This window comes from Oculina patagonica, chromosome 2, assembly GCF_052425735.1.
Source record: "Oculina patagonica isolate OP01 chromosome 2, crgOcupat, whole genome shotgun sequence".
Classification (NCBI taxonomy): domain Eukaryota; kingdom Metazoa; phylum Cnidaria; class Anthozoa; order Scleractinia; family Oculinidae; genus Oculina; species Oculina patagonica.
The window spans coordinates 36,208,265-36,279,539 of NC_135759.1; the positions used below are offsets into that span (position 1 = coordinate 36,208,265).

At 38.9% G+C, this 71,275-nt stretch overlaps 3 protein-coding genes, 1 non-coding gene and 1 pseudogene across 6 annotated transcripts in view; 3 read left to right on the top strand and 2 right to left on the bottom strand.

Annotated features, from left to right (window-relative positions):
- Nucleotides 1-8,729, top strand: part of LOC144644491 (uncharacterized) — a 34,227-nt pseudogene extending 25,498 nt beyond the window's left edge. Inside the window, exons 16-23 of the transcript XR_013569125.1 lie at nucleotides 1-2,931; nucleotides 3,714-3,955; nucleotides 4,544-5,326; nucleotides 6,084-6,151; nucleotides 6,269-6,317; nucleotides 7,136-7,214; nucleotides 7,542-7,593; nucleotides 8,029-8,729. The exon at nucleotides 1-2,931 is cut by the window's left edge and continues 2,596 nt beyond it. The product of XR_013569125.1 is annotated as an uncharacterized LOC144644491 (transcript). The remainder of the gene's footprint in view (nucleotides 2,932-3,713; nucleotides 3,956-4,543; nucleotides 5,327-6,083; nucleotides 6,152-6,268; nucleotides 6,318-7,135; nucleotides 7,215-7,541; nucleotides 7,594-8,028) is intronic.
- Nucleotides 8,730-9,668: 939 nt separating this feature from the next.
- On the bottom strand, nucleotides 9,669-26,629 carry LOC144644493 (protein-glutamine gamma-glutamyltransferase K-like). Its single transcript, XM_078503985.1, is given in 19 exon segments — nucleotides 9,669-10,245; nucleotides 10,969-11,111; nucleotides 12,800-12,960; nucleotides 13,393-13,677; nucleotides 14,153-14,398; nucleotides 14,955-15,058; nucleotides 15,209-15,344; nucleotides 15,798-15,918; nucleotides 15,920-15,979; nucleotides 17,317-17,424; nucleotides 19,376-19,494; nucleotides 19,977-20,237; nucleotides 20,941-21,123; nucleotides 21,633-21,760; nucleotides 22,315-22,359; nucleotides 23,970-24,014; nucleotides 24,439-24,483; nucleotides 25,076-25,123; nucleotides 26,502-26,629. Coding segments are annotated over 19 exon segments (2,430 nt in total). The 5' UTR covers nucleotides 26,543-26,629; the 3' UTR covers nucleotides 9,669-10,094.
- Nucleotides 26,630-33,111: 6,482 nt separating this feature from the next.
- On the top strand, nucleotides 33,112-35,314 carry LOC144644497 (coagulation factor XIII A chain-like). The gene is made up of 4 exons (XM_078503990.1): nucleotides 33,112-33,239; nucleotides 33,539-33,633; nucleotides 34,472-34,654; nucleotides 35,041-35,314. The coding sequence occupies exons 3-4, from the start codon at nucleotides 34,489-34,491 to the stop codon at nucleotides 35,292-35,294; spliced, it is 420 nt and encodes a 139-aa protein (XP_078360116.1). The 5' UTR covers nucleotides 33,112-33,239; nucleotides 33,539-33,633; nucleotides 34,472-34,488; the 3' UTR covers nucleotides 35,295-35,314.
- Nucleotides 35,315-35,453: 139 nt separating this feature from the next.
- On the bottom strand, nucleotides 35,454-60,327 carry LOC144644496 (protein-glutamine gamma-glutamyltransferase K-like). 2 transcript variants are annotated; one of them, XM_078503988.1, is made up of 17 exons: nucleotides 60,222-60,327; nucleotides 59,801-59,864; nucleotides 54,047-54,103; nucleotides 52,537-52,602; nucleotides 52,180-52,244; nucleotides 51,658-51,840; nucleotides 51,111-51,416; nucleotides 49,136-49,266; nucleotides 48,273-48,380; nucleotides 47,135-47,309; nucleotides 46,151-46,289; nucleotides 45,500-45,603; nucleotides 44,632-44,877; nucleotides 42,077-42,361; nucleotides 39,561-39,724; nucleotides 38,654-38,802; nucleotides 35,454-36,847 (listed from the first exon to the last, which is right to left on the bottom strand). In XM_078503988.1, the coding sequence occupies exons 2-17, from the start codon at nucleotides 59,830-59,832 to the stop codon at nucleotides 36,700-36,702; spliced, it is 2,358 nt and encodes a 785-aa protein (XP_078360114.1). In that variant the 5' UTR covers nucleotides 59,833-59,864; nucleotides 60,222-60,327; the 3' UTR covers nucleotides 35,454-36,699. The 2 variants fall into 2 exon arrangements, with proteins under 2 accessions (XP_078360114.1, XP_078360115.1); XM_078503989.1 differs by lacking the exons at nucleotides 59,801-59,864; nucleotides 60,222-60,327 and adding an exon at nucleotides 56,178-56,223.
- Trnak-cuu (transfer RNA lysine (anticodon CUU)) lies at nucleotides 37,759-37,831 on the top strand. The gene has a single exon. It is a non-coding gene; the product is annotated as a tRNA-Lys (tRNA).
- Nucleotides 60,328-71,275: the final 10,948 nt, after the last annotated feature.

Here is a 71,275-nt window from a genome sequence, read left to right on the forward strand (position 1 = left end):
GGCTTCATGAAGAGGAAGGTTTAGGAGAGGAGCTAGCTCAAGCACATTCGGAGATTGATGAATTAAACGCTCAACTCCAAGTTGCGAATCAGGGAAAGCAGGATATCAACAGGCTACAAAGCAACTTCGACCACATCATGTCAGGTCTGCGTGAAGACATTCAGCACGCACTTGAAGGCAAAGTAGCAGCGGATGAAATAGCTCACGAGTTCCAAGTTCAGCTGGAGAAGTTGAAAAAATTGACCCCAGGAGATTCCAAAGGAAGACGATGGCAATCTGGTTCTACAAGAAAACAAGATTTCAGAAATGCTTGAAGTAACACAGCGCGAGGTGACCGACTTAAGAGCTGCGCTTGAAGTGACGTCAAAAGAAAGAGATGACCTGCGAGATAAAATTAAAGATTTTGAGCTGTCGCTTCAAGAGAAAAGTAACAAAGAACCCCTATCCAGCCTTGAAGTTGACTATGAAGTTTGCAGAGAAAGATAAAGCTGAAAAGGTAATGGAAGAAGTCATTCTGCAGTCTTCCGTAGACAGTCAGGTTACGGCGGTACCAGCCAGTGAAGCGGAAGTAGAACTTGAAAATGTAAAGAATGAAATGCAGAGGATCAAAGGACTCAACGACAAGTTGAAGGCCAAGTTGAGAGCCGTCATGAAGAAGAAAAGAGTGAAATCCGACTCGGGGGATGAAGACACTACTACACAAGCGGAGCTTCAACAGGTCCGTCAAGAGAAGCTTGACAGTGAAAAGGCATGCCAACAACTGCGAGTTGAACTAGATGCATTTGTACGACAGAAAGAGAGCATCGTGAACGAGTTGAAAAGTAAGATCGAGAAGCTGGCAACAGAGAAAGAAAAGAGCACTAGTTTAGTTGCGCAGAAAGATAGCGAGCTGCAAGAGATGAAAGATGAAATTCAAGGCCTTCAAAGTGAAAACGACGAAACTTGGAAGATTGTTCAAGAACTGAGGGAGGAAAATGGCAGCCTGCATATTCAGGAACAAGATCTGATTTCACAACGAACTGAAATCGAAAGGGAGTGTCGCCGTTTGAGACAGGAGATGGAGGGTCTTGCTGAAAATATGCTAAAGAAAGAAAACGTTATTGCAACGCTCGAGAATCAGCTAGAGGACATAACAGAAAATTACAAAACAGAATTAGAAGCTACTGGGGTCCAGCATAAAGGCGTGATATTTGAAATCCAAAGCCACGCCGATCTATTGGAACGGGAACTTTTGTCAGCCAACAAAGAGGTTGAGCAGTTAAAGAGCCAAGTACGAGAGTTGAAGAAAGGAAAAGAGGATATAGCCAAGCTTAAGGATAACTTTGATCACATTGTCTCGGGACTCCGGGAGGATCTTCAACATGCTCTCGAAGGTAAAGCGGCCGCTGATCAAATTGCTCATGAATTCCAAGTACAACTAAGGCGTTTGGAGAAAGTGTCAGGCAAGCTTGAAACGGAGTATGGAGAGGTAGCAGTTGATACGTCAGACTTGGAAGCGAAGAGAGGAGATATTAGAACAGCTCGAGGCAGCGCAGAACGATGCTGATAATTTGCGGGACGCTTTGCAATCCCTAAACAGTGAAAAGCTTAGTTTAGAGGATAGCAATAGACGTTTCAAGGCTATTCTTCAAGAAAAAGATGAAGCAAGCGGCGAAATTGGAGAAGATAGAGAAAGATGGCGGTCAGGAAAAGGTTGCATCGGAGATTCTTGTTCAGTCGCCAGAGAACGAGGTAATTCAAGCTGCTGTGTATGAAAGTGAAGCTCTTATTAGGTTCTCCACCTATGCAGTCTGGTGACTCTGACAGTGAAGATGTTCAGAAAGTAAGAAATGACCTGTCCAAGGTACAGTCTGAATTGGAGGGAGTCAAATCAGTCAACGAGCGTTTGAAGGCTAGGTTAAGAACGGTGTTACGAAAAACAAAGGAAGCAAAACCAGAAGCCAGCGCATGAAGGTGGCGGGGAGGAGCTCCTAGCCGAACTTGAGAAAGTGCGTCAAGAGAAATTAGAAAGTGAAAAGACAGCACAGGAATTAAGAATTGAGTTGGACTCTTTCGTCAGAGAGAAAGAAAGAATTGTCAACGAACTCAAGGCACGAATACAGAAGTTACTCGCAGAGAAAGAAGAGAGCAGTAGCTTGGTGGAGCATTATGAAAAGCTTCTTTTGGACAGAGACGCTGAGATCTCTAGCCTTGGGGAACAATTCCAGTCTCTGAGTGAGGAACGAGATGACGTCAATCGGAAACTCGCCGAAAATAGAACAGAAAACCAGAATTTAAAAGCTCTTTTGGAGCAGCTCCAGTTGCAAAAGGTGAAAGCCGAAAGGGAACTGCAACAGGCTAAGCTACAGATAGAACAGCTACTTCAAGGCCATCAGCCATCGCTCGATAATAAGGACCAGCAGATAACTGACCTGGAAACAGAGTTGTCAAATCAGAAAGCATTGTACACGAAAGAAATGAGCCATTTGAAAGATCGTTACGAGACTGTCCTATACGAACAACAAAACCATGTAAACAATTTAGAGGGCGACTCTCGTGTCAGCAAACACTGAAATGGAGAAGTGTAAGATTACAGGTTTATACACTGGAACAAGAGCGAGAGGATGTCGAGAAACTTAGGACCGACTTTGACCACATTGTGTCTGGACTCAGTGAAGACTTGCAGCGGGCTTTACAGGGCAAAGCAACAGCTGACGAAATCGATCATGGGTTAGAAGTGAAGCTGGAACGACTTGACAAGTCCTCAGCATCGCCAGATGTGGAAGTTAAAGATGTTTGCGTTGGTACAGAGGAAATGGAATTCCATTTCTCGCCAGGCAAAGACGAAGAGATCGAAACATTGCAGGCAATCTTCGAAAAATCTCTACGAGGAAAAAGAAGAGTTGGAAAAGAGAGTAACGGGTCTTGATGAAATTGTGCAAGACAGAGAAGGTGAATATTATCTAGAGTTTTTTTTTTTTTGAGTGCCACTGACAAATAACTCTTTAGTTATCGATCACAGTGAGTTAACGTTTTAAATGTCGCACGCGGTTTACAAGAAACGGATAGAACCTTGTTTATACATTTTTACTGCGGAATTTATGCTTAGAATGTGAAGTGATCGCCATTCTATTCGTTTCTAAACTAATAACCATGTATGCAAACAGTCCATTTTAAAAATGGTATAAGCCTGCCGTAGAAAATAAAACTGAATGGCTGCGTGAATGCTTCTAGATGGGGTTGGTACCCCAATTTATACCGTGTGCTTCATTCACATAAATTAATTTGTTGGTACAGTGTAGACGTTTTAATTGAAAGAAAATTATTTTTAAAAGATCGCGAGAAAGCTCAAGTAGCTGTTTTTGCCATTTGTTATAAGTTACTCATCTAAACTGGTAGAGTTGTTAGTTGTCCCTCCTTAGCTACTATATTTGTTGCAGTTTTCTTTTATCAGCAGACTTCGAAGGAACAAACCGTATCCACTGTTTGTCATTATTCCCTCATGTTTACAAACTCAGGAAAGCCCTATGGTTCACCTCCTTCTGCCAACACGAGTGAATTTTTATTATATTCTGAAATAATCGTGAGAACGCAGAATTTTTTATTTTATTCTTTACACTTGATCGCTTGTTTGTTGCTTTTTGCATGATTTGTGCAAGGAATGCTTTATATTTGTTTATTTTATTTTTTTTTTTGAAGCACGTTTGGTAACGCTTTATTTGTATCATCTACAGGAAACTTGGAAGAGAAAGAGCAACAACTTCAGGAGTTGCAGCTGGAGGTCGAAAGGTTAACGACAGAACATGCGAATTCCAATGAGAAGTTTAGCAGCGAGATGAACCGAGTTGTCGCAGAAAGTGAAGAAATAAGACGGGGCTTGCAAGCTCATTTTGATGCCACCTTGATGGAGAAATCTGAAGAATATGAAAAGCTCCAAGAACAGTTTGCTTCCTTGAAGGAAGACTATGGCAGAGAGGTTTGTGAATCTTAATTCTTCTTGATATATCAGTACAAAGTTAGGCAAGAAAGTTTTGATAATAATTAATCTGATCAAAGTGAAAATATTCCTGATGTTTGCAATCAAATTCTCCCAACTAGTGCTAGAGAAAGTGTGTGGAGGCCAGTAAGGAGACTTTCTATATTGATATCAGGGTTAGCCATCGGTAAAAGCCCAGCAGCGAATAATTTATAACTTTTCTTTACCTTTGTGTGGCAAATTTCAGTATGAAATTCATAAGGTTGAAGATCTTGGACACTTAGGTTGTGTGCGTTCATATCAGCATGCAAAGAAACGTTTTCCGATAGACTTGGGGTATTGGATTTTTCTGTCGAGCTAGTGGATTTTATTCATCCTTGCCTTATGGGCAAGTGATATTTTTTGGACCTTGGCAGTTGAAGTAAGTCCGTAGAGAAAAACCAAATGGCTCCAGCAAAGGGCAACGTGGAGAATCTACTTTCCTTTGTACCATGTTAAATTTAATATTTCCCAGGAAAGACGTGAAACTGCAGCATCGTAAGTGTCATCTCTCCATACTAATGTTTGATTCGTATTTTTTGTTAACAGAAGGAGCACCTAGAAGGCGAACTTACAGAAAAGCGTCAAATCATAGACAAGCTGAACGAAGAGCTCAGTCAGTTTAGGACTGGTGTCCTGAATAAATCTGACGAGGAGAAGTTATACGAAGAACTTCAATCCAACTATGAACTGCTGGAGACTGGCAACAACAAACTTCGACAAGACTTGTATATGACGATGAAAGAGAAAGAAAACTTGCGATTGAAATTGAAAAAGGACTACGATCAAATTTTGGCTTCCCTTAAGCTTGATCTCGAGCAGAGCAGGGAGCAAAATCTCGAAAAAGAGAAGTTTATTCACAATCAGCGAGTGGAAGTTGAGAGTCTTGTAAAAGACAAAGATTCCTTAGTGGCGAAACTTAGAGAGAGCTCTGACGTGACCAAAGAAAAACTGCAAAGGTCTGGTGACGAGCAGACGGACGTGGATGACGTTGTGAGTAAGTTAAAGAACGAAGTAAACTGGCTCAGAAAGGAATGTCAGGACTGCAGAATGGAAAAGGACAAATTATACAATAAGTTTCACGAAGTGACTGAGTCTCTGAGAGGAGAACTTGAAAAGTCACTTCGCGAGAAGGAGAATCTTACTCAGAAAACTGAAGATACTCTTAATCAAAACAGGGACCTTCAGCAATCCTTAATAGAAAAGCAGTCCGCGCTGACTAAAGCGAAAATACAGTTTGAGCATATTGGAAAAGGCTGGCGAAATGATCTTGATGCTGCTAGAGGGCAAAGAGACGAGGCGCTGAGACGGCTGGGGGAGCATGGAACCCAGGTAAGCTGTGCATATTGTGGAAAGTAGATATACCGTGAGGAGTTTGTTTTTGTGTGTGTTATGGATTGTCGATCGAGATGCTTGAAACTCGAGCGAGGTTAAAGGAGCAATGTCACGATATTTTAAGTCATTTTACTGATTACTTCCGAATTGAAGGAAACCTCAAAATAATAGTTTTGTAACATAGAAAAACAACAAAAGAGTGATACAAACGCGAATATAACCAAGGATGGTTTTAACAGGTTAATATTAAGACGGATAACGAACAACAAACCTGAAAAAAAATTGCCATTTTTTTCAAGATGTAATGTCCGTGCTGGGGCAGGGGAGAAAACAAGAGACTGTTCACAAGATAATGGAGAGGGTGTAAAATCCATTCATAAATCGATTTAAGATTATCGCCTTTCAACCAAAAATAAACGTTCAAACGTTGCCACATGAAGGTGTCTTGCTGTAATTGGTTGTAGCTTGGTCGGGGATAGCTGGTGCTACAGTCGAGCCTAAGGTCAAACATTCTTTTTTGTAGATAAACATGCTAAGCATGTGTCCGTTTGAAAATTTCGAATAACCCCGTCGCAGCTACAATGAAGAAGTGATTCCTAACGCTGGGTCTTAAATGGCTGGCAACGGCATAGAACAGTGGAACAAGGGAAATTCTTTTCATGTATCGGGAATTTGTTTTTTGTGTTGTCTTTCTTGTTGCACCAATGCCGAACAAACAGACGAATTTTTTCTGATATTCTTACTTTGTTTTTAGAGTGTGGCTGTCGATATGCCGGTTGACGAGGAAGATACTCTTGAGACTATAGAACAACTTAGAAACAGGTACGAGACTATTTTTTATTTTCCTTGTCTTTATAGTGTTATGTCTGGTATACATTACTCAAATCGTTTTTCATAGATTGAGTCTGTTTGTTTAGTTTTGTTGTTTTTTGTTATCAGGTTACAAGAGATGGAGGAGTTGTATGAGGCTAAATGTCGTGAAGGAGAGGTAGGCAAATTTCTGTTTTCCTTGTCTTGTGATTACTACGTTTTGTGAGTCTTTACTTACTGCGTTTCATCTAGACTTTCTCAAAGCCCTCGCTTCTGGCGACTTCGTCTCTCAAGACTAGAGTCGACTTGTAGCAAGTCTACGTATTTTACTTTTTTATTTTCATTGTGGCTTACCTGTAAACTAGCTGGTGCGTTCCCGCAGATTTTGCTAACCATATCTGCGGGACGCATCGAAACCATAGCTAAGTGTAATGACCACATTAAACATTGTATTGTAATTGTATTGTACGTGTCATCAATAGCGCTATGAACTTGTACATGTACCTTTTGTATCATTATGATTTTTATTGCTCCCTTCAAATGGCAACCAAAGAACATGTAATTATATGTAATTGCAAATAATTTTATGATATTTGCTAGCCGTTGCATTCTGATATCTTTTGGTTTTTCTTACCTATCGCTTTCGCATTCAATAGCGAATAGAAGTATTGCTGCTTGCTCTGGAAGGGATGCAAGTCTATCGCAGGCGCGCCTGTGAGAGTGAAGTTTCTTACCTACGCGCGTAAAACAGTGACCACGGCCCACGCTTGATTCTAACGAATTAACCATTAGGCCTCCAAAATACTAGAAAAATTTTCCAACCGCACCTCTCTTCTTCTTTTATCGTGTCAGACCATAATTTCAGGGCTTCAAATAAATTCGTAACGTTTTTGTCTGGTTAATTAAAATGCATGCCCTAGCGCCTAACGTTTTCGTGAGAACAACAAGAGTACTAATGATGTTCGCCTAAACTCAGTAAACTTGTTCTTGCTTCAGGTTTCCTTGCAAATCGAAGAAGTTGGAAGCCCTTCCAAGGAATTTCCCACCAAATATCACTATTCTTCAACACAAGTCAGTAAGTATCAGTCTAGTTATTAATGGCTTCTGACACTTGGAGTGCCATTTTGTTGTGTTGGAGAAAGGCTTTTGATACATTTCCGAGCTTGAAATGAAAACTTGAGCATTCTCGTTTGTCCATATTTGAAAAGGAACTTCCATCGTCGCCGTCGTTAGCCCTCACTTTCTGATGGGTTCTTGTCATTTGTTAAGTGCAGTTCAACAAAGTAAAACCACGATTGTTAGATTTCGTGTGATCTAGGGTAAATTTTCGAGCTTCTAAAAATGGTGCTATAAAATACTGCAGTTTTAATGAGGATTTGTTTTCTCTTTTTTTCATTCACAGGTCGCCAAGGCAGTTCATTTACCAGTCAGCTGGGACGCTTTTTTAAGAGAGGGTATGTAAGTTTTACATTTTTTTTGTGAAGTCCTATGTAAGAATAAAAAAAAGTGGTGGGTATAATAACAGGATTCGTAAAGAGTCAGGGGCGGATCCAGGGGGAGGGTTCAGAGGGGTGCACACCACCCCCCCCCCCCCAATCTCCTGAGATGTCCTGTGGCGTTCTAATACAAATGGTATTCTGCAAAAAAAAGGAAAAGAAAACAAAAACGTCATTCCTTAGTGGTGCACCCCCTCCTACGAAATATCCTGGATCCGCCCCTGAGAGTTGAGCAATCTTGAAATTGTAAAGAACTCTCAGGCAAGTTTTCTTGACTTGGAAAAAGTGTGGATAAAAAGACGAATCTGGAATCCCGAATTTGTACGAACTTTGTTGTTAGTAAAGATCTTTCTTTCATTATTTAATTAGTTGTTTTCTCCTTCATTTCTGCAGGTCGTCTCTGTCACTCGGCAGACCTCGTGGTCTTCGCAAGGCCGCTCTAGCTTTGTATTTTGTTTCTCTGCATCTCCTAGCTCTTATGTACATATTCCAAGTCTTATTTTAAAAAATAATTAATATTTTGTAAACAGAGGCAATTTTATTTAAGGGAAAGTATGTTGCATTCTCATTTCAGACACAATTCAATCAACTTTAATGAAACAAAATATTCATAAAATTATTGAAGGATAGACAATTGGCATGTTAGTTTCACGAAAATGGCATTTCCTCTGTTTTGTTTTTTTTTTTTTGTCCTGGTTTGAAGCTTATTAAATTAAGTACATTGGTTCTGTAGATAGGTAGGGAGAAGAGAGAAAAATTCGCTGGTGATTTCGCGATGAATTAATTCATAACAAGCAAAACATGTCTTCAAAGTCATTACGTCTTTATGTGCAACAGTAAAAGATATATTTTGGAAAGTTCATGAAAATAAAAAAAAATCCTTTCATTTCTTAAGTAATATAGAAGAGGACTTGGTACACGTGACATGGGATGTCTCAGTTTAGACGGTACTTACAAAGGTGCATTACGTCATTCAAAGTAACATGAAATAATTGTAATTGCTTCCCAATAAAAGTGGGATGTACGTTTTTAGTAGAATCAAGGTAAATGTAAATATTGCCAAAAAATTAAATAATAGATAGGGTTTTAATGTTGATGGTTGTGAAATTTTTCGTTATATCTTTAATTTCACTTCGTGAAGGGAAAAAAATGGTTAATTGTTGTTCTTGTTTTGAACAAGAGGTACTGCGGCTCGTTGGGCGAGGTTATCCATATCAGGCTTGTATTTCATAATTCTCTCCTTTGTTCTAACCCTGGCCATTGTTTTGTGTTGTGATCTTCATTAGGACATCAAGACGATGAAATTTATTCTCGATTCATTATTAATTCACGCGCCCAACAAGCGGAGATGCCCGGGGACGTGACAGCACTGAGTTTCGACCGGTGTGACCGAGAAAAGTCGACAGGACAGTACGAACTCGATAAATTCAGTTCAGACAAGCAACACTCGTGAAATATGTGACCTCTTGAAAAGTTATATGATGCGCCGAACTTATTTTCTTCAAGGTTAACACGCGCCGCAGCGAGATCGTGTAGCAGGGATTCTTTGCGTCTGATGCGCTGCCCGCACCGCCGATGCCTTAGCGGTACCTCACAGGAATCATCGTCGCACCCGCCGCGAGCCCATGTTGGGCAGACCCTCACTTTGCCCTCAGCCTCACTTACTCTCACTGTGACCTATCACCACACCCTATCACGGGGATAAAGCAATAGTCACTTTGTTGCAGACATCGTACCCATTTCTCGCTACCATCAATGATTTTTATTTAAAAGGTCATGATAGAACTCTTCCAGGGTTTACAAGCACTAACTTGATGTCACGAACGGCTAGCCGGGTGGTGCAGTTTATTGTTAGGAAGTTGATGTCTATTATGAGTATATTTGACGTATAAATTACGAGACGGCTTGTAAAAACAATTGTCTTTATTACGGTCTGTTGGAGTTATTTTGGTATTTTAGTTGTGCTTGGGTTCAGTGCGACCGCGATTCGCAACGCAACCCAAGATGCAATCCTTTACACTCGCAACAAAAAATGAAACCTGAAATCTTTTTTTATTATTATTTATTTACATATGAAATAGGAGAAAGGCTTCACAACACATCATTCTACAATAATAAATGTATAATGTCACACAAAAAAATATACGTTCGATCCAGTACAACAAGGTAAAATTACTTATCAATAATCTGCTCACAACCGTGATGTTAACCGTTTCCAGGCCAAAACAGGGGAATCCGCCCGCATGGACTTTAGTCGTTTTAAAAACGTTAAATACTGCAGAAAAGCTACTACCCTAAAATTTATCTGGGGACAATTTTTAAATATGTCACTTGGAGAAATTGGATAACGATCAATCCAGCCCCATTTTAATTTCGCTGCGAAAGCTAAACGTATTGACTGTCAGGGAATGCTAGAACAACACATTGAAACAGGACAATTGACTGCTGTTATTTGCGATTTATGTTGCTTCGGCTTCTGAAACTGTACACTCGCCATGAACATCAGTTAATTCATTTGACTGGAAACTGACGGCGATGTGATGCTTTCCTTTTCTTGCCCCGGTGAACGTGGCGGAGATCTTGGCTTCTTCTTTAGCACCCACTGGACCCCTGTTAAATACAATTAAAAACAAATTCTGTGCAGTCCTGTTATGCCAGTGGGTACCCACCCACTGTTCTGGGAGGGAGGTCGCTATAGTGTTTCATACGGTGAGGTTCCACCCAAACGGGTACCATTTTTAGCTGGATGAATGTAAAAGGGTCGAAGTAAAGACACTTAAAAGGGTGGGAAAACTGTAATACAGGTATTTAAAAGGGACCATTTAAAATATTCCGAACAGAAGCATTTAACGGTGCGATTCATCTAAGTATTCTAAGAGTCACTCAAGAAAAACGTTTATGGAAAGGATGCAGTATTTCTGCGATAGACAAGTGAAAGCGGTATACCTTCTCTGTCAAAAACGGTAAATAAAAAGGTAAGGGTTTGAACCTCTGAGCAAAAGTAGCCATTCCCTTGCCCACTGCAAGGCCATAAAACGGGCGAGTGCCTTGTGATATGCCAGAAATGGTACAAACATTGAACTTAGAGAGTAAGGTGGCCTCCGTAACAGGGTAAAAAGGGGAGAGAGATAGGTAGAGTGAAAATCGCGAGGAGAGAGTACCAACTTTCCTTTTACCCGAATTATTCTCCCCTCCGCTCGCCCCCTCCCATTCTAGGCCTGCCAGACAGGCTTGGGATAAGGAGGTCGCTGTTCGACTTCATAAACCCAACCCCAATTTACTCTATCTCACTCAACATGGCATGTTGCTGTCAGTTCACCGCGTAATACTTACTTGCAATCAACGACCAAGGACTTGGGTTTCATACGAGTAGCTTCCAAGTGGAATTGTCCGTTTGTAAGAGGTTCTGGTAAAGGGTTTGTGAATGACACTGTAACTTCAACGTCTTCGCCTATCTTCACTTGTGTTGATGACGCCTGGACAACGTGAGAGAGAAAATGACTTAAAAGACAAAAGGAAATGGCGCGTATGTTTACATGACCTAATGACAACACGAGAAAAAGTTAAAAGTTATATTTTAGCCCGAGCCGCAGACAAGAATTGACATAAGATCTAGAAAAATAAGAACTTTCTCGTTCTTTCGTGTTTGCATCAAGCAAGATTTGGTAAGCAAGCGACCAATTTTTACTCCCTTCATAAAATAAAGCCAGCAAAATGCAACCGTGTAAAAAGAATACTATTCCTATTCCTAATGATGTTTACATAGCCTCATGACAAAAGAAAAAGCTTGTAAAGTTTCAAGCAAAACGACACAGACAAGTAAGATACATATATGATCAAAATGTTACAAACGTTAGAATGGCTAGAAATAAAGACAACAGTTAAAAGCTAACAGGCGGTTTTACAGAAAGGTGCGAACAAATTAACCAAACAATCGTCCCTTTTATAGCTTTTATGCACTGGTATAGTAGCTGTTTTTTGGGCCCTGTCCCCACCCGGGGGGCAAGGAACTAAGCATACCGATAGCGAAGCGCCGCCCCGAAAGGCGAGAGAAAAAGCGCGCCCCCCAAGGCCGGTCCGATGCGGCGGCCAGCGCCCGCGCCCCCAGAGCGAGGAGAGTGAACCGCGCCAAAGCCACCACAAACAGCGGGACGCCGCACGCCGACAGCAGGCCGCCGGACCCCAAAGACGCCACAACGAAAGGAGGCCCCAAGCGCCCCCCGAAGCGCCGCCGAGGCGCGGAGCGCCGCGGCGCATTCGAGTAAATACGGTAGTAGTTTTTAACAAAACGAAATTATTTTTTTAAAATTTCTATTGAAGAAAAATACGTCTTCTGGCTTTTGACATTTTCAAGTTAAGCTCATGATATATAGGTCACCTTAAACCTCTCTTAAAACACACCCAGTTCAATTAGCTTAGGCTGGTTATGAAAATAACGCAACGTGAACAATTAAGAGGTATGACATTTGGGGCTGTCACAAAGATGCTCGAAATTTCCCAAAAAGTTTCACCAAAGTCTAAAATGTTGCTCGAAAGTTGCCCCAAAAGATCCAAAACGAAAATTCTCTATACATATGCTAATTTCCCTTTGAAGGTAAGATTTCTAAGCATTTTCATGCAATTCAACTCCAACATATATATATATATCTAAATAGCATTTTAAGCCAAAATGTGTTGAATTTCAATGACTGTTTCACTTAGAACAATCCTAAAGATACCGATGCCGTCATGTTTGCTCAAGAGAGAATGAATGATCCGAACGTTGAAGGATCTTCTGAACTTTCTCGAAAGTCTTCGGCAAATTTCGTTAATCTTCGCAGAAGTTCGCAAAATGCTGGGAAACGTTGGTATGGCCTTCGAACAACACTCGAACAATCTGCAGAAATCTTCAGTCTAGAAATTGCAAAAAAGGTGCTCGAAAGTTGCTCGAGAGATGAAAAGTTGCCAAGCATCTTTGGGACAGTCTAAGTACAGTGATCACCATAGAGCGGACTGGTGTCGAAAGAGGTCGAAGATTGCGTTGTTGGGTACTACGCTAGTGAGGCGCGCCGCCACCACCTCGTGACAGCCGCCGTCCGCGCCGGCCGGTGCGGATGGTACTGGAGCTGTGTCCTGTGAGGCCAGAGTGGTGGACGACACTCAATTAAAAACTGCTCTAACTTACTGTAACTTTCAGCTTAGGTTTTGTTAATTCCACGACATCCTGCGTAGCAAAAGACTGGCCTGTTTCTTCTACCATACCCTTCACATATAGCTTGATAGTGCTCTCTGCACTAGACTTGGTTATGTAATCCTTGGGTTCAATTGTCAAGACTAACCTTTTTTCTAGATAGGAAAAAGGAACATAATCGATTAGTTTAGGAAAGAACAACGGCAAAAAAAGCATCACTCTTTCCAGGGTAATTTTAAAAGCTTGTCGTTTTCACAGGATCTTTCCAGCGGATTTATCTCTATTTTATTTTAACTTAGGTTTTTTTTTTTTCATTTCCGATTCAGTAAGGTTGAGCAAATTTTGGCTTCATATGTATTGAATTAGTCAATTTACACTAGCCTCCTCCCCTTCGGTGAATAGCTGTTATTATTTTTTAATAGTTTATTTAACTCTTTATCGTACTGCTTGGTAATATATTATAGTTATTTTAACTTTAGTTCTAGGTAACATCAATTTAATTTACTACTTATTTACAGCAACCTCCTAACACTGGCGGACCAAACGCTATTTAGGAAACACCTGATGGTATTGTACCCAGAATTTACCTGCATTTGAGTTTAAAAGGAATTGGAGCTTGTATCCTTTTAGTTTCTTGGCGGGAACACCAGTGTAAAAACTTAACACAGCTGTAAAGTTAACTTTGATGTTTCTCGTATTTTCCGACTTGTTTTCAACAACTACCGCGACGTCAAAACTGTTTCCCGCGTAAACAGTGTCCCTGACCTCTAGACGAAATTCAACATCTTCAACTTCAGATTTGTAAATCTCGTGTTCTTCGCGACTGCTGAACTGGAATGCAAATTTAACAGCATCTCGCTCTTCTTCTGAACCTGTCAACAAAAGAAGATCTGAGTTAGTTTTGCATTCCAGTGTTAACGGTTTTTAACCGGACGAACAAGTTTCATAAACACTATGAGAGCTACTAAGGGTTACTCTCCAAGACACACTTTTGACACAGCTTCAACAGACAGACAGACAGACACCGACAAAGAAGCAGGCAGCGAGAGACACACGGACATTTGGACATAGAAATAAATAGACCCACCTTCAGGATAAAGAATAGAGAGACTGGTAGACAGACAGACAGTCTGACACACGGACGGACGAACGGGCCGATGGACGGAAGGACGGACGGACGGACAAACAGACAGGCAGACAGAGTCGCGCATGGAGAAAGACACAGACATATAAAGACAGACAGACAGACAAACAGACAGACAGAGATGCAAGCCGGAAGAAATAGAAAGTCGCGCGTGACGAGAGTCGCAGACATAAATAGACAAACAGAAACTCAAACAAACCAACCTTCAGGATATTTGTATTCGTGGGTAATATCCTCTCTTTCTTCGGAGCCTGGAGTCTTGGTGCTCACAGTATTCCCAATACATTTCTTGTCCACATTCGTGGCTTTCATTGAACCGTCCGCTTTCTTGACATCCCAGTACACACGATCACCATTTACTTCCGCAAACACAAACGCTGTGTCATAAGGTAGATACACCTCGCCTTTTTTTACCGCTTTGACGGATGCAGGACCACAACGAAAGACACCTGAAATAGATATTAATTAAGAAATGTGTTTGATATCTCAAATATATATATATATTTTTTTTTTTTTTTTTTTTTTTTTTTTTTTTTTTATATAATTATAAAAATTAAAAATATAATATTATTATATTAATAATATAATTTTTTTTTTTTCTTTGATATCTCAAATCTTATTTAATAACACTTTTCATCTCTCCCAAAATCGATCACTGGAAGAAAAATGATTGCATTTTTAATGAAATAAGTCTGAATTGACCTAGCTGGACTCCATAACTAAATTACTAACATATCGCTAACCGAGCTGGCCTCCCCTATAAGCCTGGTGGTTTCCTGGAGGTTTCCTCGCCGTACCTACCTTAGTTTTTGTTGTAAAATTTCATTTCAAAAGTGGCTAATAAATGATGATGATGATGATGATGATGATCAGATGATTATGATGATGATGATAAAAAAAAAAGATAAGAAAAACCGTAATTGAGAGCAGGGGAGTATCTGTATTCATTGGTGTTTATAAAATGTTGAGAACATATCTTTGTCGCTGTTAAACCAATTGTCTTACCTCCACTTGTCTCTTGTGGCGTGGCATCATGAGCCTGCCATCCATCATGACCGTCTGGCAAATCAGGACGCTTGAACCATGACTCGTTCCACACGTGATAGTTCCTGTAATGTTATAAGTTATAAGCATACAAACAGTGTTTTTTTTTATTTGAAAGGAATTATTATTCGCCTGTATAAAAAACCTATTGACTCGATTTATACGTTTCAGGCGGACGTGCCGGAGGCTCTCTAGGCGAGCACGTAAATACATACCATACAGAGTCGTTCATGCGTTCTATGAGGTCTCCTTCCTCATCAAAATGATAATCAATTGTCATGCTTCCATCTGAGTCGTGAGCAGAATCGAAGTTTGTCACGCTTCTGGTTGGGATTCCTAACGCTCGTGACACTGTAACGCAATACAGCAATAATTAGAATCAGAAAACTTATTTACTAAGACGTAATCATTCTATTCCAGCCTAGTAACAATTCTATAACTATTCTAGTTCCAAGAATAGTAAATACAATCGAACCTATCCTCAGGGACAACTCTATAAAACAAACACCTCTATTTAACGAACAGTTCACTTGGTCCGAGAGATACCAGAATTCAGTATAGTCTTACCTCGATAGTGCATGACAATGCCGACACTCTAAAATTAATAGTTTTTCCCTTGCACCCTTGCGTGTTCTTATTTTGATAACCATTGATATTAAATAAATAAATATTAACCAGATGCGACGGTACCGAGTAAGTGAAAGGTTTCAATTTTTAAAAAGCGTAATCTCTAAACGTTAATCTTTTAATGAATGACCCATATATATTTAAATGATCACGATTTTTTACATTAATATTTCTTACATGCAGTCACTAGCCCAGAGAACACCCAGCACTGTCCATACCGCACGACTTTCTTTGTTCTCCAAAACTCTTCCAGAATGGCAGTACTTCCGGTCCAAGCCAATGGCGCCGTCGTGCCTGGAGGGAAAGCTATTGGACCAACGCCCCGACAGAATCCCACCATCTTTGTCATTTGAGTTGGCCTGCGTAAAATGAAAGCGGGGAATAGACACGGAAAATGAAATTGTTCAACATCATAATGAGTAACACTCTAATCAGTTGTCATTGTCCTGACTGGGGAACCAGATAATTATTTCCCCGCCGAAAATGCCGGCACGGTTTGTCGTTTGATTAACGTATCACAGAAACATGGATCTAAATTTGATAACAGTTAAGTTCTCTTTATACATCAGAAATGAACCTTTAAAGATGATTTCTAGTCCGTACTGCGCAGACTCAGAGTTTGTATTCATATCTACTTTGAATCCGTTGAAACGTACACTTCGGTGATAGCTTACATGAAGTTTATTTAGTTCGCCATTACGGATCGTTTCGTTCAAAATTCACAATGGCTAACACGTCCGTTTGATAAATCGTCAGCGTGTCCTTTACTGGTTATTATTGTTTTGCAAGGATAATTGGCGTTAATAATGCAGAAAATGGTACGGTTTGTCTCGGAATTTGATTATGTTTTGCAAGTAAACATTCTTCTGTTTGTGAGACTTGACAAACATTGAGGCGGCGCTTGCGCAGTACGGACTCGGAAATGCACCTTTAAGGCCATTTTGGAATAATGGCGGTTACAGCCTCTAAATTCTCGAGGTATTTTTTTAAAATTTCCGATTACCATACGAGTGGGAAATTTAAACGATCGACAAGACCGGAGAAAAGACAAATTTTCCTCGGATTCTTTCTGTTTGAATAGTTACGCTAGTAGGGGTGACAGTTCTATCATAAAGTTAAAGCTTCAACTTACAAGCGTGATATCTCCAATTTCAGTCGGGAGAATAAGTGCCGGTTATGGCAAATCTTGCATTGAAGCACTCGAAGAATTTCTGAATTATTTCATTCAATCAAAAACTAGCGTGAGTGCTCACGAGTACCCCGAAAGCAATCGCGCGTACAAATACGTCATGTTGCTGGTTAGTCACTTCTCGGAGAAGTGATGTCGCCATCAACTGGCGCTTGTTCCCCCGACTGAATTTGTTTCTTTATATGTAAAATGCAGCGGCGCGGTTGTGGAATAAAACTAAAAATGTGCTGTCTTGTCCTCGCTGAGCTGCTGTATTTTGGTTTTGTTAGTTTAAGGGTATAAAGGTATAAAAGCCAAATTTTCCCAATAACGGCGGTGAATGCATGTAGCGCGTTGACGCGAGGGTGAGGAAAGAGGTAATTTCGACTATTAGAATTACGAAAAGGGAAGATTCAAGTTTCACGGTTTTCTCTTTTCTCTTTTCTCTTTCCCCGACTATGATTAGGTCCCAATTTCGTCGATAGAATATTAGAATCGATAGAAATGCCGGTCTCATATATCACTTACCATCGCCGATATTGTTCGCACGACATGGATTGGACTGGACCGCGCGATACAGGAAAGTTCAGCTTTATCCAGCAGCCACAGTGCACAGTTTAAAGAAACATCCTCAAACTGAAAATAAAGAGTCAAATCAGTTATTATAATTAATAAAGATAGCCATACATAGCCTTACGATTAACCTGAAGGCCTAAAGGAACCACCGGCTTTAGATCGAGTAAGAACATCGGCCAAATTAGATTAAAATCGAAGTACCGTGCAAAAAAGGGCCAGATTCAACAATAAACTTGCTATGGATCTGGTGACCAATAAACACAGAATCGACAATTCCGATGGATAGTGATGTTGTCAAAAACCGGGTTTTACTAAAAGCAGGCCCGCGGCCCGGCGGCCCACGGCCCGCGGCCCGCGGCCCGCGGCCCACGGTCCACTTCACGGCCCGCGGCCTGGCGGCCCGCGGCCCACCTCTCGGCCCGCGGCCCGCGGCCCACAGATTTTTAAGTGCTAATAAAGAAAAACTATAATTTCAGTTGTCGGTGACGAGGCGCGTGTTTACAGGATCGAGTTCTCGCTGTTAGGACTGTTAGTGTGACATTTACTTGAGCTTAGCAATAAAGCCTTTTGAACTACAATAATTTAAAATTTTGTTACCTATATGGGTCTGTAGGTCAACTGGAGCTCCCGGGGGGGGGGGGGGGCACTCCCTATATTGGCCTATACGGGGAGGCTCCGCACGAAAGGGTACCTTTCTCATGCTTCAGGTATATAAAAGGGTAGGAATTTCACAAGCTAAGGTATATAAAAGGGTAGGGATATTGCTCATTTAGGTATTTGAAAAGGCCTTTAATTAAAATATTTCGAACAGACGCACCTTATGGAGGTATCATTTAAATTTGTTAAGAGCTACATAAAAATGGCATCAAGACTTCCTGTTTTAGGCATTTGTCCTGTCTTTTCGGTATATGAAAGGGGTACCTTTTTTTAGTAAAAGGTATACGAAAGGGGTGCCTTTTCTGTCAAAATGGTATACAAAAGGGTAAGGGGTTGGACTTTGGGGCGGAGCCTCCCCGTACAAAACGCTTTTGAGTAGCCCCCCCCCGGGCTGGAGCTCTTGCCTTTCTTTCAAGAATTTAAGTTTTCATGCTATAAATGTCCACGTTCTGGCTTTCATAAACTTGTTAACATATCGATCGTAGACATCGTAAGACATGGATTAATTCAACTTCAACTTCAACTTGGAAGTAGCCAAATAATACACAAATTGTGTATACACATGTTAGCCAGCAAAAGGAGTTCTCGGGTTCGCTAAAATAAACAGAAAAGTGCAGCCGGACCGATCGTCTTTACTTCGCATTTTTGGAGGATGTTGCAAAGCACGGGCGCGGGTGGCCTGGGTACCGTAAAAATGTTCCAGGCGTTGCATGCTCCGTCGACAATGTTTTTTCCGATCGTAAAGTTGTTGTTATCCATTTATCACGCTGTTTCTTCATAAATAAAAGGACCTATGAAGGTAAACTTGAAGCATATGGGGTAAGAACACCATAAACTGGAAGGCTACAAGATTTTCCGATGCAAACTTCTTCTTTTTAAGTTGTAAAACATATCGATCGAGTTAAAGTTAAAAGTGACCCCCGAGGAAGAATTTTTACGTTCAGATCCCCCCTCCCGCCCCAGAGGTGGGCCGCGGGCCGCGGGCCGAGAGGTGGGCCGCGGGCCGCTAGGCCGCGGGCCGTGAGCCCGTGAAGTGGACCGTGGGCCGCGGGCCGTGGGCCGCCGGGCCGCGGGCCTGCTTTTAGTAAAACCCGTCAAAAACCAGTTTTGGTAAAATTAAATGCTATTTTTACGTGAACGAGATTTGATAGCCCGGCTGGTACCGAACGAACATGAAATAACAGCATCCGACACGTGTAAGGAAGGACATGAGCTTGATTCTTGTGGGAGACTCAGAATTGACTAGAGGGTTAGAGGTTTTTTCTTGTCTGGGTCGTTCTTTGTTTTACCTTGCTTGAGAGTTTCACATGTTTTTACACCGAAGATGAACCTTCTCACGATATAACAGTTTTACCTGTCCAAACGTCCATGGAATTGACTCCTCCTGTCCTGAAACACCTTTCCATATGTATCCAAAGTCTTCCATGACGTATTCATTACGATGTTCATCGTTGTCCATATAAACTGCATCTTCTGTCAAATGAGCGAATCAAAACGTGTAAGCTGCAACAGAACCAGCTTCAATTCAATCTTGAATGAATTTAACAGAAAACAGGGCTTCAGTACGAGAAATATGGGAAGGCATATTATTCAAGGTAATAACTTCTTCTTAAAAAAGCCTTTTTTTCAGTCGGGCTTCATACATCAAAATCAACATCTTATTACACCCAATTGTCAGGTACGTTGAAAGACGAGGCATTTGAGTGACAAGTAAAAATTACAAATAACTACTGTACTGAGACAGAAACCATATCAGCCGTAGCATGCATGGACTTGTATATGTGGGTTACATTTTAAAGCAAATCTAAGCTTAATGAAATCATGTCGTACCACTTCTAAGCAATTTATATGACGAAATTGTCTCATGCATGTGTTTAGCAAATTTTCGGATTTAAAAATTCGGCTACGAAATATATACTTGTGTCCCCAAAGGAAGGCACTAGATACACAATTACCTGAGCACCAAGCATTGAACAAAACACAAATCTGTTCGTCGTGTTTGTATCGAAACAAAGATTCCTCTCCAGAGGATTCCTTGTGTTTAGTCTCGATGAACATTTCATATCGACCAATGATGGCTTTTGCTGAAGACATGATTGACAGGCGGACAGTGCTTCCATTGGCTTCTTTGACCTGCATTCCCCACTGTTTGGGGTTCAGGTTATCTTGAGATGCGACTCGCACAATAGATCCTTTGCTTTCCTGAGGACGTTTGCCTACAAGATTAACAATATATAAAAATGCATGGAAACCAATGAGGATATTTTGTATATACATCATTGCTGAACATCGATCAGTAGTTAAATATTATGTGAATTTCACGTCTAATCCAGTCCGTGGTTTCCCGCATCAGAGTGTTTTAGCTAACGGACGTCTCTAAGCCATGCGTCTCTACGTCCGCTCTTCATTACGTTCTACGCTTCGCTTCGAAATTCTCTGAAAATTCGCAACTTTCTTCGCGAACTTCGCGAACTTACTAACATATCACAAAGTCAAAAAATACTTGTTCCAAAACAAAATGTGCACGCAAACTTGCTAAATTAGGTAAAAGGTAAAATCTGTGTCCGAGCCAAGTGGCACATACAGCCGGAGCTTATCCCGGTTTCCGTAGCATTAAGCGACTAGGAGTATTGCTACTCCCCCTAGATTGGATACTAGTCCATCGCAGTAAATTTGCTGGTACTGTGAGAGTAAAGTGTCTTGTCCAAGAACACATCGCAGCGTGTCGGCCAGGCGTCGAACCCGGGCCGTTCGACTCGGAGTCTAGCGCGCTAACCATTAGACCACCACACCTCACATAAAACTTGCTTAATTACTAATTCTAATTGCGTAACCGGTAGCATCCACGTGCATGCACGTAAGACACGACAACAATATTCTAAAAGTAAAACAAGTAGTTAAACAACCATTGTGCTGCACCTGTAACAAACTGTACCACAATGATGTCATCCTCCTGATTGTAGTCTCTGTTGAACGTCACAGTGACGTCAAACACCTGTCCCCTTCTGAGTATCAGCTCTTGTATCTCATAGTCATCGGTTTTATGAGCCTCTCTGTTTTCATCTTTGTGAAGATCGACTGTCACAGGTTTTAATTGGGATGCTGCAGAGGATAAAATTGAACTTACGATCGTGTCGACTGTGAAAAATCTCTGCATGGATATATGTTTTATTGACTGACTGACTGACTGACTGACTGACTGACTGACTGACTGACTGACTGACTGACTGACTGACTGGCTGACTGACTGGCTGACTGACTGGCTGACTGACTGATCATTTGAGTGATGGAATGATTGATTGATTGATTGATTGATTGATTGAATGATTGATTGATTGATTGATTGTTTGATTGATTGATTGATTGATTGATTGATTCATTGATTGATTGTCCTACATACACTTACTATGTTTCCACCTTACGTCATAGGTGAAAGAACAGTAATGCTCGCACACATTTTTTGTCTAGGCAATCAGTGACATACAATGAATGGGCAGCCAGCTTAGTCAAACTGCGAACAGACACTGTTTTATCTGATTTCATTACTGCAAACTAGTTAAATGTTTAAGTTAGGTTACAGGTAAATGATTCTTTCTGCAATCTAATTGTACCTTCCTCGTCTTTTCCGTTGTCAATCCTCAGGGCATCGTTTTGTTCTCTGAATTCTTTATCGGGTAAAACATTGTCTCGTCCCTCTCCCTCTCCCAGACTTGACCTGTTACCGCTGCTTGAATCCTCCCTGCCGATAAAAAGTAATCATATAATCAGACTACCTATGTGGAGTTATTCTTAGAGACCTATGTTAAGCTATCTCTCACAGCTAGCATGATGATACTGATAAAGAACGTTTAATAAAAACTTGTAAAAAGGTTAGTGTCAGCACAATCAAGCAATGGAAACAGATTCCTATAGCCATGGCAACATCTAAAGAAGCTAAAACATTTTCCATTCTTTTTACGACTAATAAAATTCAAAGCACTCAAGACACTTCATCCTTTTCGTCGGGTCTGGGCACTCTTTGAAAGCGCTGGATCGGTGATGGGGGAGGGGTTAGTGGTAAATTGCGATCGCTTGATATACCAACCAGGAGAAGTAGAAATGCGCGTTTTTGTTTATAGTTTTGTTTTGTTGTTGTTGTTATTATAATTTTACATTGTTTTATTTTTTGTTTCGATTGTTTTCATAAATAGACAATGAAGCAAAGCACCGGCCTGAACACCTATTATGCTTAAAATTAACTTTGCAGAAAAAATGCTTGCAATGAAGAGAAAACACCGGTAACAAGTTACTTACGGTAAATCGTGGGACTCAGCAGGTTGAACTTCATTTCCTTCAGGTCTGTTGAGCATAATAAAAAATTGTTAAAATCATCTGTATTTTAATGGTTCTTTTGCACTTATCTATTAATTAAATAAAAAAAAATCCGTAAGCTTTTCTTAATGTAATTGTTGCGGTAAGAAAGCATAATTCTCTCCCACATCGATGTTACAAACAATATTCATGGTAAAATTTTATACATCAGACTTTTCAGTACTTTGAAAAACTCGATCCCTCAACTCATTCTTGTCCGGCAACAAAAATATACAAAATTGACCATTTTTACGACTGAATTTATTCAGGAGTATTGTAGCTAGCCCAATGGCACTCGCATGGTTGGTCGTTCCATCATCTGTAAACTTCTCATTGCAACTCCGCTGACCAGCAGATACACTAGAAGAAAGAGTGTAGCAAGACGGCCGTATAAAGGCGGTCTTTTGAAATTTAAAGGGGTTTACAAGTAAAACAAGAAGCAAAGAAACAAAATATGGCTGGCAATTATATGTGGAAAGTATTCGACCGCCGAAAAAGTGGAAATTGAGAGCCGCAAAAGCGATGTAACGATTGATCTCTTTCGTATATATCTGTTGAGCTAGCGTCGTACATGTAGGAACATTCGAAAACTAAATCGTGTCTCACATAAGCTTTATTAACGATGGATCTATCTAGAAACGAGAGCGTTGGGTAAAATCGAGTGCGTGGCTGCTTGTTCGGAACAAAAGGAAGAGCTTTTCAGATGAAACAGCACAATTTAATACATTTCTACCTGAATCAGTCTATATGTTCTGATATATTTATTTACAGCGTTATTACTTAACGGCTTACATGTAAATTATTCTGCAATGCATACCTACGGAGCGATATAATAAACAAACCATTTTAGTGCTACTGGTTAAAAAAAAGAAAAAAAAGGTAAAAAGAAAAAAATTTGTCTCTCTATGATTGGAACTCGCGACCTCTCGATCCGCAGTCACATGCCTACCCGAGTGTGGTACTCAGACATACTTAGTCACACAAGGCAAAAATATCTTATATCAATGTAATAGACATTCCGCTGTTTATCTGTTATCATGTGCATCAAAGAAATGTTTGAATCACCTGCTGCTCATAAATTTTCAAGGAATGAAAACTAAACTTTTAAACTTGGCAAAAAAATTCAGTCGTGGCTCGAAGAGCTCTTTGATTATTCAATAACTTCAAACGGTATTGCTAGCAATGAAGACTCCAGCGTTAAGGCTCGTGTACTGACGGTATATTTCATATAGAGTCGTTACAGCAGGCCTAGCTATGTATATGATGGTTTGTACTCAAATACAGGCTTCGGTTCAGTTATCTTTGTTAACAGCAAGATGGCGTCAAGCGATAAACTACTGGTACAAAATTTTGGTGTCGACTATAAGCTATGTAGTCAACGGTTGCACTTGCTGACTTTGTATTGTTGTCTTCTTATAAGAATAAACTTTGAAATATCGTTATTTTGGTTATTTAACACTAGCATTTTTTAAAAAGCATAATTTAGAAAGCCTGGCATAATTTCGCAAAATTGCGAGCACTGCTTATAACATAATATGCTACTGTTACGAGGGCAATCAACGAAAGCCTACAATAAAGACAGAAAAAGCTTAGCATACGGCGATGGCTGTGCTCCGCCTGACGGTGGTCCGTTTTGTTCGTTCCTGTTGAAATCAGAAATAAAAAATATATTAATATTTGCCACAACCAGATGTAAAAGTACTAGTTGCTATGTTTTAATGTTTTTTGAACATATCTTAACTATAGCTAAGCATTTGGTGTTTGGGAGCCCCACCCCCACCGCCCCCCATCCTCACCACAATGGTGTGAGTTAAGTCTTGGTATATCACAACATTGAATAGGGGGAAAGTGGGAGGAAAATAGAAAATCTTCCTAACCCTTTTGTCTGTGGACTAATTGAGATAATTGACATTCAAGTGATCTATTTTTCCTTGCACGATCTTGCTACGTAGTAACTTTAAGTTACTAGTAACTGTTTAGAGTAACATAACATGCTACTGTTACGGCCACAATCAACAAAAGTCTTCTATATATTTAATATTTATGCAGCAAAAAAACTTAACGTACGGCGATGGCTGTGCTCCGCCTGACGGTGGTCCGTTTTGTTCGTCTCTGTTGAAAATAAGAACAAAGAATAAACTACAATATTTAGAGAGGAAGCCACATCAGCTCTAGCTGATTTTCATGCGGGTCCTCTATCCAGGTCGAATTGGAATTTCAAAGTGTTTTTGTGGAGGATGTAAGGCGAGAACCAACAACAAACTCAACCCACATATGACGTCGAGTTCCAGGAATCGAACCCGGGCCACACTGGTGGGAGGCGAGCGCTCTCACCACTGCGCCATCCCTGCTCCTCAATGAATAAATTAGTATTGGCTAGTTTGCACTGAAGTTTGCTTAAGTCTGCAAAGTAAAAAATCTTTTTCCTCTTCACATCTCACTCTAACGCAGGGGTGTCAAACTTGACAGTCGTGCAAATTATACCAAGCTTCTCCCATTTCTGATAGTACCGTTATGCTATAGCCCATCATATAAACATGTTCGTGAAAGGCAGGTCATGCGATACCTATACTACAAAGAGTATCTTTAACCCACTGACACTGGATCTAAAACGATCGATTGATTTTTTTTCCCATAAAAGCTTAGAGTAAAAAATAAACACCGCATATGACTCATATGAGGCAGCTTGGCAGACGACACATACCGTGAGCTGTGCCCTCCTTCAGGTTCAACTCTTTTGCCGCGCCCCTTCCTGTGCAAAAGTTGTAAAGAAGCGTCACTTAATGAATTGTCGTTTTATAGCATCTTCCCAGATTATATTTAGGCTTAAAGTGATTTGAGGGTTTGTAAATGGTCAAATAAATGTTGAAGGTTTAATTATTATAATAATAATAATAATAATAATAATAATAATAATAATAATAATAATTTATTCAACAACTCTTTTAAAGTGATATATAAAAATTATATTACTAAAAGGAAATCTAGGAAATCTAAAGGTTATCCCTGAGGGACAGCAACTTTGACATTGTCAGTATTATTGCCTTCCCAGATTCCGAATAGGTAACGCTTTGTACAAGTAATTTTACCATTCTTAACCAATGAGAACAGTCCACAGATGGCAGTTCCTGAGCCAGAAAAACGTGAAAAACTTTGAAAATTAAGAAAAAAGTAAAACTGAACTACATATCAAGTTGCCCCCACCAGGACGCCCGCGAGACAAAATCCTTGTATGGGCCTGCTGTAAATTGTTTATAAACTAAGTTTAGATTTAAAAATCTACAGATATCAGGTTTTTTACACATCGATAATTCATACTCTTTTATATTGTCTAAAGGAGGCACGGTGGCCAAGCTAATGGACAGCGAGTTGAATTCTAGGTCGAGCTTCATATGTGTTGGTTATTTTTGTTTTACATTTCTTTAATTTGTATGCGACAGAATCTTGTGACAGCGTGACATAACGGTAATCGATAAATTGTTAAAGATAATCCATTCAATTCAAAGCGATGTTGTTCAGGGATCCTTTATTTTTTGGTTAAGGTGGCTTTTAATGAGTACTGCTGGAATGAGTATCTAGTTTACTGTCTTACATAAAGCTAAAAAATGCCAAACGTTTGTTAATATATAAAGTACAGTTAGTATTATTGTGAAGTTGTTATTATTCGTTGCTAAGATAAAACCACGTAAACAATCTGTAACAGTAGAGAAATGCAAAGCTTGATCAAGATTCTTGCTTCGGTTTTTTCACCATTTTTCTTTTGTTTCATTCCTTCTAAACTTGTATTTTCTTGACCCAAATTCTTCTTTTTCTTAATTGACGGGTTTTTCTTGCAGCAGCAAAATGAGATGCAACTTATTGTAGGAACCTAATTTACTCAATACGTTGTCAACATCGCTCAGAACTCGAGTAGACCCATGATGGGCGAAACGAATGAATCGAACATTTATCTGTAGTTAAAAATGTGGCAGAGGTCGTAAAAGTAAATCGAAATTAACTATGTTATTTCAGTATTATTGCAAAAATGAGTGATACATCTAGTTACCTATTAGCCATACACAAATAATTGCATCACGACTTATAAAGATAGTACCGAATTCCATAGCTACAAGGGAAAAAAGTCCACTTACCGAAGATTAAAACTGCCAGGTTGCTTCTTTTGTTGAGACATTCAAGCTATCCAACACAAAACAAACAATCTCCGGAAGGTTTGTTTACGGGCGAAATAAAACTTTCGAATTTTTGTCGTCACGCAAACCTGATTGTGTTTGTGGCGACACTAACCGCGGTTTTGATATTGCCTCATTAATATTAGCTTCCATTGTTTATTGAAAGAAAATTAAACTTTATTTTGCATTTCATTTCCTCGCGTGAGTAAGTTTCAACATAAACCGTCCGCTGTGCGATCATGTAGGCAAAATTTTTTTAACAATAGATTTATCGCAAATGAAACTTTCTCATGCGTGTGGATGCGATAAATTGATAACGTCTGACCTGACAAGTGGGATATTCCATAGTATGCCAAGAGAAAGTGTTGTGTAACTATTTTATACCATGCCATAGAAAATACGCTTACAAAATTTCGTCGAGAATAAGATCGCAGAGCACGATGGGGAGGTTGGGTTGAATACTGTCGAAAATACAACGGCTTTCCTGTATTCTGATTGGCTGCATTTTCTATGGCATGGTATAAATCGTTTTACATCAATGCCATTGAGTGTCTACATCGTAACACAAGTCATTTTGCTTACATCCGTCCGTAGAAAATGAAAATGCAGTACATGTAACTATACGAGATACGTATATTTTATCAGGACAAGAATCAAGCACATTGCTTCACAAATTATCAAATCAGCATTGCGCAATACGGGCATGCGTATCTCGCTAAGCATCTAGCATTAGTGACTAATAATAGTTTTGACTATAGCTGCCCCCGCCCTGTATATGGTTTTATTTACTATCAGTAATCAAAGATAAGTGAGCGCATATTGTCGCCTTCGATACTTATTATTGGAAGTGGTCATAGCACTAGCACTAATTCCATGCACTACCCAAATGGGCTACCCTCAATGACAAATACTACTTTTAAAAACTGATGTATTAATACAATGACTCTTGTTGCGTGTCACGGTCTGTCACCGTACTGCTGTTCAAAAAAAATTCACAAGTCACATACAATGTAATTTTTTTTTGGATTCAAACTTCATGTAAGTTTATTTTTGATTTTTAATGACTGAGAAGAAAGACCTTTCGTTGGCAAGAAAGTTGTATAAACAGTGCTAGTGTTCCAAGATGGAAGAAAGTGCTCGCATGCATGCAGTGTATGAAACAAACTTCGTGAATGTCTATTCCGAATACAATGGGTTATTTTTGGTAATCGTGACTTACGTACCCGTTTAAATGATCCTCTTACACAAATGCAGGTTTCTACGTGATTCATCCTGAGTACCGAAGGAATTTTTTGCCCTTGACTTCGTGTGAGCACAGTGGGAACTTCGATTTCAATTTGAGCTGTTGTTGTTTTTGTCTCGCTCGGTTGTCTTTGTGTCGCTCGGTAAGCTCATCTATACATCGATTTCAACTTCTTTCATCTTGGCTGATTTAAAAAAATTATTTATTGACTTTTTTCGCTGCTTGAAAAAATCCTGCCAACGCAGAAGAATTTCGCTGTAGATGATGCAAATATGCTCTTTAATAAAAAAAAAAAGATAAATCTGTTAACGACTGGGTGCTAGCTGCTAAACTTGACCTCCAGCTAAAGCCAGCGTTATACTATAAAGGAGTAGTATCTTAGAGAAAAACAGTAGTTGTTGTGTCAAACTCCGAAGAAAAACAACCAACCTTATGGCTGCGAGAATTACCCAATACCACCTTGCGCACTTGCTCAAAAATGACCCGAGACCACCGTGCGCGCCTGGTTTCTTCAAATCGGGATCGCTCTTTTTATTTATTTTTTTTTTTCAAATCCCTTATATATACCCGCAGGAACTTGGGGCAATAAAAATCACGTTACAAAATTCTAAAACTGCTAAGACAATTGGAAATCTAAAATAATTTCTTTATTTTATGCGGTAAAATTTGCAGTGGTCGCTGAAACATCCGATATTCTCACAACAGTGGCAACAATCGCCAATCGACTGCCCTTTCCAAATTCGACCAATATACGCAGACTCAGGTGTGGCATTATTCAGCTATTTTAATTAACGTTGTCAGATCAAAGCTTAAAGCTTACGCGACAAGACCGAATGCTGGTTTGAGTATTTACTGGAATTTTGCATATTGCTCGAGAGAAATGTACAAGCTTGTTTTTTTGTACGTGGGGAATTTGTTTTTTGTCCTTTCAGGAGGCCTTTTCCTGTAGCGTCGTTTTATCACAATAGTATTAATATTCAGCACGTGCAGTAGATCTCTTATACCCATACTACCTTTCGGTCTTGTCTTTAAGCTTTGATCTGACAGCATTAATTGAAATGAATTGCGGTCGTTTCGCCTACGAGTTGTTTCGCTAACGCGTTAGGTCGATTCGCCAACGTCTAAAGTCGTTTCGCTAACGATCTGTAGGTCGTTTCGCTAACGCATTAATGAGTGATGTTTCTGCCTTTGTTTTGTACAACAGCGCTGTTTAGCGCTTCGGAAAAAACGTTGCACAAACCTTAAGTTATTACCCTAACGTCTCTTTTAGTTCTTTTTATTCCACAGAAGAGCAAAGCTTCTTCACCAAGAGAGAGAAACGCTAAAATAATTTTGAAATCAAGACAATCGAACTCACCTTGGTAAACCAGGTGTAAATCTTTTAAAAGCAATATTTCCCCGATTTATAGATGATTGAAACGTGCTTGCCGAAAGACAAACCTCGGATCGCTTCAAAAAGTTAAGCTTAAAGGCCCGAAGTTAACGAGGTCTAAATCCAAAACTTATAACTGCCATTTTGTTTCCCAGAAGACAAATTGTGCATTGTACCATGAACGTTGTTAGCCGGCCAAACAACTGACTGGGGCAATTTTAATTCACCGTAAATTCAAATTAGTATTCATTGTCTACTTTTCAGAAGCGGTCCTAGATTGTTTTTTATTTGTTCAAGATTACGCTAGTAAATGAACACTGACTATAAGTTATTAAAGTAATTACTTTTTATAACAAATGAAACTTTTTTCAAGAACCCTTAGTCCTAAACACTTTTTTCTCGAAGCCTTAGTCTCATTTACAATCAGTAACTCAAACACTTATTTCTTGAAGCCTAAGTCCTATTTACAATCAGTAACTCTAACATTTTTTTCTCAAAGCCTTAGTCCTATTTACAATCTGTAACTCAAACACTTTTTTCTCGATCAGTGCCGAATTAGTGAGCACAAGCTGTGTTGTCACGAGCCCGACCGGTAAGGCGGGCGCAGGTCTTCAGGAGCTGGTCGTTGGTCTTCTGTTTCTTATCGTACTTGTCCCAGCTATCGAACAGTTTTCCCTGAAGGTTCCTGTATTTCTTTTTCTGGATAGGCTTTTCGGCAGACAAGAGCCTAATTGCAACTGTTGTTATAATTAGTTTAGCTTCTTTATCGAGAAGTTCAACCAGGGTATATAATGGCAATCCGACTTATGAAGGCGAGGCACGAATTAGCTTTCTTTGTCCAGAAAGTCACAAGTATAAACAATAGACACTTACACCTTGCGCGCGCCACTGATTAACTGGTATTGTAAAGAAACTCAAACTGCAAACGACTTACTTCTCTTTAAGAAAACGTGTGTAACAAAATAAAGTAAAATTATGGTGCGTGGCTGGGAGTCTTGACCTTAAGTCTTCCAGTCCTCTTCCGGACAAACGTGGAGCGATAAATTTGATGGCATCGCCAAAAACAACGTATGAAAGGAGTCTTTAATGCGGATTGATTTGGTATTGTAATGTTCTATCACTATATTTTAAAATATAAATCTTGATAATACGTTAGCGAAACGACCTACGGCTCGTTAGCGAAACGACTTCAGATGTAGGCGAATCGACCTAACTCGTTAGCGAACTGGTCGTTAGCGAAACGACTCGTAGGTGAAACGACCGGATACCATTGAAATAGTTGTATGAGCGATGTACTAAGCTATTTTTGCTTCTCCACTTTGTCAATTGGCTCCAAACGTTAACAAATAAATTATAATAAAGGCAACTAAATCAACGTTCACAAAAAGTGAATTTAAACTTATAAAACTTAGCTAGAACTCTTGTCTCGACAGTCAAGGATGCTCCACTTTCCGTGTCTAAATCAGGATAATTTTTTGTTTACTTATTGTCGTTGGTAACGCTCGAGCTATCCAGTTAATGACCTATATATAAAGTGATATATGATGAAAAAAATTAAATTATGGTAATAAAGTACCAGGTGAATTACAAATTACTGAATAATAAAGCACTTATTTAAACTCGTAATAGATTTAATTGATTATATACTTCCTTTAAGTAAAATAAATATACGTCCGTTTTTTTTTGGTTATGGTACTTATTTTGTGAAATCGTGACGCTTGCCTCAATAGAGCACGTTGAAAATACACTTCTATAGACTTACAAATCCCCTAGAACAATACCATTTTGTCTGGTCTTGTTTTGTTTGATTTAATGCCCCTTTTGATCTGACTCACACTGAAATTTACGAAACTTCAAGCTGTAAATTCAATAATAGTGTTCAGTCGTTAAAGTTATGAATTGACTTTTGGTAAGAAGCGTATTAAAGATGAACAGTCTTTATCGTCTGGATAGCTGCAGTTTGAAGAATTTGACAAGCTGAAGGAATCTCTGAATATATACTGCAGGTGTAGGAACCGGGCTTATAGCTTGAGAGCCGAGTGGTGAAACTGTAAGAATTGATTTCATTTAAGGTTACGGTAACACTAATCGTCGTTAAAAGACTACTTCACGTCAGTTTTCCTTTTTCGGTGAACTTGGTCATCAAAAAGGTCTTGACGTTTTCAAAGGACAAAACATGATGCGAAAAGGGTCCTTTTTCACACTTTGGCGGTACGTATTGAATAAGCAAATCATCGTATAAATTTAGATGCGATAACAATGGAACTTTATACTGAACAGGATGATTAGTGTGAAAGAATACGGTAACTCCAAAATTTTAGTGAAGTTGAAATATATATTTAATGTTGATTGCCTGCAGAATGTGATTATGTCCGCGTTTTCCCCAGGAAAATGTTAAATTCACATCTTTAACCTTGCGTGTTACAAACGACTATCGGATTCATTTCATTATGCAAAGATTTAACTGATGTGATTCGCCCAACATCCCACCTATATCACATAAGAGCAGCCTCCAATTTTTTCTAACTCAAGTTTTAGTATAAAGACCAAATGATTTTAAGTTGCTGTCATACCTAAGAACATTGGCGCTAATAAGGCTGGTTTTCACTGGTCAGAAGCACAAGTATAGGCATAAGCAAAGCGTAGACATAAGCACAGTTTAAGTACGATCATAGGGATAGTATAAGCACAAGCAAAAGCCCAAGCATCAGTCAGAAGCATAAGCAAAAGCACAAGTACCGTATTTTCTCAATTAAACGCCCCCGGCGTTTATTTCAAACTTGGCTCCGTGGACCCGGCGTTTATTCGAATGGTGCAGTTTATTCGAGCAAAATGTTTATTAAGCAAGGGTGTATAATCATTATTTGTGACATGAATGTATCTTGCCATCATACCTAAAGCATATTACACCTCGAATAAATGCCTAAAAGGCTTACTTACCATTTTACCTTGGAGACCCGGCGTTTATTCGGGGCCCGGCGTTTAATCGAGAAAATACGGTATAAACTTAAACGCATAAGAACACACTCACGTTCAAGTGCTGTCCTCACACGGAATCACCGCAGGCGGCAAAAGCACAAAAAGATCGAACAAATATATATTCCTGTGCTTATTGCTTACTCGTATGCTTGTGCCACGGCGAATGAGTTTGGTATGTTTTGTTAAGCGTTTCGGTTTATGCTTGTGCTTGTATTTATGTTTGTGTTCCTTATGCCCAGTGAAAAGCAGCCTTGTCATGTACAAATCAGGCAACAGCAAATAGGTTTCGCATGATTGGTCAAACTGTTGAACTAACGGAAACCGCCAAAATATACAATCAACTCTCTCTAAAATGCGGACGACATTGGGACGGCACCACCTGTCCGTCTCAGAGAGATTCCAGCTTATAGCCCCTTATAGGGAGAGAGGTACAGTAACATATAACTGAAAAGGGCGCGCGGGGACCAATACATCACTTTACATACGTCACTTTTATTTACCCTCGGTTTTTAAGAGTAGCTTTAGGGACGGACCATAATTGTTTTTGTTTTTTTTTGTTTTTGTTTTTTTTTTGGGGGGGGGGGGGGGTGAAAAATAATGAAAAACGTGTTTGCTGGGCCTAGAAAGACAAAATAAATTGTTTGCAAGCACGATATGTATAACAAAAAATAGTTTGGATTTCGAAAAAAATGTTTGCAGAGGCACATAACTAAAAAAAGTTTGCAGAGGAAAACATTTCATGCCCCCCCCCCCCCCCCCACCCCTCCAAGAAAATAATGGTCCGTTCCTTATATAGCTGATTCCGAGCATTTCAACAGTACGCACAGTACAGCGGGAAACACCAGACCACAACACCGGGAACTTCTGAGATCAGTGTACACCTTGCAGTGGTGTTTAGGCGGGTTGACAGCACTACAAAACCATTTCAGAAATCAGGGAACAATTTGGTCTCAGAACGCTTGCTCGTCGCAATTTGAGTTTTTTTTAATTATAGTGAATGCTTGTCTACTTTTAATTTTTATGCTGTAATTTTTAAATTACTGTTGTTTGATTAAACACACAGACGGAAGCAGTCAGTAGGACCAGAAGATTTCCAACAAAACCAGTAAGTATCTCAGTCTGCTTGCAATTCCTTCTTCTGTCGACTATACAATGTTATTCCGGACGTACAATGAGGAAACCCCTAGAAGCTAGTGTTTCATAAAAGCAAATAGTCGAAAAGGGCAGCCGAGTCGACTATCGCTTGGACTTACGGAGAACGAGCCCAACTATTAGTACTTCAAACACATTGGATTCCATGTAAGAATGTATTATGTCAACTCTATTCAAGATAAAGATGGCATCATTGCATTGTTACATTCCACCTCATATTTCATATCCCTTAAATAATTATCTCGTACACAGAACTCATCTAGGGGATAGCCGGAAAGAACATGAAAGCCCAATCCTTTCCCAAGCAGAAAACGGCACCTCGAGGAGCAGAAATGTGAAAGAAAAAGGTTTGAAAATAAAGAAGTAATATTCAAGTTCTAAATGCTATAAAGCAGACAAATTCCTACAAAATATAGCGGGAAAAAGGCTTGTTTGCTTCTTGGTACGGCACAGTTAAAAAGTTAAATGGAGGACTAGTCAAACAAGGTCGAATTAATTAATCATTAAACCAACTAAAAAACCAAATCATCGGTCAAATTGAGGATAGTAAGGGTAGTTAAGTTGCCCTTATAAACAAATAACACATCAATCGATGCATAAACTAAATAATTGGTCCTATTTATACCATTAACGGTAACATAAAAAAATCTTTATAATAAATTAAAAACAGAAAATGAAGGCTTTTATGATCTGTTCTCATGGTATGTGTCATGATGATCGGGCAACTGAACAACAGCTCAGAAAAGGGAAGAACGAATAATGTTCTTACATTTGAGGTCAAAAAGTGGGTTAAAAATTGTCGAATATCAACTTTTAAATTATGTCGCCTTGTTTTACCAATATCAGTAAGCCAACTCTCATTTAGAACAGCTCAGAAAAGGGAAGAACGAATAATGTTCTTACATTTGAGGTCAAAAAGTGGGTTAAAAATTGTCGAATATCAACTTTTAAATTATGTCGCCTTATTTTACCAATATCAGTAAGCCAACTCTCATTTAGAGTCTCGACTGTAAGTCTTCTGCTCATTAATAGTGCTGAAAGTTCTCGTTACAAAGACAGTTCGAGCACCTTCCATGAAAATCTTCCTAGCTACATGTCAGGAGGAGTCAATAACTGGAAACGAACATGCAGTCGAACGGAATTGAAGTGAAATTAATGATATCCTAAATACTCCTTTTTTTTCAGAAACTGGGTTAGAAGCAATGCTAATCAACTTTAACTTAAAAGAAAACAGTGAAGCACACAGAACAGATGAGCAGGAAATACAACAGTTGATTCTCAGGAGAGGACAGGCATTTGACTTCACAGTGAAGTTCAACAGAGAATACAATCCTGACACTGATGTTATCGCTCTTCAGTTTGTCACAGGTAAGGTAAAGTCTGCGTTCGAGCCTGATGGCCCATCAGGCCAGAACTTACCCCGGTTTTTGTAACAGGAAGCGACTAGGAGTATTTCTACTCCCCCATGGATAGGATGCTTGTCCTGATCTATCATTTGATTCGCCGGCAGCCATGTATACACCGGATGAAGAGAGGCACTGTGAGAGCAAAGTGTCTTGCCTAAGAACACAACACAATGACCCCGGAAAAGGCTCAAACCCGGACCGCTTCGATCTGCAGTCCAGCGAACTAACCATTTGGCCACCGCGCTCCCCACCTCCCAGACCCCCAAAATAGGCTTTATTTTTGCTTTTTAAATTTGTGTTGCACTTTTTGACAAAATTTTGGGTTGATACATGTTTTATCTCACGCAGATAAAAATTCTTACGAAAACAAAGTGGTTGTTGTACGAGTCGAAATACGAGATACTCTCCTTCTTTCGAAATGGGGAATGCAAGTCAAAGAAGCCAATGGAAACACAGTTCGTCTGTCAGTCATGTCCTCCGCGCAAGCTGCGATTGGCTATTATGATGTGATGGTGGAGACAAAGTCCAAGGATTCCTCTGGAGTGACATCTCTGTATCAATGCAAAAATGGGGAACAGATTTGTTTTATGGGAGATAACTAAAACTCGGATCTGGTTGTCTTTAAGGATGAAGTCTCTAAACGTCGATGCTTGAAACCATTTGTTTCATGATTCGCGTCGAAATGAAACTAGTACGTTTGATGAGGTGTTCGGAAAAGACTATTGTTAAATAATGTAAAATTCAGATAATAAGATTCCTCAAATTTGTCATTGAATGCTTTATTAAACAAAAAATCGGCCTCTTGCGTCAATGGATAGTGACTTTGCCAATCATTACAAACGTGAACTGTATACAAAATGGTGCCGCGACCTGTAGATGTCGAAGGAGTAAACAAAAGAAGTTGACAAGAAAAGGATACCTGCAAAGTCACTACTACACTCTTCATCATAAAGCGGGTGCACGCAACTCGGAATCACACAATTAGCTCTGTAGTAATATTAAGTGTCAAATAAACCCATGAACTTCTTTTGAGTGTTAGCCCTGGTAAGGAAATGGGGAACCACATATGCATGAGGCGAAGACATTTTTTTTGTTCTCGAAGGGATTTTAGGCACGACCTGCGGTTAGATCAGTATTGCTCTACCACGGTAGAAACGAAGAGGTACAACTGCAGTCCAGTGTTTCATTAGCATTGGAATCTCAAACTAGTATAAAATCCTCACTGCATACTCATTACCTCATCGCATAAGATTAAGTTATGGGAAGAGTTCGCGACTGCTGAGGCAATAGCCATGCAACGAGGATAAAACGTGAAAATTCTGTCAACCGCCACCAGGGGAGGTGGGTGGGTCGCGAAAGTTGGCCGTCGTGCCGGAGTACCGTTAAAAGTTATAGTTATCATTCGATGCATTTTTTCTTCCTTTTCATTGGCCTTGAGCCCAACACGTGATCTGCAAATAACTGCCTACAAAGAAAGGTCTGTTCATGCGCATTATCGTCTGACAGGGATTTTGCTGCAAATAATATTCTGCTCATGCGTATAGTTGTGTCCACCCGAGAAAAATGGCAGCTCGTTTTCTAGCGATGTAGAAGAGCGTTTGGATTTGTATACTAGGCCCGAATCAACAGCGAAAATACAAGAAAGGCAATGAAAATTTCCCTTATTGTATTTCGGCAATATCTGAACGAAAGAGAATTGGATGAAGACGAGCTCGTATTATCGAAGGCGAAGTTACGCTTTCATCTGCATCTATTCAGCAAACAAAAGTGCGATTCCAAAAAAGTTCCCGAAGGTACTTGTGCAAACAAATTTAGGGATCGAATGAAAAAAACAATTATTGAACTTGGTTTTCACCAAAATATCGTGGTTTGTCAGTGGTGAGCAGATCAATTATTTGCCGAAGCTTAAGACTGAGGCAAATAATTGATCTGCTCGCCACTGACAAATCACAATATTTTGCTAAACCTATTCCAATAATTGTTAAATGTTTGCAGGGCTAGTACGAACTAGAAAGAGACATAGAAATATCCATCCCCAGCTATTCCAGTGACTTCACTTGAGTTAAAGTTGACTGAGACGCTACGAAATCCTGGTCTGTTCACCGGAACGAAGGTCGCAGTTATCTCGGTCTTCCCGTTAGCACGTACTGGGCCCCTAAAGATATCGAAAAATGAAAAAAAGGGGTCAGTTATAACGTACAGCAAGGGGAACTTTGGAGTTTTATTAATTAAAAACTAGCAATGGTATATTGCAATTCCTGTGTTTTGATTGGTTAGCAGGCAATGGTATATGAGCTCATACACCATTGACCACATATATGGTAGCCGAAACGCGTCATCGAAAACAGCTGGGGAGCTCAAATTTTGCAATTCTTTGGGCGTTTTGAATAAAACATACGCGCCTTGTTGGCTATCTACCATCTCATATCCAACGTGCGCTCGTGGAATCATTGTTAAATAGCCAGAGGCAGTGTGATGGTATATAAGACCTAAGAGACAGGACCTCCATGGAAGCTATATCATCAAGAAGACCAAAAAAGGAAATTGGTACCTGTGATCTATACATTAGCAAAGGGCTTTAGCCGATAAACCAATACTGGGAAATTTTTCTTTTTAAGTCTTTGGTGGGGGGGGGGGACAAGATGGAAATTATATAATTTGAATGGGGATATTTTTTATAAGAAACGCCATACTAGAGATTTACACGCCTGAAAATAAGGAGAGCTGACGCCCATTAAAGTAACCCTGCAGTCTGATCTCACAATTTTTATACTGTCGACATGATACGATTGAGCATGAGTGTAATTTCTGTTTCTTTCTCTGGAAGAATTTACTTTTGTGAATACAGAAAAAACATAAAAAAGACTAAAACATTTTACGTAATGTTACTGTTCCACACAACTAACGTTTTTACTCTAGTAAAACTAAAGCCCTCTTTCTGGGTTGTAACGTGACACGAAACCGGAGTTGGGGTTATTACAAAAGAGTGAATATTCGCCTGCTTTTACGTGTGTATTTGATGCTTGTACTTTATTATCACTATTTCTGTATATATCTGCGTACTGCGCCCGGCTAGCTCAGTCGGTAGAGCATGAGACTCTTAATCTCAGGGTCGTGGGTTCGAGCCCCACGTTGGGCGCTGATAATGTTTTGTAACTTTTCTCAAATAAACTCATTTTTTAAAATAAAAAAGAAAAGAAAAGAAACCTTAGCAAAAACAAAAATGTCATATGTGATAGACGTTATGTTTCCACACAACTCATCACACCAGTGCAATTCTGCATGAGGCCAGAACGAATGAAAACTCTTGTTCAAAAAAAGAGTTCTCATTAAAATTCGTTTTCTCTGACAATCACTTGAACGTAATTCAAGGTTAGCGGACGTGGCCTTGCTTTCGCCGGCGTCCCACTTACATCGTCAGTATTTTGGTATGTTTACACTTAATAGAACATTTTATTATGGTTGGTAAAATTTATACTTCACTGTTGGGGGGTTTGGGGACATGCTCCCCCAGAAAATTTTGAAATTTCTAGGCTCGGAAACGCTTTTTTTAGTATTCTCGCTGGTGTATTTCGTCGAAAACGTTAATCTCATCAAGTGTAAAATGACAGTTTTTTAGTGCTTAATAAGAACTTTCCTTCTGCATGAATTCTTTTTTCTTTGCCTTCCCCTTTGTACGGTTTTTTTCTTGGCATTTTTCCTTGTATTAATTTTTTTGTAATTTTCCCATCCCCATCTCCCCCCCCCCCCCCCCCATCACTTTTCTTATGGTCCGTCCCTTATTTAAAAAAACCTGACGAGTCTAGTGGGTGGGAAGTAACGATGCGAGATAAAGTGTTTTTAGCCAGCAGTTAAAAATGTGAGCATGCACACTTATCAACGTTTCTGTTCCATGCGCTTTGATTCGCAATAAATTAAACCGACTACATGGCACCAGATAAATGAGATAACAAACCCTTACTTGCAATCAACATCCATCGTTTTCGGCTCCATATTCCGACTGAACTCAAAGTGGAATTTCCCGTTGGTCAGATCAATCGGTAACGGGTTTGTTAAGGACACTGTCACTCTAACTTTTTCATTTAACTTCAATGCAGTAGAATCGGGAGCCTGGAAAAATAATGAAAGCAATCAATAAGGAATATCTAGAACACGCTCCTCGTGAGAGAGACGCATTTTCTCGCTGCTTGGTCTGTAATTATTATGGTCTATTTTCTCATGTAGTGTTTTTAGGGTGGGTGTGACTTCTGGAATTGCACGGCGACTCTCGAACTTACGATAATGTCATTATAGGCAAACTGGGCCACTTATCGGTGTGGTAGAGGAGTTAATTGAAGAGTTCTACGGTACTCAACCTTAAGCGTGCTGATTGTGCAATAATTTACGTGGACTGCATATACATAAATACGAAAGCATAGTAAGTTGTAACTCAAGCCTCATTGTAGCTGTAAGCAAAATGCAGCAAACGGAATAAAAGCTAAGATCAAAAGTTGGGGGAGAAAAATCTTAGAGTTATGCCCGGTTTAAATGTTGCATTTCACGAGGGTCCCGGAGTGGTAAAATGGGAACTGGGATTTGGGCAAAAATTTTATTGGGTAAATGAGATTTGGGTCACTGGGACTGGGATTTGGTCACTGGGAATTGGAACCACAGACAGAAAAACAATAGAACTGGGACTGGAATTTTGAAAACTTAGGAAAAACAATAGGCTGGTAAATGGGATCTAGGCAAAATTTGGGCTGGGAAAATGAACTGCATTCGACCCTAGTCGTCAAGACTTGTCTCGCTAAAAGTCTACACGACCTACCGGAGTCTATTTGCAAGAGACTTGACGTAAACTACGGAAAGGTTACTTGTAACTCTCTTACCGTGACTTCCAGTTCTGGCTTAATAAACTCGACGTCATCCTGAATGGCAAAATGCTGATCTGTTTCATCCACTGAACCTCTGAAAAATATCTTGATACTGGCGTCTGGTACCGCTGACTTGCCCAGCAATTCAGGGGGTGAAATCTTAAAGGTAGCACTTTTCTCTACAAGGAAAAATAAGAGTATAAGAAGGTTCAGCCAAATAGGTAGGAACGCCTGACGAGAAAATGTTTGGTTCAATGTCATGGCGCAAAGAGCGCAGCGAGGTCCGTATAAAATGACCGACAACTTTAACATACCAAATTTATTAGCTATATTTTGTTGGAAACTCGCCATGAAAATGTATTTTAACTGTTCTGGACAAGTTTTCCTCTTGCTTTTGATCGCTTGTTAGATTATCGCGAAAAGATACGTGTGTGTGCTAGCTTGTTCAAAGGCTATTACAACAGCCCGTTTCCATTTTTAATTGACTCTTGTCAGTTTTGAATCTCCTCCTGATGCGTTTTTTTGTCGCTTCATCGTATTCTTGTTTGACAAACAAGAACAACAACAGCAATAACAACTTCATCAACGACAACAACATTGAAATAAAGATGAATGCACATTTGTCACGAGCGTGGGTCAAAGAAAAAATCTGAGTGCACGTCAGATACCGGTTGGGCGCTCTAATCACTGAGCTGCGAGAGACTCTTGGATAAATGATAAAAATGTACATGTAATGACTGACTTACTTGACTTATGGCCATAAGCCCTAAGTGGGCAAAGGGCCGGGGTTTTAAGCAAATGTAATGACACTGATTATTTATCCATCGAGCTTAAAAACTTCATTATTTATAACAACAACATAATTTGATGGTTTTTAGCAGTAATTTTGGTAATCACACAGAGCTACGGTAGTGTGTTGTGACTATTGACACAAATATTAACGCCTATTTACTAGTGGTAACCACAGGTTAGAAAGTGCGGGCCTTGATGCACTTAAGAGAAGGTACTGGTACGAGAGTGCGTAATTCTAGATGGCAAAATGCATACATGTTAAAGTTTTTAAGAAGTTTGCTATAAGTTGTCATTACTGTGGTAATTGAGATATATTTTTGTTTTTGGTGAATGAGGAATAAGTCTCATAATTGTTTGTGAGAACACAACAAGATATAGCTAATGATAAATCACTCGACAAAAGAAAATTATTCCGAGTAACGCGTCACGCAAGGAATGCATGATTTTTTCGTTTCCAATTGCCGCGAACCAATCAGAGTTGTTTTTTGACTGACAGTTTTGCGAAGTGTAGTTGAGCACGCGGTGTGAATTGAGATGTGATTTCCCTCGGTCGGTAAACTCGCTTTGTTGTCAGTGTTGTAAGGAATTTCCCGATACTAGCCGTTGTTGGAATCATTCGCTTTGCCGTGGTTTATCTGTGATACAATCACAGCAAATCTCTGAAATCTTTTCAAACGTAATGTTTGCAATCTTCCATTTGACAGAAGCCTCGATCTTATATGACAAACTGTTGAGATTAACACATTTTTCGCATTATTATCGTTCTTGAAGAACAGATTTTTAACTTCCGGTGTTGCGACAAAATGTTGTAAATGACACATTTTTCGCATTCTGATCGTTCTTGGTGGAAGAACAAAATTTTCAACTTCCGCTTTGTGCTGGCCTTTTATTAACATGGCGCACACCAGTCTCGTTCCCAGAGTCAACGTTCCCTCAAGAGGAACGTCGACTCTGGGAAAGAGATTGGGTGCGCACGCGTTAAACGCAATCCGCTGGTCGCTGTCAAGATAAGAGTTGCGGGTCCAAGATAAGAGTATTTACGAGTATCGTGTGCTTGTATTTACCAGTAAATACAAGCACATCATTGCATACCCTGAACTAACTGTGATGATTTGATAGAACGCCCGAGGCGCTTAACTAACCCTTCACAAAAAAATATGCAACATTAACAAAAAAATACGCAACATAACAATTTGAATTTGCTAAAGCAAAATATCTTGTCCGTGTGACACGATTTTCCATGATATTAAACACTTTGAAGTTGAAACTACTTCAAACGAGACAGACTAACTCCCGAGTTAGGATTTCGAGTTGGAATTTCGAGTTGGATTTCAAGTCAGGATTTTTTTGACAAAGCAAAATCCATTACAATTATTGAAAGCTAACCGTAAACAGGCTAACCGGAGAGCGAAGTAGGCTAACCGAAGTGAATAGTAGGCTAACAGGACAGGAATGTGTAGAAGGCTAACCGGCGTGTATAGTAGGCTAAACGGAGTGTTTAGTACGGTAAGTGGCGGAATCTTGAAGCTTTGCTTGAAATCCAACTTGAAATCCTAACTCGAAATACTAATAACTTGAAATCCAACTCGAAAATCCAACTCGAAATCCTAACTCGAAAATCAAACTCGAAAATCCAACTCGAAAATCCAACTCGAAATCCTAACTCGAAATTCAACTCGAAATCCTAACTCGGTAAACAGGCAACCTCCTTCAAACGGGCTCTGCACTAAATCCTTTACCTTCGCCTGGTTCCAGAACAACAGTGTTTTTCTCGTCTTTTAGAGTTCTAGCTGCTCGTCCGGTGTAATGCACCAGAATGGCTGTAAAATGACCAGTGACTGTTCTTTGTTTGCTTGATTCGTTCTTCATAGTGGCAGTGGCCTGAAACGCTTCTCCAATTTTGACTTCATCAACCACGTCAATTTTGCAAGTAACATCTTTCACGACAGGGTCGTAAATTTCGAGATCTTTTTTGGAACTAAATTTGTTCACAAATTCCACCACTCTCCTTTCCTCATCTGAACCTGTGATGGTGGGACAAATAATAAATATAAAAGTAAACTATAAAGCTCTCTCGAGTTTTCTAAAATTAAGGATTTCAGTAAAAGTGTCTGTTTTCGCTTCGTGTTTGAAAAACGTCTAACATTGCTCGTGTTGGAGTTAAAAAGTGCCTTGTGTCGACGTGAAAGAGTGTTCCATAAGGTTGTGACTCTGTACGCAATAGAATACCGCATGATGTTATGACTATGTACGCTCATTCTTGACCTTGGTGTATAAATAAACAAACAAATATTCTTGTCAAATATTCTTGGGCGGGAGGTTGAGTTGGTTATCGGCGCACAGAGAATAAAGGATTTTATTATATGGAGGAGAGTGTTTTACTGGGAACTAAACCACTCGTAGTTTTCATACGCCACTCCATCCGGGACCCGAGTGGCGTATTTTCCGTATGTCACGCTTTCGAGTGTCATATCGTTCAATGACGTCACGATTCCCGCCTTTTCTACTTTGTTGAATGAACTGAATGCGTCGTTGCCTCAGTGTTTAGAATTATGGCGGTGGCAAGCAGGTTTGTTTTGCTAAACGATGAACAAGTGAAAGAGTTTTCCGAAAGCTTCGACAACGAAAACACGAAAAAGAAGACCTTGTACGATTTAAAGGTTTACAAAGAATTTCTCGACACTTGCGACGAGAAGAGAGAGATTGAGGATATTGCGCCTATGGAACTGCAAGAAATCATCAAAAAATTTGTTCTCGCTGTGCGAAAGAAAAATGGTGAAGAGTACGAACCCTCGTCAATCAGGGCGTTCATACAAAGCATCGACCGGCATCTTCGAAAAAACAATTATGGATTTTCCGTCCTCAACGACAAAGAGTTTCATGAGGTTCAAGATATTTTAAAGAAGAAACAAAAACAGTTAAAATCCGTGGGCAAAGGAAACCGGCCAAACGCAGCGGATCCGTTGTCGGATGAAGACATCGCCACTTTTTACAGCCGTGGAGTTCTAGGAATTCACTCTCCTAGAGCTCTATTAAATACCCTTTGGATGAACAACTGTATATTCTTTGGTATGAGGCCAGGTAAAGAGCAGAGGGACCTTTGCTGGGGCGATTTGCAGTTAAAAACAGATTCGGAGGGAAACCGCTTCATCAAATTCAACAAAGAAAGACAAACAAAAACGCGTACCGGTGAAAACCCTCGAAATATCAGAGAGAAGAAACCTCAAATGTACGAAAACAAGAGCAATGTAGATCGCTGCCCTGTCAATGCCTACTTGGCCTACAAAGATCATCGACCCGCTGTCATGATGAGCGATGAATCGCCTTTCTATCTTGCTGTTAACATCGAAAGGCCGAAACCCGGTCAAATGTGGTTCAAATGCTCTCCGCTTGGAATCAATTCCTTGAGAAGTATGCTGAAGAACATGGTACAAGATTCAGGCCTGGATTCAGACAAAAAGCTCGTAAATCACAGCACAAGAAAGCATTTGGTCCAGAAGCTGGTGGATACCGAGATACCACCCAACGAAATCATTCAGATTACTGGACATAAAAACGTGAACTCTTTAAACAACTACTCATCTCTGTCCGATAAGAAACAGAAGCGGATTTCCGCTGTATTGTCTAACGATGCCAATACCAGCCAAACCTTGTCAGCTGTCTCCATTGAGGAGAAAACTAAGTCGGATAGCTATTTAGCGGGTGCAGCTTTCGGAAGTTTATTTCAAAACTGCCAAATCGGAACGGTAAATGTGCAAGTGTATCAGCCCGGTCGTACCTAAAGTGTTCAAAGATTCGTTCTGAAAAAAGGCTAAAAATCACTGTTTCAGATGACTCAAGTCAGAGTTAATGACATTAATTTTAGTTTGTAAAATTAGTTTAGAGTACAGCTGTATGTTATATCCTTGGCACCGGGTATTTTGTATTTTTCACTTTAGTGTATTTTCTATTTTAATGAAGACCACCCGTATTTGTGTAAACCTTAATTTGGAAAGAATAAAATGGGCAATTTCAGATATTTTGTCTCCATATAATAAAAAGAACATTACACGTTGGCGAGAAGATATGAATTTTTTGTTCTCGTGGCAAACACAATATCTCACGAGTGAGCGCAGCGAACGAGTGAGATATTGCGGTTGCCACTCGAACATAAAATTCATATCTTCTCGCCACCGTGTAATATCCTCTATATATAAACTATAACTAGACTTTTGCGGTATATTGGCAAGTAAAATATTCCATATGAAATTTATCAACTATCGTACCATATTCTTTATAATATTAACACACGAACCGTCTGGGTGTTTGTAGTAGTTTGTAAGGTCGTTTCTTTCTGTTAATGTCCCAGGCTTTCGAGTACTGATATTTTTCCCAATGGAATACTTGTCGACATAGAAAGCCTTTAGCTCGCCGCTGAATGCGACATCCCAATAAACTCTGTCTGCATTCACTTCAGCGAAGATGAAGTCCGTGTCATAATTGAGGTATACCTCCCCGTTCTTGATGGCATTCACTGAAGCTGGTCCACACTGAAATAAACCTGAAAGAAACAGGGTGATATAAAATAGTGAATAGATTTAGCTAAGGCTAAAAGCAGAGCTCCCGGGTAATTTACTTTGCCATGTATTTAAACATCTGAATTCACTGACCAAAGACAGGGAAAAAAGTATGACTTGAGCCCGCGGTTTTAATAGAAAAACCATTTTGCGGTCAGCGGTAAACTTTAAAAAAACAAGTGTTCTGGATGAGCTCTACACCTGAGCCCGCCATATGGTCACTTGATACTGGTCTGCGGACACCTTGTATTAACAGCTGACAATTGTTCATAACATGGATGCCCAGTATCAAAGAGGTTAGTTGCTGTTAGTCTATTTCTGGAGTGCCGCTAGCCACAGTGACCATGAAACCTAAATGCATGGTTCTCCTATTTCTGTTGATTTTCTATGGTTATGGGGCTCCGCTTCGGGCCGCTGTGGAGCTCCCCTAGTTACATCAACATGAACATGATACATACTTATAATATGAAAGACACAACACTTACGCACTTATAATATGAACGACACAAAAATGAGATAAAGAAACTGAGAGGGCGCAATCCAGATATCAACGTCTTGAAAAGCTTTTTAAAAGTGATAGGTTGAAGACAATATCAGCATTATTACCTCCACTCTCCTCCTGCGGAGTTGCATCAATAGCCTGCCATCCGTCATGGCCAGGTGGCAGATCAAGGCGTTTAAACCAGCACTCGTTCCACACGTGATAGTTCCTAAAACGGCAAATTATCGACAAAGTGAATGCTAAAAACTACGATTGAATCAACAAGACGGTCATACTGAATTTGATTAGTCCAGTCCTGCAGACTAACGAATGTCATACCCTCACTTTGCTCGCACTTCCCTTGAGGAAACTCGGGGATACTTACTGCACACTCTTGTGTGCATGTAATTTATTTTGCAACGTCAAGCCAGGCCATGCATAGAGCGCTCGCGCCGAGAAACATTTCTTAACATATTTAGGGCTGGTAGCCATTGCGTTATTTTCGCTTGCGGTTTTCACTCCCACAATTTTTTGGTATTCAACTTTCTATTTTAATTCCCGACAGATTGTAAAAATATGAACAAAAAGTCAATGTGGAAAGTTAAAAAAATTTCAGTATTTCTGTCCACGCGTCATCGAATCCTGTCACCCAGTGCAGCCTACCCGTGTGCCCACATCCGCTTACCCCCTTTTCTCACCCTCCCCTCCCCCCTCCTCCTTTCCGCCGACCCCGTTCCCCAAGCTGGCGCACCTCCTCTATATCTCTACATTCTTACCACACTGAATCGTCGTTATAGTGCGGCATGGCTTTTCCGTCCTGGTCAAAGTGGTAATCAATAGTTAAACTTTTCTCTGTGTCGTGTGCTGACGCAAAGTTTGTCACGCTTCTTGTTGGTATTCCCAATGCTCGTAACACTGAAACGCAACAGACCAGTAGAATTATTGTCACGCAACTCCATTACTTCTCACCAGTATTCTACATAAAGATAATGAATAGAGTCCAATTTCTCTTTATGAACATCTCCATAATGGGCTCTTTCCGAGTTACACTTTTTTCATGCGCGAAACCATTCAAATGAAAATGAGTTTGATTTGCATGAAAATAGACGTGTAGGTGAAACTCATTTTCATATGAATGGTTTCACACGACGACTCATTTTGAAAAAGAGGCAAAGGGTAACTCGGAAATGGCCCATTAAGGCTGTCCCAAAGATGCTCGGCACCTGTTGGGCAACTTTTCCTTTTTCAACCAGCTTCTTTTCCTTTCGCCGGCAACCTTTTAATATTCTGAGCAATTTTAAGACCGAAGATTTCCGAAGATTGTCCGAGTGTTGGTCGAAGACCATTTATCAGTTTTCAGACTTTTTTTACGGTAGTGAAGTTTTCTGCCTATTTCCGGTTCAACTTTCAGCTCATTTTCGAGCATTTTTTGAACTTTTCCGAAGATTAATAAAGTTTTCTGCCGATTTTCGGTTCAACTTTCAGCTCATTCAGCATTGAAAACTCGTCAGTCAACTTGACGTCCTGAATATCTTCTCTGTTGTTCTCAAATTTTGGCCGTTATTTAGATTCTTCTGTTGTAGTTAAGTTGCATGAAAATGCTTAGAAATTTTACCTTCATATATTAGGAGAAATTAACCAGAATTCGTTTAATCTCTTCCTCTTTAATACAGACTCTTTCTAACTGAGACATTCAGTTTTGGTGTCTATATTAGATGTTCGACTGTATAAAATTCAAAAAATCAAACTGGCTCACGCACAAGAAGTCAGAAGTCCAGAAAACACCCAGCACTGCCCGTATTTTACGACTTCCTTTGTTTTCCAAAATTGTTCCAGAATTTCAACACTTCCACTCCAATGCCAGGGAACTTTGCCGTCTGGGAAATCGTCTGCCCAGCGGCCTGCTAAGACTCCGCCACGATCCGCAGAGTTGGCCTGAGATTGAAGGGAAAATAAGTGAGTAAAAGCTTTCCCCGCTATAAGATTTTATAATAAATATATATACATATGCGCATTACGTAATTGTTAACTTTTGTCAAGACAATTTGTCTCATGCTTAAAGGCGCTTTTTCATGATTTTAACCAAATTTCTGAACAGCCAAAATTTATATTTGTGTCGTAATAAAACTTAAAAATAATGGTCCATTTTCATTAACAATTGCTATATTAGAGCATTGAAACTGTAAACAAGCGTCTTTGGTTGCGGATGGCTCGGATGGAAATGGATTGCGATTTGAAAAATTAAGGCTTAATTTTGCGCTTCTTCAATATATACTCGATATTTTTAGCCGTAGTTTGAATCCTCACAGCAAATTACGGTTATATCTTCCTTTGAATGTTCAAAGATAGTTTAGACCAAAAATCTGCTAAATTCCGTGACGTAGCCCCTTTAATTTGCGTCCAGTAGTCAAGGTAACTTGACATGTATTGTTTCCAGGCTCTTTGGAAGCTGTAGGATGCTGAAGATGCTGGCAGGAGCCCAGTGGTGCTGGTTAAAGATAAAATTTGAAAAGATCGCCCAAAGAAATTTCTTGTCGTTTGCCAGTCGTCAGACATGCTCGTCGAAAAATTTGAATTTAACCCCGAAAGGAGACTCATCTGGGCGTGGCTCTAGCTTTATTTCTTTCTTTAAAATGAAACTTATTTTGTAAAAACGAGTACAAATAAAGGTGACTCTTATCGTTGTTTAACCCCGTTGACGACGTTTTTCTTTTTTGCCTTTGAACCTGCCTATAAACCTATCAACATCTTTAGTCTGTCCTGTGAACCTTAAGTGAGTTTAAAAGCCACAATTTACGCCCCTAAACGAGACGACGAGCCCCTCCCCTTTACCTTTCGCTCTTGTGCATAGGAGTGCTCTTTACCGGTTAAAAACATCCCTTTGAAGGGAGTACTTACCATAGATGTCATGGTTCGAACCACATGGATTACATTAGACATCGCCTTGGGTCTAAGTTCTGCTTTGTCCAGCAACCACAAGGCGGAGTTTAAAGCCACTTCGTCAAACTGAAGACAAAGCAAACAAATCAGAAAATGTACATGCACGCACAGCACACAAAGTAGATGTTCGGATTACTTTCTATTATTCGATTAAATGTCAATTGAGGATGATTAATTTTATATTCTAGTTGCAATGCAAGCTGAAGTAAGTCCTACGTTTTGACTAAATTAGGTTTACACATCCTCGCTAAGCGCAGCCTACATTATCAGTGTAATTGTAATGATATCTTTAACAAATTTCTCGATTTTGATTGGTTCTCCCAGCGCCTGTTTGAATCGTAACTGGCACGCAGTCATTGGTGACAGTCACCAATAACAGTTCTTCTCAGAACTACTCCCACCCGGACGATCACACTATACGAACTACTGATACTCCTGGGTTCAAACCATTTACTGTATTATTTTCCTTCTGTTTGTAAAACTGCATTATTGCATATACCTTTGAACCAAGAGCCCATTTGAACTGTTTAACTCAATAGAAGTTCTGAAAGACTTTCCTTAGTTACCTCAAAACTTATTACTGATCCTATTAGTTAATAACTGGACACCGTGTCGTTCAATATCTAGGGGTAATCATTTCATTATATAGCGTAAGTAACATACTATCTACAAAATACATAAAGCGTTCAAGGTTTCTCAGCTTAAAAAACCCGATGGTAGATGAATCCATCAACCTTTCCCCTCCCCGCCTAAGCCCGTGACTGTATTTTACGTGTTTTATTTACTGCTGTATTTCCCCCTACCGTCCCCATAATTTATACCTGTCCAAAGTTCCAGGGTATTTTTGACATCTTTCTCGTGCTACCCCTCCAAATGTGACCGGTTTCCTTTAGCACGTATTCGTCAACATTCAGATCAAGATCTTCATTGTTTTCCATGTACACCACATCATCTGTAAAAAATGTAATGTTTCTTTACTTACCTTGATAGAGAAATCGTAGATAGGCAAATAATTATTGATATCGAACACTTTTGGAATCTATCGATCTTCCATAAGCTTCTATACCTTTTTGCTTCGAATCTATTTCCTTTTAACTCAATTAATTAGAGCAGTTCTCACTTGATTGTCATCCGTGATTCCAGTATGCCTCGTTCTGCGTTACTACTTTCAGTGACTGCTCTAAAAACTAGTGTAACTTTTTCAACCAATCAGAAGTACCATTTGTCACTCACTGTCACACGTATTCCCGTGCTTCGTGCAAGCTGCATGTAATTGCTTTGAGTTTCGATAGCTTTACTTGATTATTGGTGTCCCGTTTTATGATTGCCAGAGATAACTTTGGTTTTAACTAATGGTACTCAATTGAAACTGCTATATCAACTTGAACTGAGTTGATAAATTAAGGTCGCGCGGGACCCTTGCTCATTAATAAATTCATTAGCCAAATTTCTTGACGGAGTGCAATCTTGTAAAGCTTTAATTCACTACATTTTGAACATCGATTCCTCTAAAATTTAACAAGGATATTCGGGGATGATGGAATTACATCATCATTGTCCTTTTACTGAGAGATGACCTTTGTCTGTGATGTTACAAGCCCTTAAAAGTTTAACTGCAGATAATGCGATTTTGTGTCCAAGTTTTCAGCTAGAACAGCGCACCAAATTAAATGATTATATAGCCTAGTGATAAATCTTAACCTCTTTTGTGCTACGGCTAGAACGAAATTTTCGATTTCAAAAACGGCTACAAGTTAATGGCTTCTAAGAGAGCAAAAATGTGAAATCTAAACTTTGAAACGTGCTATCTTCATTTTGAGAAGGAAATTTAGAAATTCGCTCTAGTCATAGCACAATAGAGTACACCAAGTTTATGTTCCTCGCGAATCAACTCTTGGAATTCCATATCGGCGGAGAAAACTTGGACACAAAATTGCAGGTTTTGAGGCTTCCGAAGACCTTCCGAGTCAGTGTTTACAACAACGTGTGATATATTCAAAGCTGTGAATCTAATTATGATAATTCCCTATGTTCCAGCGCACGTGGCACAAAGCTGAGAACAATTACTAGTAATTACTTGTACAAAAGAGTTTAAAAACAAACATTCTCATGAATATTTCGTTTGTTGTCGGCTTCAGTCGTCCGGCAGTTTGTGCATACTCTTTAAATAAATACATACTAATGATTGCAGGGGTCCTGCGCGACCTTAAGGTAAATTCATCGCTGTGGCAAATTTGGAATGTTTGCGTTGTTTTTCCTTCGTCTAATCAAATTGTGCTTATGCACAAGCTACTTACAATCCCATTATTTACTCAGGCCCCGTCCACACTGACCCGGGTAAACTTGAAAACGCATTTTTTTTACCCGGATAGGCCAACCGTCCACACTGAAACGGCGTTTTTGGTCACCGAAAACGGAGCTTTTAAAAAACGCTCCCCAAAGTGGGTATCGTTTTCAAATTAACCCAGGTTTATATGGACGGAAAACATTTTACCCGGCGTTTTCAAATTCTCCGTTTTCACAATTTCAAATTTACCCTGGTCAGTGTGGACGGTGCCTCAGATGAAGGTCTAACGTTTAAGAACGGTGTCTTTAATTGCAAATTAGCCATCAATTCCATCAAGGCTGAACTTAAGACCGATCGAGGCCTAAACCAAAAAAACAGCAGTCACTGACAAACACTTCAACATTCCAAGACAGTGACAAGCTTTTAAATTGTTTCAATTCTATAACTCTTGGTAAAATGAACTGCATTTGACTATCTTAGATCTATCTTAATTTGATTAAAAAAATCACCTTGACACCACGCATTGAACAAGATACAAATCTGTTCTTCGTGTTTGTGTCGATGCAGAGATTCTTCTCCAGAGGAATCCTTGGACTTTGTCTCCACCATCACATCATAATAGCCAATCGCAGCTTGCGCAGAGGACATGATTGACAAGTGAACTGTATTTCCATTGGCTTCTTCGGATGTATTCGCATTCCCCATTTCCACTGGCTTCTTCGGCGACATTCGCATTCCCCATTTCGAATGGATGAGTTCTCCATCTTGTATTTCGACTCGCACAACACCACCTTTGTTTTGCTGAGGATTTTTACCTGCACAGAAATAATACCCAAATAATGTGTTATGAAATGATTTAGTTACCAGTCTTCTATTAAGAGCACGTGCTCGCCCGGCTATGTATGGCCTCGTTTTCATAAATAAACTAGAGTTGTAGTTTGTACAGCCATCTTGAGTGTTTGCTCATTTCGGCTTCCCGGATATTTGAAGCATAACATAATGACTTAACACCATAGGCGACGTACACTGAATACGGTTTAGCTGAAAATATGTTACCAGTGACGAACTGCAACGTTATGACATCGCTCTGTGGATTGTAGTCTCTGTTAAATGTCACAGTGACGTCAAAGGCCTGTCCTCTCCTAAGTATCAATTGATCAATCTCGTATTCATCAGTGTTGTGAGCTTTTCTGTTATCTTCTTTATGTAAATTCACTTTTACCGCCTCCAACTGACTTGCTGAAAGGCAACAATAGTAATACATTTTCCCGTTAACCTAAACTTTCTACGGTTTACGTTGAATTGAGTTAACATTCTCGACAAACTTTCCCTTTTAACCTGCTTTACCCCCTCCCCCTGTGGAGGTGGGGAAAGGGCTAAGGTAGGCCCCATGCCAGGTCCCCGGCCGTTGTTACCCTACCTCAAGGCAACCCACTCGTATGATTACAGACGAAATTTGACTCAACTCAGTCCAAATTAACAATCAGATTATGACCTCGAACTTTCTATTTAACAATTAGTTTACGAACTGAAAAACGCATGTTACGTCGCGAAAATTTCCTATCATGAGGTAATTACCTTGTTCTCTGAGATTTCCCAGCATCAATACGGTGTTGGTCTCCCTGGGAACAGTAGGGATGTTTCTGATTAGGAAAGAAAAGTAAGGCTTTATGCACCAATCTCTGATACACTGTCGCCAAGGAGATTTACCGTCACTAGGCAAGGTGTCCTGTCCTTATGACATTATGTTGACAATTGAATGGCATTTGAAAACGCAACCTGATCACAGTTGAAAATCTGACCAGCTATAAACACGTTTCTAATCTGTTTATGCCAAAGACGTATCTCCCCTGTTAATCTCAGTCGTCAATAATAATGCAGTAATTTCCAAGTTTCGAAAAATATGTACAGCTGTCCAAGAAGGAAAATACATACGGTTTGTTGTCGTTGTTATTGACACTTCCTGGTTGTGGCTCAGGCTGGGTTTCTATTGGTTGTTCTCTTTAAAACATATAAACAATTTGTTAACAACTTGAGAAAGAGCAAATTTTAATGATTGATTATCTTTTTCATGCAAACTCGTTTCACATTTTTGCACGCCTTGCAAAGAAACTGTGAAACTACAATCTCGGGTGATTGTCCTTGCAACAAACCCAGAAAACATTCTCTGGACACTTACTGTTTTTTCCCACTTGAAACGTGAAAATATCTACAAATTCCCCCTCTCCCCTTTTCAATGTTTTGTAACCTGAAAAAACAATGCCTCCTCTCTGCCTATTTCGTAACATTGTAAAGAGGGGAAGGGGGAAATTTATTTCATAGCATTCGTAACGAATTGTTTTAAAAAGTTATTAGAGGTGTCCCAACTACCTTTGTCTGGATTGTAGGTCCTTAAAGTGCTACTATGATCAAATTTTTGATTTTCATTTTTTTTACATTTTCGTGGACAATTAGACTTTCTTACTCACCATGCCAAATTTCAATCTATTACGAACATCACAAGTCGTTTTAATATAACATTTATCCCATGGAATTTACGTCCGCCATTAATCAACCTTGTTCCAAAGCTTGGTTGCGAATAGGGAGATCTAGAAAATAACGTCAAAGCCCAAAAATACCTCACGGGTTGAAATTAGAATAACAATCAGCATAGAAAATTGCACGAAAAACAAGTCCAAAGTTTTTGTTTCTTTTCGCGTGATTTTCAATACATACTGTTGTTATAATTTCAACCCGTGAGGTATTTTGGAGCCTTTGACGTCATTTTCTCCCTATTCGCAACCAAGCCTTGGAACAAGGTTGTTTAATGGCGGCCGTAAATTATCGGAAATAAACGTTAAAATAAAACGACATCTGATTTTCGTAATGGATTGAGTAAGAGTGAGTAAGACAGTCTTATTGTACAAGAAAATGTAAAAAAAAGGAAATCGAAAATTTGATCATAGTGGCGCTTTAAAGCGTCAAGTTGAATTAACTAGGAACAAATCGCACAGTAAAGACTAATTCCATAACGTTACCAGAAAATTTCTGGAAATGTAGAGTTTTGTCACCGTCAAGGTATTCTGGCAAGTAAAAATCAGCAAGTGTTCTTTCTTCGACTAATCCCTCATATATGCCATAAGCATATAAGCTATCCGCTCAGTCAAAATCAATAAAAATCAAACATTTTATAATGGGTTTGTTTGGCTGTCCTACGTTGCTGTCGGTCACATTCAATGGAATCTCGATTTCTCGAACCCCCAAATAACTCGAACCAAAATTCCCAGTCGAACACTGCAATTTCACCCGCAATTTCTCCAACCAATGTTCTTAAATTTCCAGTGAATGTTCGAAAAATGGGGATTCCAATGTACTTTAAGGGCAGCCGCCCTAAGGGTGACCACTTATAACAGAGGTTAATTAAAAGATTTTGAGTAGACAACTGTAAAAGCAGAAAAATACTCACTCGTTGTTATCGGAGCTTCCAGGCTGTGGCTCAGGCTGGGTTTCGCTTGGTTCCTCTCTATAACACATAACAACAAAAAAAGTTAATGCAGTTGTCATGAGTATGGGGTAAAGTTGAGAAAACTGAGAATTTCCTCCCTCGTTGGGTTTTGTCGTTATAAAGCTTAAAAACAGCTGACAGTTGCAGATGGAAGTGCCTCGACTGAAACAGAGCTTGATATGCTGCCAGCCAGAAAGAAAACGGCGCAAACAGTTGTGTTGTGTCGATCCATACTCTTTATTTGAATTCCTAGATTCTGAGATATAATTCCACAATTTACAGAGAGATAATTCCATAATACAGAGAGAGAGAAAATTCCGCCAAAGACCTTTATTTTTACGTTCTGGTTCAATTCCTTTTCTGCGCGCGTCTTTCAAGTGTCTGCAAACGTATTAATTGCAATTGCTTAAATTGCTAACATACTGCGAGGATCATTTCATTCATTTCATCATTTATCCGCAGTTCGCATATATGTCTTTCATATATTCAATTTGACAATTATTTATGTTTCGAACTTGCTGCCATTTAGATTCAAGTATAAAGTGAGGCTGATACAATACCTATCCCAGTTTCCACTGCTAATTCTTACGATCGGCTAGTGCCGAATATCAATTCTTTTCCGTTAATTCAAATAATTATTTGTTTAGGGCGTGAAAGTTAGTTTCCAAAATTGTTGATCACCTCGGGAATTCGAAAAAGTGGTCGTAAAATTTTATCCATCTGTAAATCATCTTAGAGCTTTAATTTGGAGATCTGTTTCAACCAACATTATTTGCAATGTTGTAATACGGTAAATGCGACGAGGTAATATAAAACGATCACCACAGCTAGATAAAGATGAAAATGACCAGTGTTATATTGACATCGGAGTTGTCATAGCAACCAAATAAAACACGAAATCTGCGGGAAAAAGTTAGTACAGTAGAGGCCCAGTCCACAAAAACTGATAATACATCTCGAGATTCCAAATTATCACATTTGCAGGCGTAGACTAAATTATATACAAAAGTAGCAACCGGAGCACCAAGCGCGAAAGACAATTACGTAATTACCTCAATAGTATGCTCTTATGGCTTCTTTTATGGCGGGTACAAGCTCTCTTGAGTACCTCCCGGTGCGAACGAAAGAAATAAAACCGCAGTGCCGTCATAACGTTGCTATGACAACTTCGATATCAATACAACACTAGTCAAAACAAATTTTTATCTTTATCTTAGGTGATCGTTTCTCGATAGCTTTGTTAATGGCGACGAAGTTAATTTTCAAACTTGAGCGATGTTGCCCCAAAAAAATGCAGTCGAGCCACCTTAAGACCAGTCGGTAATTTCCAAAGATGGTCACCGTCGCTTACGAGAGCTTTAATTACAGAGTTTGAGTGACATTTGAAACGGAGCAGACTAGCTATTATCATAATTAAATTGTTTTAGACGAGTTATCAAAGTTTCTTTGTTATCTATTCAAAAGTCTTGGACCTCAACGCCCAAACCGAGGATGACGGAATCACACGACTTAATGGGAGTCTCCAGAAAGCGTATACAACTTAAATTTGTAGCAAATAAAGATGGTAAATTTTTCTATAAATTTGATATTCGAGTTAGTTATCCACGAACTAATCGGACTCAAATTAGACCAGAATGTAGTTCGAAGACTGTTTTCTTTCCGGAGCCCTGACGAAAGCGAATCGATGAAATAAATATTGTCCGCGAAATTCCGGCAGAGGCAGTTCTGGAATCCTCACTTTTGAAGTTGTGCAAATTACGTAATATATGCAAATCTCGGGATTGGTTTACTCTGCGCGACTTGAGCTCTGATTTTCTAAAAATCATTTACGTTTTAACGTTCGCCACCAGTCTGACACAAAATGCGTCGTTAACATAGCGGATCTACTTTATTCTATCAGCTATATTGCGACAAGACTAAACAGCCCTGTGAAATGCATGAAACTTGAATAAATTCCCTCTATTACGTTGGAGTTGTGCGACCAAAAGCAGGAAAAGACTGAAAATCAAAACTAAAACATCTGCCTTCGTTTAAAAAGCGGCTTTCTATAACGTTTACTAGTTAAGATAAAAAGCGCGAAAACTTAACATACCTGCGTTAGCTACACCCTTGCAACCTTATTGTCCAGTGTGATGTCGTGACAAAGTAAGCTGAAATGTTTTTGATTGGGTTTTTATTTATATCTTCCCTGGTGCGAGTCCTATCGATAGTTATTTGCTTCTTTGTTTAAAAATTTTATGTTTTTTTACTCTTAAAGAATATTCTGGATTTATCAAACATCAGGTTTTCAGCCTGTTGCAATATCATAGCGACTAATTCTAGTAGCCTGAAAGAATCGCTTTGCGCGTAGAATTTCAGTATTCTGCGAACAAACTGATTCAATGACCGATTCGATCGTTCCGTGGTATGCGCCCTATGTAAATGCTTTCCGAAAAAAAAAATACAAAATGGAATATTAATGAGACGTGCATGTCTGTTCACTGCATCGGTTGCTTCAACTCGCTTTTTACGCAAAAAATGACGCATGGATTAATTACTGCTTTTCTAACTGATGCGCCTTAAGCTCAGTCTGAATTAGATGGTAGTTTTGAATTAGATCCAAGAACATCAGACAGAAACCGGCACTCCTAAAATGCCTGAGATGAGTCAAGGGTCGTAGATGCGCCCGGATCCCGCTCAACCGAATATAAAACACTTAACATGTAATAGGCAACCACTCTATGGGTGTGTCAACTTGAACCGTGTCAAGCTTTTCTGTTTTGTCGTCGTTCTCATCAGAACGTCGGAAGAACTCCCTTCACTCGCGCTGAATTATGATTCTTTGCGTGTTCAGTACTCGTCTACAAATATTAATCAACATCAGTATTTTGTTTATTTTCCCTAAGTTTTCAAAAAGAATGGTTGAATCCTGATACAAAACTAATTGCGATTTTGAAACGATTATTTCACCGGTTCCCATTTATACACCTGGGTGGAGAGAGGCACTATAAGAGTAAAGTGTCTTGCCCAAGAACACAACACAGTGACCCCGGCCATGGCTCGAACCTGGACCGTTCGATCTTGGAGTACGGCGCGCTAACCATTAGGCCACCACGCCTCCCTACATTTGAGGCTAAGCAACTATGTAATATATCGATTTCCTAAACTGTGAATTTTTGAGAGAGTATGGAGGCCTCGAATCACTTATTGTGTTCATGTACATGATTTAGATTTTAGTTGTGTGAAGGTCCTGGTGGGGGTCTCGAAATGTTAGTTATCAGTTAAATATTGAGCGATTTCTTAGCAATTTGTTAAAATTTCAGCTCATTTCTCAGCCATTAGTAGATTTTGTAGAATTCAGATCTCCCAACATTGTTGCATTGCAAGTTGAAAGGTGTTCGCACATGTTGCCGCAACTTGCATTACGCATGGCTATGCGCGCAACAACATTTTACAACTTGCAGTGCAACATTGTCGCGAGACAAGTTGAAAGAAGCTAAGAATGTTGATCGTATAACTGGGCCTTTAAAGAGCGCGTAACGTCTCAGCTGGTTAGAATAGAACAATCATCATCAAGAGAAAATATTTTTATTTTTGCTTGTCATCATAGAACGTCTGAGTGAATACTAAGGCTGCATTCATTATGTATCCTACAGGGGGGGGGGGGCAGAGGATTTTAGGGGGGGTTCTCAAATTTTTAGAGCAAAAAATGGGGGGATATGAAAATTGTTTAAATATCTCCTGGGGGATGCTTATTTTTTGTGAGATTCTGTCTAGCTTTTGCAATAGTTTTAAAAAGTGAAAAAAGAAATGATAAGTACAGCAGCTTCTTTCAAGGATTGTAAGCAACAAGGGTACCTCTATTATTCTGAGAGACTATAGTACCTATTTTGAAGTTTTTCAAGTAGTGTGCCTGGCCTGTAGATGTAATGTTTCTATACAGTATAGAAAGTAAAACATCTAAAATGGAAACATTTAATGCAACCTCAGTCTAAGCAGTGCAACTTTATTGAATCAATGAATGCAGAAGAAAACAATGTAATTCAGTGCACAGTTTTATGAAATTAAACAACAAATGTGCACTTAAATGTTCAATGAAAAGATACGAACAATATGACTGGAAAACTATCGCATCCACGTTTGAAAATATGAACAAGCTGTACGTCGAAGAACAAATATTTAGACTATCATAAACTTTCTCTTCCTTGGGAAGAAAAATGATAAGATAAGGAGAATAATGGCACATGACGCACTTGAGAGGAATGATGCTGAACGGCCAGAAAACGAGGGTGAAGATGATGGCAGCAGCGGAGATGAATCGCACCACATCGGTGGTGTGATAGTGAGAGTGATGATGATGATGATGAGGTTGTTGCTTTTGTCGACAAGAGTGACAGTGAAACAGAGGTTCCTGTCAATACTCCTGGTAGTACTCATACACGAGCTATACCTAATTCGCGCTACTTAGACTGGCTGGCATAGGGTACGACATAAACTGTCAAAGCTCTCTCGATGTTGTTATTAAACATGTCTCTTGAAATCTCAAACATATATAGTATACTATTATACAGATATTTATTTTGATATTTCCTGTGAGGGAAGGGGGGGTATTCATTTTTCGGCTGATTGCTTGGGGGATTATGAAAATTTGTATCGACCTGGGATATAAAAAAAAAAAGAGCTGCTGAAAAAAAATTCCTCCCCCCCCCCCCCCCCCCCCCCTGTAGCATACATAATGAATGCAGCCTACGAATGTTACAGTAGAACCCCGGTAATTCGAACTCGGATAGCTCGAACAACCCCGCTAACTCGAATTAGCTTCTATTTCCCTTGGACCCACTTTTCATTCATTTTTACTCGGTTAACTCGAAAACCCCGCTAGCTCGAACTGTTTTTCGTTTCCCTTCAGAGTTTGAGTTACCGGGGTTCAACTGTACTTTAAACCCTCACCAAAACTTACATTAAAATCGCTTTGTTTATTTGGGGAGAAATAACTCCAGTTTTTGAATTAGTCATTATCCTTTTAAAAAGAAACTCACATGTTAATCCGTCATTTCACAGACTATAGTTTTGTAAGACATTAGATGGAAAGCAAGGAAATGAGACGCACGATAGAATTTGAGTCAATGAAAGCAGTGACCCGGTCATCAAGGATAAAAACCCAATTTAGATGCCGCATTTCTTTGAGTCGAATCGAATTTAATTCACAAGAGTTCCAGAAAACGCGATGAAAGTTCGCTTTAGATCAGTGGAATAGCCGCTTAAATAGCGAAGTAAAATATGATGTTCCCAATAATGTTTTATCGAATTATAGTTGAATCAAGCTATATTGTAATCGAGATTCATTTACAAACGAAAATTTCGATTGAAGTTTTTCAGTATGTTTCCCCCGCAGTCTATCTTGAGAGTCTATTATTCTCTGGCGGTCTAACGGATTAAGCCGATTTTGAGCGTTGGTCTGCGGGCACATTATTTATTTTCTGGCGGTTTACGGTCAAGAAATTTATGGCGGTCTCGGTCTCAGAAGAAAATGAAAGAAATTTGCTGTATAGAAAGAAAAATATATGGCGATCTGCGGACTGAACGACCCCCTTTAATAGACCCTTTATCATAACAATTTTACAACTCGAAGACTTGAACATGTACCATTTTTATTTGCCCGTATAAATATCGACATTTCGGTATCAACTTTACATTAATTACGTTAATTAACAAGAACTGAAAGCAATTCTTTACCTTCTAATTCGTCTACTAGTTCCAGCACCCATTGTTTGTGTTTGATGCCTGCCCCTCAGCCACTCTGTCAACCGAAAAGAAAACAAAAACAATTCCACATACTTGAATATATTTGTACGTCGCCGATACATCTTTTCAGTAACGCGACATACATAGCATTAACTGCAAATGTAGAATGCTAAATTCGCTTAGGTTTCGATGGATTCGTAAATAGGCGACTTATTTGTAACGATGTTTCATCAACGCTCGTGAGCAACTTGTGAAAATCAAAATAAAGTAATCTTGATAGCCTGGCGATGTCTTAAATTTACTACTGTGTTGAATTTTAGGCATGACCGCTCTACTGAACCGATCTCATAAAAAAAAACAAAGGGAATCTCGCAAGGCAATAGAAAAGCTGAAAACGTTAACATAAACTCACAGTTGCACTTTAACGAATAGATCGCGAAAACAACATGAAAGCCGTCTGGTTCAGCCATTAAAGTCTGCTTGTTGCTATGGACCTTCGGGACAAGACAAAAATAAAACAAAATGTATTCAATGTTCGTCGTGTCGTGCTGTGCGTTGCGTGAAAAATTTATTTCGTCTGAAATTTATTTTTCCCCGTCAGCGCTATTCGATCTACTCTTTCTTTTATTCTTTGTTCTCGCCACGGGGCCCTTCAGACAATACACAATCCGGAGCGAGTGTATAAAAAGAAAAGACCCCCCCCCCCCCCCCTTTGAAGTCCTTTGTTGGCTTTAATTACGATCACGCGAGCCCAGGGACTCATGATCGATCAGCTTAAAATTTGTTCACAACACCCTTTACCTCAGCAGGTGAAGAAAATACTGAGACAGTGACTGTATGATTTGGTTTTTTTAAAACCGTTTAGCTTTGCCATTAATATTTCCTCCGTCGTCTTTTACCTTATAACTTGTTCTTAAAGTGCTACTATGATGAAATTCGTATGTTTTCGTTTGTGGCCATTTTTAAATATATTAACAAGTACTCTATATGAGAAGAAACATTCCGTTTACTGTGTCCAAATATGGCTCTTCTTTCTGGAGATAGTCAAGTTTTAAAAATATGCAAATTTGCAAAATGATGACGTCATAGATCAAATGTAAAGAAAGTAATATCTCAGCCAATTTGTATCGAAAGTCTCTAATTCTTTGCAGTAGCACTCTGCCAGTTTGTGTTTCACAATATGAAATTACAATTTGGTTACCGTGGTGACATACAAGATTCCAGATCCCTCGGATGCTAAAGGCTTTTCTGGCCAATTCTGGCATTCTTTTTTTGATATTTGCCAATGATTATTTACATGCTTGATTTGGCAAGTAGATGACTAAATTTGGCTAACGTCTTGTCTGGGTGACATTTTTCCGAACTGAGATGCATTCCGCATCCAATGTCCGTGGATCCGGATTCCAAACGTTGCAAGATTCCGGATTCCTCTGTTTTTCATTTGTTATTCAATAGCTGCATTCTGTTTCTCGTCTATAGCTGATTGTTTCGTCTCATGTATGTATGACTAAGGGTTCAAGATTTTACCTACATGAACGACATGGTTCAATTCTGAAAAGACTATCCAGAACTAACGGCCAGTTGATCGAGCAAACCTTGTACTTGTAAAGTCTCTTGCAAGCAGTGCTACCGAAGTTCTGGCAGAAGCCAGTACCTGCTCACAGATTCTTTGTGTGTCAGTTGTACATGAGGAGTACAGAAATTTCAAGGATTTATATACAATGTAATACATTAATAAAAGCAAAAGATTTTGACAAAAGTGCAGGGGCGGCGATGATCTAGAGGGAGGGTGCAGTTTGCACCCAACCCTGAGATGACTTGTGGCTTTCCAATACAACTGATATTCTGCAAAAAAAAAGCTATGCGGTTTATTGGTGCACCACCTTCAAAGAAAAATCCTGGATCCGCCTCTGAATTGGCTTTGGATAAAAAGATTGCTGTTTAGGATACTTCAACCCAGTTGTGTTTTCTTTCAGGCATAAGTCTTTAATAACATTCGGTGTTTTACATTTGGTCAGCTTTTTTATCAGTGCGGTGGTTTAAATTTATCTTTGGTTTAAATTTTTTTAAACTGGTTTGATTTTTAATCTCATAATCTGAAACAGAGAGAAATTGCCAAACTGGTTTCCAAACTGGCTTGAAAATATATAAACCACAAATAAATTTAAACCACAACATCAGGCATAAAGTTGTAAGAAAGCAGAGTTTATTTCACATTATGATGGTGGTTCTAGCCAAGACCGTAGCCAGACTTTTCACATACGCGAGGCAAAAGTTGTGAGTGTCGAAGGCAAGAGTTGTTAGCAGGGTATGGAAAAAATTGAAATCTAGAAGCTCATGAGGTCTTTCTTCAGAAAAATCAATCAGGTTTCAATTGGGGATTACCCCACCTGAAGGTACTTTTTTAAAAATTTTGGATAAAATCTAGGCGAGACAAGTGCCTCGTCTTGCCTCTTGCTAATTACGGCCCTGGTTCTAGCTCAGTACAGTGTCGCATCGTTTCTTTATCATGATGTGCTCATCAGTGCTTCAATTAGCCCTAGCACAGCATGAAAATGGAGATTTACGTGAAATTAAAGGTGGTTAAATGTGACTTAATTTTTTTTTTGTCATTTGGACATTTTTTATTCATTTTTTTCAACAAATTACAAAAATATTTTCACAACACAAAGAAAAAAAGAAATAATGAAGTTATAAATAAATAAATAAATAAAAAGATAAATAAATTTACACTCACCACGAGGCTACTTAGCAATAATATTGAACTTAAACACACGTCGAATTTTGGCGAAGAAGCACAGAAAGGAAGGCGTGCTATTCTGACATTTCCTAGAGTAAATGTAATGTTTGCCGAACAATAGTATATGATTGACCAAGAGGAAATCCTCAATAACATCGAATTTACCAAATATCAGATCTGTTTCGGTCAAATTCCCAACATATATATGTTATTGTCTCTCAACCAAGATAGGACGGATTTCCAAAACTCAGAGGATTTGTGTAGAAAAGAGTAAATGCTCGACAGATTCTACCTCTTTCAAGCAGAAAGCACAAAATAATTAATGGGAGACAGTCGACTATACCAAGACGACATAGTTTTTCGTTTGTAAAGACAATACGATTAAGAACTTTATACTGAAATTCTCTGGCTTTTGACTCTAAGGTGGATTGAAATGGTAATAAATAAACTTTATTCCAATCAATGAGCATGCATGTTTGGGTACTTTTCCGAAAATCTTTGTTGAGCGGTGGGAGGGATATACTTTTTTCCTCGAAAGAAGTTGTAAATATGTTTTGAAAGCACATCAAGAATTGGATTTGATTTGTTCTCTAACGTAACCAAAGGATCATACGGTATCGGATCGATTTTTAACGGCAAAGTTGAGGTTTTAATAGTTAAACGCCAGTGTGACGGGATTGAGTTAAAAGGTATAGTTTCTTACAATCTGGTGCGAAGGTCGTATCTTAGCATGCTAGTCAAAGAAAATGATAATAAACGCCTGAAATTAATACTTATTGAAAGACACCTTTATTCATTTAAATTGTGTATGAAAATTTTTAGAACCATTTTTTGTGATCATTTACGTTTTTTGGTACTCTGAAGTGACAGCTTCACAACAGCGATCGAAAGATCTCGAATGGACTTTGGCGTAAAGCTTGGCAACAACATCGAAGGATTTACCTTACTGGATTAAGCGATTTTGAAATGGAAATATGTATCAATATTGAGTGCATACGAATTCCTAAAGTGATCAATCGTAATCAATAGGGACCAGAATGCAAACTTTCAATTTGACATGCCAGAACTTTAGCGTGACCGAGTATATGGGTTACAAATTTATTTTTAATTTTTTTTTAATTTACCGTCACAAAACAAGAAGTCACATAGGTTACAAATTTCACAGGAGCTTGTGAAAAGCGCCCTGCTCACAAGCTTTCAAAATTTTGCACCCTGTGTAAACCTGTGAAAAGCATGTTTTTCATAGGTTGACCGTTCAAAGACAATAAAATGTTTCCCGCAATGATTGCACTCTCAATATCCGGGTGATATTACAGTCACTGTCCGCTTTCGAACTGTTTGGTGTCCGTCTTCAAATTCCAATTTTAAAATCACATTAAATTTTCAATATTTCTTATTTGTTTAAACTTTACTTATCCTTTGAGAAAAACTATCGCCTCCCAAACATCCCCCAAAAAACACCCAAAAATTTACAAAATACCGCAATACATAGATACATCTACATGGGAAGAATGAAACTTTTTTGGATTCCTTGAAACGCGAACGAGATATTTCCATTTAAGGCGGCTGATACTGTGTTTCAGTATTCCCCAGCCCTTATACTTTGGGTCAGTACTACAATTCTTCATCAATTGCTATTTCAGTAATGGTATGAAACAAATGTCCAATCATTCTTGACAATAGTTACAGTAGTTACTCGTTAAAAGGTTGTAATATTGTCCCATCAAAGTGTAACGGCTCAGGAAAATACCGAAAAGCGCATGGCCTTCAGGTGAAACCCCGCCTTAAAGTATTGCAAAGAGGCTGCACTTTGCTAAGTGTTACAAATTTATACTTTCTAGTCGTCTAGTTCAATCGTTCATTTGTATTGTGCGAAATATATTTATAAATTGAGACCATTATGTCATTAAGTAGTAATGCAATATTACGTTATGCGCATTAATACGACTCATGCAAACCGTGTGACTTACACAAACCTCGGACTGCAGTGTTACTTAAGTAACTGCTTCGTGGTTTTTGCTGTACTGAACCCTGCCATTCAAGTCGAAGCGGATAGTTAATTATTAACTGCCCGATTTTAAGCTTCTCAAGCGTTTTGTTTGCATTTCAATTGTTCCCACGACGTTAATATTTAATATTGGCATCAAAGAAGAAATTGACATAATAATAATGTCAAAATTCTCTGTCACAACCTAGACTTAACAACATAGCAGATTATTGCCAACGAGACAGCCGAGCCAAGAGGCGAGGCTGTCGAGGCGGCAGAATCATAGAGCCGTGTGCGTATGAGTGTATAGGCAGAGAAAATCTCAAGTTCTGCGTAAGGGACTTTTTTTTTGACCATATTTGGGTGTGAGTAAACCCCATATTTGGGTTGTATTCTTCTTCCCAACTGGTTCCCAGTCTCTCACTCCTTGCTAGAGAGCAAATGACCAAAATGGCGTCCACGCGGCTCGTTGTTAAAATTTTCAATGTGGTCATTCATCCCTTTACCGATAAATACACCTTTAGGGAATTATAAATCGAAAGAGAATACCCTACAGAATATTCGACCGCCGAAAAAATGAACATCAAGGTCTTCAAAGCGATGAAATAATCTTTCGACTTTGGAGTCCTTTGATTTACGATCGAAGAGAGACATGAAAATCAAAAGCGGACTGTTGACTTCAAATAGAGTTTTCTTGACTTATGAGAATGCTGAAGTCGGGTAAATGCTTCCTTTTTGTGTTGATTATGTTTATAGTAATTGTTTGACCGATGATTTATTCCAAATCAAATACCGTTTACATTTTATGTGGCACGCATTTTCGCTCCGCGTAGGAATAACATCAATACAAAGGGACGCTCACTAAAACTACTGCATGTCATACACACAAGAAAGTCAAAAGTTTTTTGCTTCTAACGGCAAATGTAATGTTAACTTGAATAAAAATTTTGTCTCCAAATAATCCTTGACCGTTCAAGTTTTGTTTTCTGTTCAAATTTTTCAAGTTTTGCGTAACTGAACACGACACTTGGCATGCGAGAATCTGACCCGTGCATTACTGTCTCTGATTACTGAAAATTATTTTTAAAAAAGCATCTTAGCAGTTTTGATTTTGGGATTTGATTTATAAGAAGTTCTTGAAATGCAACTATCCCTTTTGTGGACGGAAACATTTTAACCATGGCGTGTTGTATTTAAAAAACAGTGATTAAACCTCATTTATTGCCTACATTTTGTGACATTTTAACGTTGAAAAGAATTTTAAAGATTTGTCAAGAGTTAGCAATCTGTCAAACCCGTAGCCTGCGTATAGCAGACATCTGTGTACGTTTTTAGTGTGTTTAAAAGAGTGCGCGATCGCGAGAATACGCGCGCTGGAAACTAGGGCGCCTGCTACGCAGGCTATCAAACCAGTGTCATTTATGAACACCAGAGAAATAGCACTTTTTTCGCATATTACCTAAAATACAATTTACCATATTTGGGTCATTTCAAATATAGTTCTATCAAAAACCATTCAATATCTGTTCTTATGAACAAACATGAGTAATTCGCTCGTTGGAACTTACCGATAGGTACAACTAGTTTTAGTTTCCTTTTCGGGATCGACTGCTCCCACTGACGAACAGAAGTTGAGCCGTCATCAAGCGATAAATGACCATTTAATACCGCTCGGGGGGGGGGGGGTACTCCCTAAAATTTACTACAGGGGTGTGCCGCTGAGTCTCTGAGACTCTGGACCTGTTCCAGAGAAAAAATGCTGAATTTGCGACCCTGTTCCAGACAAACATTGCAAAATAGGTACCCTGTTCCAGACAATATCCACAATGGAAATATATGTAGATAGATATAAAAACACAAGCGTATATCACAATGCGCTCACTTGACTTCGTCTGTGGCTCAGAGATAAAGCGATGATAGGAGCAGAGTTTCATAGCTAAACTCGATCGTGTTTAATCAGGATTCTGGAGAAAAAAAATCGACGCTGTTCCAGAGTCAAACGGGTGATTTTTATATCCTGTTCCAGAGTCAGAGGGGCAAAAAGCATACCCTGCTGAGCGGCACATACCCGTATAGCCCTGATACCGCTGTTGTCTTTAAGATTGTTATGTCGCGTGTCCTCTTCTCTGATTGGGTACGTCAGTGAAGCATATATAACACTGATATAAAGACGTACAGATAAGATTCTAGTAGCTTAGAAATATAAAAATAACGCGGATTGCAAACTCCCTTCGGAACAAAAGCGAGGAACCACCCTTCGTTGGTTTGCATCACGCAAAGAACGGAGCTCATTCTCTATATTTTGGGCGCCTTAGAAACTTCTCAAATTCTCTACTCTACATTTATTTATAGCACCTAATTTTGCTTATTCTGATGATTATCTAAATTAAATCAACCGCGAATGCAGAAAATCGTTTTGCCTTTTGCAAGTGGCCGAACTGTCATGTGAGACATTGGTTGCACAAACTGGTGCTGCATTTTTCTACCTGAGAGAACGGATGAAATTCGAATTCAGCCTATGCTGGCGAGAGAATATTGAAGTTGGCAGCAAAATCTTACCGCTCAGCTGTTAGAATTTCACCTGTCACCTGGTTCGACCTGGTAGACATTAAAATTTCTTCTTTTTATACTTATGCACTGATAGGGATCAAGATTTGTGGCTAATTTGTAAAGGAAATGCTTACTTTCGACTCGAAATGCCCCACACGCTAGTAAAAACTTTAGAATTTTTAGCCTCCGAGAGCCCTTTGGCCTCGTTTCCATGCAACTTCCGGCTTACGCTGAATCGGTGTATTGTTGGGGGTGGATGGTTCCCCTCTCCAGGGTTTTCGTTCTATTAAGGCACGGCAAAATTATTTTGCACTTAGCTTACTCTACAAGATGACATAATTTTTGTTGGCTGTGGCGTCATAAGAGCCGCCATCTTGGATTTCACCATTTTCTTAGAAAGTCAGAAAATAACAAACTTCGATGTAAAATCATGCCAGAATGCTTATGGAATGTAAAAATAAACAAATCTTACAATTCTGTTTCGAAAAACTGAAAAAATAAAGAAAATTTTAAAATTGACGATTTTTGGCCAGACCTGCCTATAATGATGACGTTGCCATGCATATCATGGACACATGGGATGTATTCAATCTCAATCTTTATTTTCGCTCTACAATTAAGCCTAATTACATGTCGTTGATACATTTATTATTATTAAATATGATGGAGTAGAACAGGAACTCTCGACAAACCCTTGTGGGCTTAACAAGGAGAGCCCTCTTATATGTTTAAGGGTATAAAACAATTAATATATAACCAACATGTAAACGGCTTGTACAACTATTATACTTATATACCTACAAAGGCTATATAGATAAATTAAGGTAGTAAATCGAGATAATATTTTCTAATTTTTTTCTTAAAAATAACAAATGATTTAGCGTTTTTGATTAATATAGGAAGGTTGTTCCAAATTTCACACCCTTTAAATTTAATAGAATATTTCTTATAGTTTGTACGTGCCTGTTCTTTGTGGATTTTTGAAGATGATCTTGTATTATGGCTATGGAAATGATTATTTGGCTTGAAAAAATGGCTGAATGTTGCTGGAAGTGCTTGCGTAAAATATTTAAAAACAAATAAAGCTATGGCTTCATTGTTCAAATCATCAATTGGTAAAATAGATAGATTCTTAAAGAGTGGACGAGTATGATCTCTAAAATCTGAAAATGAAATAATTCGGATAATCTTTTTTTGTAATTTTCTTATTGATTCTAATCTCGAGGGGTATGTATTTCCCCATATTATATTACCATAATTAAGATAAGGATAGATTAACGAGTAGTAAAGAGTTCTCAGCGTATGGGAAGGAAGGAAGTGCCTTGCTTTATACAAAATACCGATTGTTTTAGCTATTTTGGTTACAATATGGTTGATATGTACTTTCCATGTTAAGTTAGAGTCAATATATATTCCTTAAAATTTGGTTGATTCTACATGTTTTATTTCAGTCTCATATATTTTGACTGTAATGTTTTCCGCTTTTTTCCTTCTAGATTTAAAAATAATGACGTGGGTTTTCTTTATATTTAATGAGAGCTTATTTGCTTGTAGCCATAGGTTAACTTTTTTTAATTCATTGTTAAGAGTTTCCATTATAACTTTGATATCTTTATGTTGGTAAAATATGTTGGTATCATCGGCTAAGAGGATAAATGATAATTTTTCAGAACTTTTAAAAATATCATTTACATACAACAGAAATAAAAGTGGGCCCAAAACTGACCCTTGAGGTACACCACATTTGATTATTTGTTTCTCAGATTGACTATTCTTAAATTTGACGATTTGATATCTGTTTAACAGGTAGTCTTTAAACCACTCAAGTGCAATTCCTCTTATCCCATAATGTTCTAATTTTGAGATTATAATTGAGTGATCAACAGTATCAAAAGCTTTTGATAAGTCTAAGAAAATCCCTGCTGTTAATTTGCCTTCATCTATTGCATCGGTTAATTTGTTTGTTAGTTCAATTATGGCCATCTCTGTTGAGCGTTTTTTCCTAAATCCATATTGTTTATCATAAAAAATGTTGTGTCTTTCTATGTAGTCCATCAATCTTTTATACATTATTTTTTCTAGTATTTTTGAGAAACATGGTAAGACAGCCACAGGTCTGTAGTTTGAAAACAGAGACTTATCTTCATTTTTAAATACTGGTGTAATTAGAGAAATTTTGAGGTCATCCGGAAAGATACCAGTTGTAAACGATTTATTAAAAATACTTGTTAGAGGCTGCTTGATATAGGGTGCTATTTCTCGTATAACTTTTGGATTGAATGAATCATAGCCAACTGATTTACTTGGATTTAAGCCCAGCAATTCTTTTTCTACTTCTTTCTCTGTAACAGGATCGATGAAGAAACTTTCATGATAGTTAGTTTTGCTCATAAAAGCTTTGAATGATGGATTTACGGTTGGTATTTTACTAGCAAGATTTGGTCCTACATTTGTAAAATATTCATTAAATTTATTTGCTATTTCAACTGGATCTGTTATTTCTTCATTATTATGATTGAAAGCATCAGGCAAGATGCTTGCTGACTTTTTTTTGTTTATTACCTCGTTAATAAGAACCCATGTTTGACGTGTGTTGGTCTTTACTGCCTCAAATTTGTTTTGTAATACCTTTTCTTGGCTATTCTAAGTAGGTGATTCAGTTTATTTCTATATCGTCTAAACTTAAATTTGTTTTCCGCTGTTGGAATTTTGATTGATTTTTTGTACAATTTGTCTTTTGTTTTTAGAGATTTGAGTAATCCCTTTGTTAGCCAGGGTTTAGTTTTCAGTTTGTTCTCTTTTATTGTAGAAAGTTTTAGCGGAAAGGCCTTTTCATAATATTCATTTAATTTTTGGTGGAAAAATGAATATGATTCATTGGGATCATGTAACACGTCAATTTCCTCCCAGCTTTCTTGGCTAAGATCGTCTATCATCAAAGTTATGTTTTCAGGTGTGATTTGCCTTTTTTTAACTTTTTCAAACTTTTGATTCAATTTTCTATCTTGTTTTATGGTAAAGATGGGTAAATGATCTGAAAGATCAGTGTAAAGAATTCCACTTAAGTCGTCCTCACTTAGCCTGTTTGCTAAGATATTGTCTATTAAAGTCGCACTTTTGCAGGTTATTCTTGTTAGTTTTGTTATTTGTGGATAAAAGAACGAGGAGATGAATTGATTAAGAATATTCTGAATTGTTGCATTTTGGTTAACTTTTAGTAAATCTATATTTAGGTCACCCATTAGATAACATTCTTTCCTTTCCTTATTAATCTTATAAAGTAATTCTTTAACGAATTCTTCAAATTCTGTTAAATTACTATCCGGGGGACGATATAATACACCTATTATAATAGGAACTGTTTTGTTACTTGTTTTAAATTCAACAAATAGAGTTTCTACCACATCCTCCTTGGCTGTTGAAAGATCTTCTCTAACTTTAAATTGAATATGGTCTTTAATATACATCCCCACGCCTCCCCCAACTTTGTTTTTACGATTAACGTTTAAAAATTTATATCCAGGAATGTCGTATAGATTAGCGCTATTATCTGTTATCCATGTTTCTGATATACCAATTATGGAGAAGTTTAATTTAAGTAAATGTAAATATGTGTAGAAATTATCAAATTTGTTTTTAATGCTTCTAACATTTAGATGGAGAAGGGTCAATTCATTTTGTATCTGTTTTTCTTTTAATAGATTATTGAAAGATTCTTCAGTGTAATAATGGCATCTGCCATTACTTGAGGTTTGTCTAATTAGATAATTATTGTCTGGATCGATATCATCATCGTTGCAGTTGTCGCTAAGAATGAAAGGATTGGATTTTAAATCGTTTACTTTTGTCAGTAACGTCAGTTCATTAATTATAAGGTTGCCATTAGTATTAACTTCCTCATAGAAATCAGGATTTTGCAGGTTATTAAAAGGTAATGAAAGACATTTAGCGCAATACCATGTCTCATCTGCCTGTTCACTGCAGGGATTCTCGTTGCTTGAGTTATTTACGCAATTTAAATGAAATGACTGATGGCAGATGCTACAAGATATTTCGTTGGCGTACGTTTCGTCTACATTAATTCCCGCAAAGGATGATTGAACAGCTACTGAAAGTTTCAGCATTGTAGAGTAAATCCTCTTTTTAAAATATCGAAAAAACCTTACGGGGGGTGGCATTCACCCTCCCT

Excerpts from the sequence above, each read along its gene's own strand:
- LOC144644496 (XM_078503988.1), bottom strand. The coding sequence starts at position 59,832 with ATGGGTGCTGGAACTAGTAGACGAATTAGAAG. Across the intron at positions 46,290-47,134 it reads TTCTGGACTTCTGACTTCTT|TGTTACGAGCATTGGGAATA; the intron begins GTGCGTGAGCCA and ends GTTGCGTTTCAG. Across the intron at positions 45,604-46,150 it reads TATAACGACGATTCAGTGTG|GAACTATCACGTGTGGAACG; the intron begins GTAAGAATGTAG and ends TTGCCGTTTTAG.
- LOC144644497 (XM_078503990.1), top strand. The coding sequence starts at position 34,489 with ATGCTAATCAACTTTAACTTAAAAGAAAACAGTGAAGCACACAGAACA. Across the intron at positions 34,655-35,040 it reads CGCTCTTCAGTTTGTCACAG|ATAAAAATTCTTACGAAAAC; the intron begins GTAAGGTAAAGT and ends TATCTCACGCAG.